The sequence below is a fragment of the Dermacentor variabilis genome, chromosome 9 (genome assembly GCF_050947875.1).
Source record: "Dermacentor variabilis isolate Ectoservices chromosome 9, ASM5094787v1, whole genome shotgun sequence".
Taxonomy (NCBI): Eukaryota; Metazoa; Arthropoda; class Arachnida; order Ixodida; family Ixodidae; genus Dermacentor; species Dermacentor variabilis.
The window spans coordinates 59,728,966-59,801,054 of record NC_134576.1 but is presented as its reverse complement, the minus strand read 5'-3'; positions in this window follow the sequence as shown (position 1 = coordinate 59,801,054).

Here is a 72,089-nt window from a genome sequence, read left to right as displayed (position 1 = left end):
GAATTTCGAACGTGCTATTTCTGAGATAAGCGCTGTAAATCTTGTGACAGCATTGCAGGCATGTTATAGTTATATTTTTAATCAAATACCACACACAACTTTATGCATTGAAGTTTTAAATTACTTGAACGCTAATGCATTTTGTCGCTCGCTTTCGAATTGCATATCGTGAAATTGGTGCTATCGTCAGAATTTCTTCAATATAACAAATGTATTATTCATTGATCTGCATTCTTTTTCTGTGTATATGAAACACTCGTTTCAGTAGCGCCTACGGGCCTTGAAGGTATTTAAAATAAATAAATAAATAATTAAATAATTCATATGGATGAGATTTTCGAAGTTTTCTACAAATTGTTAATTGCCATATGTGCAATGACGTATTCAGTTTACTTGTGAATCAATCTCACTTGACTATTACAAATGCAGTACACGAACCGAGTGATGTTTAAAAAGTGTCGGAACGATTACAAGCACATCGAAGATATGAACACTTACATGATGCACAACAATCATTTTATGCCGAACGAAGCATGATTCGCATTTCAGACAGATCTACTGAGGCCTAGTTTGCCTAATTTATTACGTTTCTTTTGTAGTACTGCTGAGAATTTGCTTTATACTTAATCGTCCGAAAAATATAGAAACAAAACTTGAATTGTAAGAAAATTACTTGTCTGGGCTGGTTGGAAAATCAATAGCAGTTTCTCTAGCTGTAAGCGTATTTTTTTGTAAGTCGTGCCTCACTCAGGAACTGATTTGCTATTACTTGCTGCATTCTGATACTGTTATGATGTTTGTCGTGCCAGGCAACTACTGCTTGCTCATGAACCGAATTTTAGCTTTGTGATAACTCTTATATTGATAAAGACGTTTCTACCATGCGAGGTATGTATCTCTTACACAATTCTGAACTTCAGTACGTAGGGGCAAGAATTTTTCCTTTCTATGCCTCACTGTTTGGACCTAACACGTTGTAGATGTTGTACGCACGTTTTTGAGCATATAATTGTTTTGTAGATGTTCGCACCGTCCGAGTGATGAGAATAAAGCTGTATCGCAACAAATGGTACCATTACGTAGACACTCCAGATATTGTTTGGTATCCTTGAAGAAGGCAGGGTACGTGGAGTGCAGTAATGTATTTTTTGCCAAAATTTGGCAAGCAATGCTAAGAAATTATAAAACGGTCAACTTGGGTTGGAACAAAGTGTGTGCTGACCTCTTGGCATTGAGGTATTGTGCTAGTGCGTTCTTATGATTCTGTGAATGCTGCGTATATAGGACCCACTGACGATCTATAATCGAAAATTTGTGAACGTATCGATGCATCTTAACATACAAATGCGAAGAATCATACCGGATACAGTAATTCAGGTAGTAGCTTGTATCTGTATCTCAAATACTTGCTGCCCGAGTAATTTCTATCACGATACAATTGAAGTTATCTTTGCCCAGCCCTGCTCGCCGCGCTCTCCGCATTCCGCGCCTGCACTAGAAAGTGTGGCAGTGTGAGAGAAGGATGGTAGTGGCTTTTCAAGCTGGCACTCACGCCACTGCAATTAACAAACGAAAGAGTAATTGACTTACATGTATATCCGCCTATACTACGGCTTCAGATTTTCTGGTTAATGGCTGTGTCGTGCACAAGAATTGCGCAGAGAATTAACAATCGCCTATCAGGGATCATCAATTAGTGACATAGACCATTCAACATGCATTTTAAATAGAAAAGAAATAGCCTTGTGGAAGCGTTCCACTAAAACTCTACATTGGCAATCATCAGTTTTGGTTTCTATGCAGGTCCTTAAACCAGGCAACAAAACAAAATGCACGCTTTTGTTTCGATTAGCAAAAAAAAAACATACGAAATAAATTCATGGGCATCACCTAAAGGGCGATATTCGTGTCAATGCTCGTGATCTCTATTGCTGAAAAGAGTTTCTTGGTTTTCAGATAAAGGATTTTTGTAACTCGGAGGACAAAAGCCATAGACACAACAAGTTTGCACCTAACATGCACAACAAGATGTGCAATGGCAAGCCCACCTGGGACGTCATCAAGCAGAACGAAGACTTCATGGGGTACGTATGCTTCCTTCACGATGAGGAAGTCATTGACGCAGTAACGTGGAAAGTTGGGCCAGTTGGAAAACATGCATTTTTGGGTCAATGCGAGAAACCATGGCAGCGCAAAAAGGAAAGAAACCGCGGTCGGCCTGTGTCCTTGGCTTTGTTTTGATTCAAAGAACAAATCAGTGACGCAAAGGCAAACCTACCTTTGACACAATGATCTTTGTGGCCTGGTGGTGTCGCAGCGTTTATAACCGTAAATTTGTACACATAAAAGTTTATTATAGTAAGCTGAATTTTTCATTAATTATGGAAACATACAGAAGGGTCTTAGCTATCATTCATGAAGCTTTACTAAAGGACTTATTCGCGTGCGCAATAACGAACAGATGTACGATGCTTGTAGTCAAGTTAAGTAGCCACAGTAGCTTCTACGTCCTGAACAGCTGTTTGAAGTAATTGCTGGACTTTTAGATGTTTATAATCGTTAAAATGATGACCAAAATCGGATCAAGGTAAAAGCGGGAGCCACCGTTCCACAAGTGGACTTGCCTTTTTCAAGGAAGACACTGCGTTCCTCGCCACAGTCTATACAGGTAGGGTTCTTCTGACGGAGAGAGGGGTAACGCGTGCGATTGCCGCTACGAGCGAAGGTGTGTTAAGTAACTCCGGAGGTGCAGAATTGAGCATAAAGCAATGCTGTGCGCAAGGTCGGTGACACGGTCGTGTGGCAGCCGGCGGGTCAACGGGGTGCACACCATCCCTCTATTACCGGCTTCGCTGGTGGTCGTGGGCTAGTCTCTGAAAGATATCACTTAAGCAGTGGCAGAAAGCGGTGCTCATGAAAAAGAAAGTATATAGCAAATAACTGAAATGAAATAAATAAATAAAAAGAAAGAAAAAGGCAAGAAAGAAAATGCCACAATGTGAGCAATCCAAGTATTCTTGCCTATTGCTTAAAATTTAGCATAGCGAGTAGATTCTAAAGCTCCCTTCGAAATGTTTATGCGTACTGGTTGCAATGTCCTAAACCTACGAATAAGGTATTGTGAATAAGATGAGTCTCTGTATTTTCTTTCTCGCTTACAACGGAAATTTGTCCGCAAGATTCAAAGTTTAAGTTCATCGTAGTTGGTTGAAATGTTTGGCGACGGCTCTAGGAAGCTCTTTAGCTGTGTCTGGACGATGCCCGTTTAATCTGACATTCATTGATTGTCCCGTTTCACCGATATATTGTTTCTTAGGGAACGAACATTCAATTATGTAAGCCACATGCGATCTTGCACAAGTAAAGGTAGATTGGACTTCGTGGGTTTAACTATTTGCGGTACTTTTAACTTCTATGTAACATTGAAGGTGCTTACAAGTTTTGCACCAGGGGTTATAATATGCTTTCAATACGGGGGAATGATGTTTGCTGACGTTTGCGTGCACTAACATGTGTTAAAATTTTTATTGCGGCGATAGGTAACCCGATAGGTAATCGGGGAATGCTTTTCTGCAACGCTCGTTACTTCATAATATTGGCAGCGTTTTCCTAGGATGGTTGCTCATCTTTGGGAGAGCATTAGAATATTTTGTTATCAACGCTGCCAGTTTGTGAGATTTTGGTGTAGGCTATTCGTAGCTAACTCCGACTACCTCTCCAATCTTGACGAAACATCAGATGCTCCATCAAGAGCAACTTGCCGGATAGTTTCTTTCTGCTAGCTTTCTATGAGTTCATTTAGGTTGCGGATATAATCGCTATCTTCGCTGCAGATTCTTCTTATTCGTTTCGCTTGCTCGACAAAAATTCCTTCCTTGGAGTACCGCAGGTGATGGCTGTTGTAGTCTAAATATTGCTGGCTATCTGTACGCTTCCATGAAAATGTCTTTCTCCGTTTTCCGTTTTCTATGTAGACCGTCGTGTGCAGGAAGTTGATTTGACTATGAGAGTGGACGCGCAGTAAATTCCATACTTGCGTGAAAGCGATTGAAATGGCTAATTAAGTCTGTTAACGCGCTTGCGCCTTGTTTCTATATTATAAATATATCGTCAGTGTAACAAAAATTGGTTCGGCGTTTTAAAAGGCAGGATTTCAGCAGGTCTGTTTCCAGGTGCCCCATGAAAATGTTCGCATACGGGGGAGCGAATGGTGTTCCCATGTCAGAGCCGAAAGTTTGCAGGTAGTGAATAGAATGTAATTTGAAATAGTAGAGTGTGAGAACTAACCTAAGGAGCGACAGGTAAACTTGAGGAGCGTGCGCTTGGGGATTGATTGCGATGGATTTCAATACGGCTTCAATACCTTCCCTCATGGGTATGTTAGTGTAAAGAGCAGAAACATCCAAAATGACTAGAATAGCGTGGTTTCGGTTCGTGTTGATGTCGTCGATAATTCGAAGGAAGGGCGGCGTGTCTTGAAAAAAAGACAGCAGGGTGGTGGGGATGTTTGACAGGGGTTTATTTAAGACTTTACATTGTCTCCCGGTAGGTGCCTTTTTGTTAGACACAATACGCCGACGTGGGATTCCTGCCGTAATTATTTCTTCGGAGGGAACATTATCTATTTGAGCAAGAAGATAAAAGCAGCCTGCCACTTTGTTCTTGGGTGTCGTGAAGAAACATTGAGGGGTCGAATGGTATAACGGTTCAGAAGGGAACCAGTCCACTTGGCTTCATCCGATTGGTTAAATAAATTATGGGGTTTTACGTGCCAAAACCACTTCCTGATTATGAGGCACGCCATAGTGGACTCCGGAAATTTTGACCACCTGGGGTTCTTTAACGTGCACCTAAATCTATGTACCCGGGGTTTTTTCCATTTTCCCCCCATCAGAATGCGGACGCCGCGGCCGGGATATGATCCCGCGACCTCGTGCTCAGCAGTCCAACACCATAGTCAGTGAGAAAACACGGCGGGTTCAGCTGACTGGGCAAAATTTTGCTCGCGTCTATGGCCGTCAGAGACAGCGAGGTGGCACCGCAAATTATGCTCACGTCACGCATCTGTCAATCGTTTCCAAGGCGAACCCAAATTTGGCTGAGAGCGGAAACGGCGAAGGGGTAGTCTGCTTTAGGTTCCGTTGGTGTGTCTTGGCTGTTGGCTTGCGACCCAGACCGCGCTGACCGGTCGCACCACCCGGAGACACGCGGGCGTCGCGCGCGCGTGTTGGTTGCTTCGGAGGCTATTACTTGATTTTTTTCATCTGCTTGGCGTTTCTCTTTCGCTGTCGAACACGGCTGGAATGTGATACTCGTTCGAAGAAGTCATGGATATTGAGTTGCACCACCCCTGCCGGCTTTTTAAGTAGAGCTTTTGCAAGCTACAATATCAATTGGAGGAGACTCGGGTGAAAGTGTACGAGGGGTCAATCCACGCAGACGAAGCAATTTTGCACTGTGGTTCATCGCCACCGGCCTGCAGCTCCCAGAGTTCGGTAGGAAACGAAGCAATAATCTGAATGGCCTAGATCTGTCCACGAAGTTGCTATCGAAATTACTCTGTTGGTCGGTAGAAGGGCTGGGCCGGCTTTTCCGTGACCTACATTTCAAAAGCAATGCCAAGGAGATATTTGCATGGTGAGATCAAATTCCCAGTGCGATCGCCAGCATGAATAGCTCGCACATCGCTGTCCGACAATCAGAAGGGTTCAACCTGGGCTGGTCCTGCGCTTCCTTCGTTAGGCTGATAAAAATATACAGTCGGGGCGGGAAGATACTGTGCAGATCTCTTTTTTTAGCTGCCCTTTTATCTCTACTTCGGGAGTGCCGCACTTTGTTCCTCAATTTGACGGCGTAGCGCGCGCCGTCAGCACCACGCTCTTCGATTTTACTTCGCGCAGGCAATGCAGGGCCCGTAGACCGTAATGTTCGATTTCAAGTTCCATTGCTTCTACACACGATGTGCCGTGGGGCAGATCGCAGGGATAGCGGCAGCGCCGACGGAGAGCGAGTCATGACCGAGCCGATGACGAAGGGCGAAAAAAGAAAGGAAATTGATATAGTCGGCTAGTAAAGTTGACCCTAAAATCCAGTTGGCGCTTTTGTCGCGCTCGCTACGTTACGAAGTGCTGGCAGCGCCTTCCTATTGCGTGCATCGTGCAAGCTCCTGGTAGCAGAAGACATAGCGCTGCGCTCTGCCAACTCATTTACGCTTGCGGTACCGCCTGTCGCCTGAAATAGAAAAAAGAATGACATAATAAGTTACTTCTCCACTGCGTAAACGCCCGGCACCGCACGTTTATACTTTACAATTTGCCGTATAATTTTTAACCTATATTTTATATTTATTAAGCAATCAGAAACTTTCTGCACTTCCTCGGTTAGCTTGTCATATGATGACATACACTTCTGAGGTAGCGCCCTGTCGTTTATTGGTCGCGTCCTCCCCTTCTTTCAGCTCCGGCTTGGGAGTGGAACCTTTACTGACGTAAGCGTCGAAGTGAACGTTTCATTTTCCGAACCGTTATAAGATTTAGCCCGAGATCGCGTGATTAGTTCACTGAGCAGGAGCTTGGCTATTGTGCTTTGCACAGTTATATTGTATTCTGAAGTTAGGTTAGAGTCGAGCTTTCTGTAATGGGTGGTGTTACTAAGTTGTTTGGAGGCCTCATTCTTGTGCTTCTTTATAGGCCAGATTACGATACTGCCGCCTTTGTTTGCTTGTTTTGTTACAATACCCTTCTTTTCCGCAAGTTCCTGAATGATTTGGTGCTGAGCGGGGGTAAAATCTTTCCTGTCCGGCAATGCCGCGGTGACTCTAAAAATTCCTTGGAGATTAGCTTTCGGTATAAATCCAGGTCTCGGCACTGTTCTGTTTCCCCTGTCCACGTCCTAGATGATCTAAGGGAGTTTCTATCCTGTTTTCCTACTTCTAGCCTATCGAAAAAGAACTCCTTAATGTGCATGCGTCTTGAAAACTCTGTTATATCTCTGTGGAGCTCGTGTTCGTTTACTGCGTTGTTTATGGGAGAAAACGTTAGACTACGTTTCAGGAGATCGAATTCATTGGGGCTTAGACTCTGGGACATGGCTACTACGCTGCTGCAGTTCTCTGAATTCTCCCTTGTAGCACTATCGGAGGAGCTATGTGCTTTAGGGGTTACAATAATTTTCTTGGGTGGATCTGCAGCTCTAACATCTTTGTGCTGGCATTGATCTAGCATATTTGCCTGCCTAGTTTGGACGAATTGTTTAAGTTCACTTTTTTTCCGGTTCAGATTAATTGATGGCATCCAGCTGATTAATAATTATCGTAAGTTGTTCCTTGCAGAGTTTTTCCCGAATAGAAGAGGATAGAAGATGATAGAAGAGAGCGATGCATTTTGTAGGACAGGATTGGACTTTAATAATAGCCTGGAGAATAAAGATCCGAGGGCACACCTAACCTTAATTCTGATACCTTTAGGGATTTTCCGCTGTTCCGTGCAGCTGGTGTCAGCTTTTAGGTGAAATCTGCAATGTGTTTGGCGGCGAGTTCGTGGGATTGCAGGAAAGGGCGAGATTCGCTTTGTCGTGTGGTACCCGCCATGTGCAGTAGTCATTTGTGTTTGGTTCGCGCAGACGTCCGGGGCGAAACATCTTGAGGTGGAGTATTTTGCGGTTCACTTTCTTGTCGAGGCCTGCATCGATTTCTGTGTGTCTGTTTGCTTTTTAGTCTATGTAGCTCCTTGCCTGAAGGCTTCACTGGTGGTTGTGGGCTTGCGTGTGAGTGGGTGTTGCCCAGGTGGTGCTGGTTCCACGTCCACCGTCTTTGTAGACGCGTCTTGGTTTCCACCTTCGGTGGAACGTACGTTCGAGCTGGGGTTGAAAATTTCACGTGTTTGTTTCTGTGATGTATCCAACAGGGACGGAGGCATTACTGCTGTTTTTGATTGCGTCGATTTAAAAGAGTTCCTGCGCATATACTTGATTTTCTTTGCAATTACCTTGGCACCATAGAAATTATGATGGATAGCGGTCCCAGGTGAGCAGAACATCTGGGTCCTGGTGTAATTCAGCCTGGTGCATGACATCCACGATTTCGTGTCGGAGAACCCTACCTATATATACTTTGCCAAGGGACTCATCTGTCGCCATTAGCTGCATCGTTGGCTACTGATTTTACATTGTTCTTCTGTTGCTCAACCTCATGGTCCGCGCGCGTGATTATATTAGGGGGGTAGAAAAAGCATATATATATATATATATATATATATATATATATATATATAGGTGTTGCATATTCAGATGATAGCGTTGGGCGCAGTGACTGGAGAAGAAAAAGACAGCGGGCGAGATGAGTGCCTGCCAAGCGTATATATTTTTCCATACAAGTCGTGTTAACCATAGGAATACTATGTGTCACCTCATTTTTGGTGGCAATGTGGCAATGGTGGTTACGGACACGCTCTCAACGCGCGAACATTGCGAAACAGTCCGTTGATGCCCTATCAACAGCTACTAGGCGTCCCCTTGTACGACGGCACTCTACGGTGCGAGGCCTATCTCATACAGCCGGCAACTCTCCTGACAGCTAACGGCTGAGACAATGCCAGAAAAGTGCAAGCAGTAGCGCTGACCAGTTATGGAGCTTTTATGCAGCCTGACATCTGGTCATCACGCATACTTCAGGTCACTGACTAGAATCCCTGCCGATTTGTATGGCAAACCGTCACCGACACAGCTTCGCTACACTTGTCTGGCAGACCGGCCCGTGAACCCGGGCAAGTCATTCCAGGAGTTGGCTGCCGACGCTCAAGGCCTCAACTCGAACGCGCCACCAAGCGCTCCATTTAGCACGCTGAACTTCTGCTTAACTGAGACTTTCATCGATGCTATGCAAGATCCAGCTTTTCACTATTAGGAGCGTACTGGTAAACTACAACACCTGCGGGCAGCAGTTACTTCGCCTTGAAGAGACAGTTCATTGGTGAAACACTCGCAACGTGTTCCTTCTGTTCCAGCGAGAACTGCGACTACCGGAAAAAGTTAAGTCAGCATTCCGAACATCCAGTTGTACTCAAGGAAACCTTTGAGGCGCGCTCCTACCAGAAACACCACCAACGTTTATTTGTAGATCCTGATGTCGCTCTTTTTCAGCAGTATCGATGGCACGACAAACCAACAAAAGGTTTCTCCGAGGTAGCAAAGATGTTCTAGTATCTTTTGTTTTTGCTGCCGAAGAAATGGATTTATTGGGTTGCCTGCAGTTACGCTCTCATTGCCAGCAGCCACCACTAGTTCTCTTTTCGGCTGCGGCTACTGGACACCATGTTTTCACTGATGTGCATGTTCGGGACAACAGCTCAGACTTTGGTTGACAGAGAGGCCGCCCTCAGTGTGTGGTACTCTACATTAGCATCACGCGTGCATACCTTACTTCAACCTTACTCCGTAGGACGGCATGTCTCGTCCTGAGGGTCTGGTGTTAAAGAAGCCGGAGGAATCGCCCTGAATGTGAGCGCCATCGAACAGACGCTTCCCGTAGAATTCACCTTTGCATAGAGTACCGTTGGGCCACTTGTCCTCGTCTGCGGGTAGGGTAGATAAACAGTGTGTAATGAAGAAAGGAGGAGAATGACATACCGATCATCATGAAGAGCGCAGCGCACGAGATCGGCGCTCGAACACCACCATCTGGTTCTCCCGACGTACTGTTCCGAGGTAACGCCTGTTTGTTGGACTCGTCCAAAAAACCTCCTTACATTTGGTGGATCGTGCTGGGTACGCACATCGCCGACGCCCTGGAACTCCGATCCCGCACGTTCCACTCGACTATGCAAGCTGACGCTGCCCAGTCACCACCATCTCTCCCGGCCGCCGTTTGCCCCGGCCCGGTTCGCCAGCGAGACCCCCCAGTATTTTCGTGTACGGAAGACCAGGACGTCGAGGACTGGCTGTGTCGGCCTACGAAAAAGTTAGTGGACCCAACAAGTGGGATGACGCTGCTAAGATGAGTACCGCGAACCTGGCTGGCGTGGCGAAGCTGTCGTATACGAGCCAGGAATCATAATTTGAGAACTGGTGCCCGTTTAAGGAGGCAATACCTGCCATTTTCGGTCGCCCTGCCGTGCGGAAGTTACGCACCGAGAAACGGTTGCACACACAGGCACTGGAACCAAATGAAACTTTTACTGCCTATATTGAAGACATAATCGATTTCTGCAGGCGCGCCGATGCATCAATGAGCGAAAGTGCCATAATACAGCATATTATGAAGGGTGTCGACGACTATGTCTTTCAAATGCTTCTTTCGTAGTCTCCTGGCGCTGTGTCTGAAGTGGTAGCTCGGTGGCGCAGCTATGACGAATTGAGAAGGCAGTGGGCTCTCACCCGACGTTCATCTCACACGTACAGTCAACCAGTCGCTGCACTGGACATCGTGCCTGACCCGTCATACCTTCTCGCACAAATGAAAGAAATGGGGCGTGAGGAGGTGGCCCGTCAGTTGTCGCTCCTGCCGTTCGCTCAGCGTCAGGAGCTCCCACGGCAGCAACAACTGCAGCGACCAATCCCGTTGGTTCCCTTGCTTGGACACGTCATACAAGAACAGATTTCCGAGGCCGTGTCGGTGCCCATTCAGCAGCAACCGGTCGCCGCGCCTCTTAGTTACGCTGAGGTAGTAAAGCGGCAGCAGCTTCAACAGCCCTCACCGTCCCATGGTGTGCCGTATGCTGCAGCCCCACTTCAGCTGTCCGTGACATGGGCTGCTCCCATCACTGCAAATCCCTGGCGAACGCAGGACAACCGGCCGATCTGTTTTGCATGCGGTGGCCCTATTCATATCGCCCAATTCTGCGGCCGTCGCGCACCAGGAGACTCAGACGCCCATTCACCGAACTACATAAGCCGTCCCCGCTCTCGTTATGAAAATCCGAGTCCCCAAACAAGCACGTCTTCACGTGACTACCCGCAACCCACGTCTCGTTGCCCACCTTCACCCCATCGCCGCTCCTTGTCGCCCATGCGTCCACGACCAGCCCCTTGAAAATGAGGGAAACTAGCCCCGCAGTTCGTGAGACAAGAACTGCGCTGTCGAAATGCTCAAGTCCTCGAACTTTGCCGTGGAATATCGTCGAAGTTTATGTAGAAGGCACCCGTACATATGCTCTTGTCGATACCCGTGCTGCCGTTTCTGTTATAGACGTCACACTTTGCGGCAAGCTTCGGAAGGTGACCACAACTCTTGACATGATGCTCCTAGGTACAGTGAATGGAGACCCTGTTTGGCCTTTAGCTGCTTGCACTGCTCGACTTATTATCGCTTAAGAGCACTACATTGTTGAGTTTATCGTCCTTTCAAACTGCTCGCACGTCATTATAGTTGGCTCGTACTTTCTATCGTACAATTACACCGTTATTGATTGTGCCAGATTTGAACTTGTGCGCTTCGCGTTGTGTGAGCAGTCTCACAAACCCACTCATCAAGCCGCACACAAACTAGTCGTAACAGAAGAGTCAGAAATTCCGCCGACAGCAGCTGTTTTGCTCCCCGTGTTCTGCAATGGCATATCTGATGAAGCTGCAATCTTTGAACCATCACGCCTCCTTCTAAGTCAAAAGCGACTTCTTCTGCCTTATTCGATCTTCTCTATTTCGAATGGAACAAGCGCTCTCTGCCTCACAAATCCTCTTTTTACTCCATCAAACTGCTTAAAGGTGAATCCCCTTTGGGTTGCGTGCAACAAATTGATATCGGTCACATTTTTCCCGTGAGGCAAGATTCAGCTCCAGGCGACCTCGACGTCGTCAGTGCTCTTAATCGATCTGATGTACCAGCTGCCGACCTATTCGATTTGTCGATCGCAGACGGACTGTCACAATTTGAACGCTCTGCTCCTCTCCAGCTGCTCTACCAGTTCCGCGACTCTTTCGATGTTGCCCAACGTGCCCTTGGCCGAACTTCTACCATTGTTCATAACATTGACACCGGATCCAACTCGCCAGTGCGACAACGCCCTTACCGTGTCTCCACCGCGAAACGTCGTTATTACCGACCATGCTGGGGATATGCCTAAACGCGACGTTATTCGCCCTTCACAAAGTCCGCGGGCATCGCCTGTGGTTCTCGTTAAAAAAAGGATGGATCGATTCGCTTCTGCGTTCATTACCGGTGCCTAAACAAGGTCACTCGAAAAGACGTGTACCCTTTACCCAGATATGACGATGCTCTAGATTGTCTACAAGGTGCCGAGTTTTTTTCGTCGTTAGATTTGCGTTCCGGGTATTGGCAGGTGTCTTTAGCAGATGCCGACCGTTCCAAGACAGCCTTCGTCAAGCCTGACCGTCTATATGAATTCAATGTCATGCCCTTCGGCCTCTGCAATGCGCCTGCCACCTTCGAGCGCATGATGGACTCGACTCGGTTCTGCGGGGTTTGAAGTGGCACATGTGTCTCTGCTACCTCGACGACATTGTTGTGTTTGCGCCATATTTTGCAACCCATATCGAACGCCTCAACCATGTCCTGATTTGTCTGAAGACCGTTCAGCTGCAACTAAATCTCAAGAAGTGCCGCTTTGCTGCGCGAAAACTTACAATTATCGGTCACGTCATATCAAAGGATGGTGTGCTTCCGAACCATGCTAAACTACGTGCCGTGACCAATGTCCCCGAACCGAAGACCATAAAGCAGTTACGAAGCTTCAGACAGTTATGCTTCTACTTTCGTCGGTTTGTGCGCAACTTCGACTCTATAACTGCGCCTTTGACCCAACTTTTAGGCAGCGCCTCCAATCTCTCGTCATGGTGTTCTGACTGTGACCAAGCCTTCTCCACCCTTCTCTGTCCCATGACGTCACCACCTATACCGCGTTGCTACGATCCTACGGCCGCAACTGAGCTGCACACAGACGCCAGCGGTGCCGGCCTTCGTGCTGTTCATACACAACGAAAGCCTCGGTTCGCAGACTATGTCGTCGCATACGCCAGCAGAGAGATTACCAAGGCTGAGTCAAACTATAGCGTCACGGAGGAAGAATGCTTGGCAATAGTATGGGCCCTTGCCAAGTTCCGCCCTTACTTATATGGCCACACGTTTGATGTAGGTACGGACCATCATGCATTATGTTGGTTGTCTTCCTTGAAGGATCCGTCAGGTCGCCTTGCCCGCTGGGCTCTTCGACTTCAAGAGTTTGACATCCGCATTATATATCGTTCCAGATACAAGCATGCCGATGCTTATGCACTGTCGCAGTCACCACTATCCACCGAAACTCCGTCCATATCCACTATACACCACCAATTGTCAGCTCTTGACGTCGCCACCGTCTCCTCTGCACAGCGCCACGATCCCTGGATCGCTTCGCTTCTCGACGTTTTACCCGAGGCACCCACCCTTTCGACCACTCGAACACTGCGACGCCAAGCTTTTGCACTTCGGCATCCGTGATGGCCTCTTGTACCGGCGCAACTACTCGCCAGATGGTTGGAAGTGACTCCTAGTTATCCCTAGAACGCTGCGCTCTACAATCTGCGCGTCCTTTCACTCCGACCCGGAGTGTGCTCACGGCGGTGTCATCAAGACCTATGAACGCTTACGAAAAAAGTACTACTGGCATGGAATGTTTCGCTTTGTCGGCAAGTTCATTCGCGGGTGCCACGAGTGTCAGCGACGAAAAAAAACCACCGCATCCTGCCGCAGGTTCATTACAGCCCCTTCCATGCCCAGGCCGCCCATTGGACCACGTTGGAATTGACATTTATGGACCTTTACCTTGACCATGGCGGCAAACCGATGGGCTATCATTGCTGTCGACCACCTGACACGATACGCCGAAACCGCTGCTCTTCCCACGACGACCGTACGTGACGTCGCATCTTTCATCCTCAAGCGTTTTGGGCCTCGAACCGGTCCTCCTCGCGAACTCCTCAGTGACCGTGGCGATGTATTTCTCTCCGATGTAATTCAAGCACTTCTCCACCAGTGCAATATTGTACATCGGACGTGTACTGCCTTCCACCCTCAGACGAATGGTCTCACTGAGCGGTATAATCGGACACTAGGGGACATGCTTGCGATACTTGTTGCGTCTGAACAATCAAACTGGGACATGGTACTTCCATTTGTGACGTACGCGTACAAAACTGATATGCAAGTCACAACCGGGTTTTCCCCCTTCTTCCTTCTGTACGTTCGCCAGCTGACGCACACTATCGACATGTTGCCGCCATACGCACCAGATGCCTCAGAATGCACGCCCGTGTCGGAAGCCACCCGTTCCGCTGAAGATTACCGACAACTAGCCAAGCGCTTTACTACAGCCGGCCAACAACGCGAGAAAAACGCCCGCGATGATGACCACTCTCCTGCCCCAACATTTGCTCCTGGAGCGCTTTTGTGGCTGCTTGTACCACCTTGAGCCCCTGGCTTTTCGTCCAAACTACTCCCAAATTATCATGGTCCCTACCGCGTCGTCGAGCGTACTTCTCCCGTAAACTACGTCATTGAACCTCTTACGCTACACGGCGACCGTCGTCGACGTGGACGTGATGTTGTTACATAGACTACCTCAAGCCGTACTTCGACCCTCTTGTCCCCACCTATTAGACCGCCAGGATGGCTCCACCTTTCTCGACAGGGGCAATTGTAATGAAGAAAGGAAGAGAATGACATACCTATCATCGTCAAGAGCGGAGGGCACGAGATCGGCGCTCGAACACCATCTTGTTCTCCCGACGTACTGTTCCAAGCTACCGCCTGTTTGTTGGACTCGTCCAATAAACCTGCTTACAGGTGAATAAAGCGCTCTCTTACGTCTGCGTCACGTATTCGCCACCATTGCCTGCCTGAAGTAGCAGATGCCATTCTTTGTTTTTAAGCGCCTATCTGTCTTTGTTCCTCAACATCACCCCAGCCAATCAGCAGCGGTTGAGATCGAGAGTTCTCTAGGTGGACTCTTACAGAATAATCCGCCTGGATACCCGTTTTGTTCGCGCGCGACATTACCGGTGAGATCTTGTTCGAATCATTTGCGCGTTTTGTGCCGTTCAGCGACACTTGTCGCCACGGAGATTCCTCGCTTGCATGCATGGTCAAACACATGTTTTTGTTCTAAACGCTACCACCAATCTAGTCAACCGCATCGCGGCGAACGAATCGGTGACGCATCTGAAGTTTTTTTCGTGTATTCTCCTGAATGGCGCCAACTACTAACGCGAAGCTGTCGCTTTGCGTACTAATGTCCTCCCATGGGAGCTACACGACTTGGGCGCGAAGCTTTCGAACACTGTATTGGAATCAGTAAGAGAATTGGTCATCAATACCGTTGCTGCATTGCACCCTAAGCAGAAGAACTTGGCTGTCCGCGGTTGTGGAGCACCATGTTGTCACGGAACGACATGAGCCTGTCCGCCATCAGCCGAGCTTCGTATCACATTCCGAGCACCATATTATAAAATAACACTTGAACGACATGTTCAAACTCTCGTTAATATATAACGAGGTTCTCGAATCCGGCAACATTGATGCCTTCAGGTAGCAAGTGTGGGTTTATTGACCAGTTGCCTCCACCCAATAAGATAACGTCCTCGTGACGCATGCGGCAAAAAGGACGTACCACATCCGAAGCCAAGGTCTGTGAGTGGTGGCGCTGGTTAACACTCCCAGGGTGCTATTTGGACACATAAATACCCCAGAAAGTGGGTGGGTAAACGGCGTCGCGGTAGCTCAATTGGTACAGCATCACACGCGAGATGCGAAGGTTGTGGGTTCGGTATCCACAAGCGGCAAGTTGTTTTTTCATCCACTTTAATTTCCACTTATTATCGTTTCCTTATTTCATTTATTAAGCGCAAGTAATTTCCCCTTTGTTGTCCTTGGTGTCAGTGTTTGTTGGCTTCATATGATATGTTCAAGCAGGGTACTCTATCCGTGAGCTGGGATCATCTTGTTTGTTTAGATTATAGAATGCTGAACACCGTTGCGTGAGTGAACATCTACCCTTGATGCGTCTCGATGATCCCCGTGTCCAAAGGAGGCGTGCTATTTTACAACCTTAGGCCTGCTTTCAGACTACTGACATGTGCCAACGTGGCATGTACCATATGCGCGGAACGCAGGACGTGCTGTTTTTGCGCTGGATTGAATGTTAAATTCAATTGACTTTTACGACTGGTGCGAGAGCGCTTGGCATGTTGGTCAAATAACAAAGCTCAGGTGATAACAGTATAAAAACAGTCGGTGCAGTAGTATGGCTTCCACATTCATCCATTCATTCAAATAACTTTACTCAGTGCCCTGCGATTTGGTGGGGTGGGCCTGGACCCCACCTAGGTTTCAGCCAAGGGTTGTTGGCCCTTGGCAGCTTCCTCGGCTCGCTGGACGGCACAGAGTTGGTGCTGCAGGTCCGAGCTGAGCAACGCAGCCCCCTAGCGCGCGCGGAGGCTTTCGCTGTTTGAGGCTGCATCCCCGTTACCCCGTATTACAGCCGTACATTCCCATAGGATATGCTCCAGGGTGGCTCTAGAGTTGCAATGTGTGCACTTGTCGGTTGGGTATAAATCTGGGTGTATTAGGTGCATGATAGCTGGACTCGGATAGGATCTGTTCTTTTACTGCCGCCATTCTACAGACTGGTCTTTGCTTAATTTTGGGTGCGGTGGCGGGAATGTACGCCTTTGCAATCTATGGTGTTGTGTAATCTCGTGAAATTCGGTCATTCGATCGTCCCACTCCCACTCATTGGTAGTCGGTGAGGCGGGGTTACCCGAGGCTCGGTCCGTAAGTTCTCGAGCCATGCGGTGCGCCACCTCATTGCTACCGTCTGGTAGTGTGTGAGCGGGTGTCCAGATGAGATCGATATTTTTGTGGCGGTTATTAGCTAATTTCAGGAGTCGTAGTGCCTCTGGGGAGATTCGACCGTTGGCGAAGTTTCGTATGGCCGTCTGGGAATCACTGATAATCACGCCTGCTGGTGTTTGTGCTATGGCTAGCGCAATAGCTATTTCCTCTGCGGTTTCTGCATGTAGCGTGTTAACTGTAGCGCTCGTCGTGCATTTTCCCTCGTAATTTATCACCACTGCTGTGTAGGCGCGCTTGTGTCTGTATCTAGCTGTGTCTACAAATGTGGTGTCCTTGCTGTTACCGAATTTCTTTTGTATATTGCGTGCTCTGCTTTCGCGTCTACCCTGATTGTGGGTAGGATGCATATTCTTGGGTATCGGAGGGATGGTTATCATGTCTCTGATGTGCCTGGGCATATCTACTTTGACGCCATGTTGGTTATGATACTTTATACCTAGGCGATCCAATGTTTGCCTGCCAGTTTTAGTTTTGGACAGGCGTTCGTACTGTGCTATTCGTCGTGCCTCGATTAGCTCATCCAGTGTATTGTGGAGACCTAGCTGCAGTAGTCTATCGTTGCTGGTGGTGATGGAGAGTCCGATTGCTTGCTTGTAGATTTTTCTGATTAAGCAGTCTAATTTGTATTTTTCTGACGAGTACCATCGTAGGTACGGTGCGACGTATACTATTCTGCTTATTACGAACGCTTGGACTAGTTTAATCATATTGCCTTCTTTCATCCCACTATGTTTGTTGGCTATTCGTTTAGGTAGCCACATGATTTGAGATGTTATGTTGGCGAATTTGCGTATGGTCTCTCCATTGTAGCCGTTACTTTCAATGATGAGGCCCAATGCTCTGATCTTGTCAACCTTGGGTATGGGCATACCTTCTGCCGTAGTTAGCTGAATTTCCGGATTGTTTCGTTCCTCGTAGTTGCGTGGTTTTCGGCCACGTCGCGACGGTACATAAATGAGGAGCTCAGATTTCTCTGCCGAGCACGCCAGTCCGGTTCCTGCTAGGTATTGTTTACCTGCTTCTATGGCACGTTGTAATGTGTTTTCATCCTGTCCATCCTTGCCATCGCTCACCCAGAGGGTGATATCGTCGGCGTAGATGGTATGATTGAGGCCATCGATTTCCTGTAGCTTTGCTGGTAATCCAATAAGAGCCAGGTTAAACAGCATTGGTGATATTACTGAACCTTGGGGCGTACCTGTGCTTCCGATCTGTAGTTCTTCGGAGTTAAGGTCCCCTATCTTAATGTGTGCCTTCCTGTTGGTAAGGAAGCCTCGTATATAACTGTATACTCGCTGGCCGAGGCCTACCTCATTTATTCTTTTTCGTATTGTTTCGTGGGTAACACTGTCAAAAGCTTTCTTTAAGTCTAATCCTAGGATAGCTTTGGTGTTCCGACTGGTGTTATCTATAATTTGATGCTTAAGTTGGAGCATTGCATCCTGTGTGGCCAAATTTCTCCGGAAGCCCAACATTGTAGCGGGGACAACGGCGTTATTCTCGAGATAGTTGGTCAGTCTCGTTAGGACAACATGCTCCATGAGCTTGCCCACACAGGACGTGAGCGAAATGGGTCTCAGGTTCTCCAACTGTAGCCGCTTGCCTGGTTTAGGTATTAGAATAATCTGGGCCGTTTTCCATTGTTGTGGTATTGTACCAAATTGCCAACATTCGTTCATATACTTGGTAAGTTCGTCTAGAGAGGCATCATCGAGATTTCGGATCGTCTTTTTTGTTATTCCGTCCAGTCCCGGCGCGGATTTAGTGTTAAGCTTTTGTAGAGCTGCTGTCAATTCCGCCTCGCTAATCTCTTCGTCTAATTGTCTGTTTTTGGTGCCTGTGTAATCTGGGTGAATTGTTGGCTTAGCCCGAGATAAATACCTTGCCGCTAGCTCATTGACAAAAGCTGCTTCAGTTTTGTCATATGCATGTAAGATTTTGTTTATGTTTTGTCTGTACGTGGCTTTACTTTCCTTAGGATCCAAAAGGTGCTTGAGGAAGTTCCACGTTCTGGAGAATCCTAATTGATTATCCATATTGGTGCATGTTGCTTCTTATTGCTGTTTACAGAGTTGTGCGTATGCTTCTATATCTCTGTTAAGCCGGGCCAGCCTGCGTCGGAGTGTCCTGTTGTGTCTCAGAGTTTTCCATCTCCTCAAGAGACCTTCTTTAGCTTCCCACATATGTAGGAGTTTACTGTTTACCTGTTCCATTTGCGCGTCCTGGGGGATTACTTGTGTAGCTGCGTTAACATCCTGCTTAAGCTGCGTGCTCCAGTCCACGATGTCTGTGATAGTATCATTTTTCTTGCGAATTTATCTGAGTTTGTTCCAGTCTAAAATTTTCAGCGGTCTGCCCTTAGATTTGCTTGGCCCTGCTTTAACAGTGATTTCGAGGATGTTATGATCGCTGCCTAGATCCTGTTGGGTGTTAATCCATTTCGCATCCTTAATGTTCTTTGTAAAGGTGAGATCTGGCGTAGTGTCCACACTAACACTAGACCCCCGCCTCGTAGGTGTTGACGGGTCTGTGATGAGGGTAAGGCCCTCTTGTTGTGCGTCTAGCCGTAGGTGCCTACCTTTGGGCTTTTCAAATTTGTATCCCCATGCTGCACGCTGAGCATTGAAACTCCCCCAATCACTAAGGCTCTGCCTTCTGTGATAGTGAGAGTCTTGCGGAGAAGTAATCGGAAATTAGGACGTTTGTTTCTTGGGTTACTCTAAACATTAAGGAGAAATAAACTTTGTTTTTTCTGGTAGGTATTAACTCGATTAATAGATTGTCTACATCCGCAATGCCTGTATCATGCTGAACGACCATGTAGGTACGTTTGACTAGAGTGCTGACAGCTCTCGTGTCCCCGTCGGCACTACAGAATGATCTATAACCAGATAATTTGACCTTACAGTGTGGCTCCTGTAGCATTATGACATCAGGATGTTCCTTATTGATTAGGTGTTGATGTAAGTGGGATCTTTTTCTATTGTATCCGCGACAATTCCATTGCCAGATAGTATAACGGCCGTGTCGATCCATGGCGGCAGTTAGTTTTCCAGCTCCCTCCACCGTAGGTGTCGAGGGTTTATTATACGGTTTACTGGTTGTTTTGATGGGGCCGCCTCCACAGGTTTGTGGTCTCCAGGATTTCATACGAGATTCAATGGCGGTAAATTTTGCAGCGATTGTGTTAAATTGTTGTTGTATTTGCGTCATAATAGCCTGTTTAACTTGCTGGGTAATTGGCGCACCCAGGTCTTTAAAGCGTGCATCTGTGATGTCTAGTTTGTTTTCTAGAACGTCAATTTTGCTTTCATGTTCATTCTGTCTTTTTTCAAGGGGTTTAACGGACTTGGTCTTTTTAACTGTGGTCGTCTCATTATCGTCCGTGGCCTTGCGCTTGGCTGGCGTGTTAGCCTCTTCTTCCATATCTGCCTCTTTTTCCTAGTGTAATACCCCGCCCGTTTTTAAGAGTAATGTTTTCTTTCCGCAGTCTACTGTTTTCTTCTTCTAGAGCGACAATCCGCTGATGATGTTCTAGCATCATTTGTTTCATCTTTGCTAGTTCTTTTTCTAACTCTCTATTTCTAGTGTTAGGCGCAGCCTCTGCCTCCGCGCGCGCCCGGGAATCTACGTCAGCCCAGCTCACCTGTGACGGGGGTCCGGTGGTGTAGTCGCAGGCAGTGCCCTTGCTGTTGCCAACGGTCTGTGGTGGCTTGATTGGGCTGCCATTGCGGGGTCGGGACCTTGACCTTGATAGGTTGCCGGAGCGTGATCTGCTTCTGCCTCTTCTGTTCCTGCTGGCTGTACTTGGCCTTCTTTGTTTATTGCCGTAGTTTTCGCATTCCACTTGTTCCTCTCTCCGGGCACGTTCCCATCTTCGTCTTTTGACGAGGTATGGGATGCGGTACCTTGCTTGGCATCGTTTATCCCCAGTCGGGTGGTCTTTTTCACATAGTTGGCATTCTGCTTTGCATTCGTGGTCTTGCTTTGGATTCTTGGTGCCGCAACTCCGGCAAATTTTATCAGTAGGATTGGGGCATACGTCCGCTCGGTGACCAAGTCTTCCGCATTCGTAACAGCATCGAACGAGCGCAGCTCGTTCGATGCGCACTTTACGAAAAACAATTTGGCTTCCACAGCTTGTTTTATATAGAAGATAAATTTGCTACATTTGTGCACACCCCAATAAATGCTGCAATACTGTCGCAGCCAGAAAACAAGCGCAAACACGTAAAAAACGCGAGGGAAAAATTAATCAGCCACAGGCACATGCCGAGTTAAAAATTGAGCGCCACTCTCCAGGCACTGTTTACCAAGCCTAAATGGTTAACAGCCTGCACAGACGAAGACAGAGTGAGGAACAAAGCTGCTCGGCGCTAATTAGCGCTGTGTCCTGTTCTTCCTCGCTCTGTCCCCGTCTATGTGCGTTTTTAACCTTTTAAGGTGCTTTACCAAATAGTGCACCGAAGTATTCTTGCTTATGAAAAGTTTAATCAAAACTGTAATTTTGGATGCAAGGGCAGTATGTTTAATTATTTGCTGGCTCTAGGTTAATGCATGCTCGGTCGCTTAACGCGATGAAAAAAGAAAGTATGTATCCAATCGGTGTTCATATGACACAAACTGAAGCTAATTAATACGAGCGCTTACAACATGCGTTATCCTGAGAGGTGAAATATACGCTTGGCCGCACAAACTATCTTAATGAATTCTTTGATTCTGACTTCACCTATTGTAAACCAAACTCTTGTATAATAATGATATCAAGAGAAATGCCACTTATTTTAAATACTTAAAGCGATCTAATGTTGTGATTGACCGTTGCTACCCCAGATCCAAATTTAGAGTTCGTTCTTGCATTGCTTTATTAGAATGTGTCTTCCATGTTATGCTAGTTTATTGTCAAGGTTCATCTTTCTTTATCGAGTGCTTCCTTTCTAGTTTGTGCCTCCATCTGACTGAACATTGATACGATGGTGCGTTCTCTAATTTTAGGGGATGTGTACACGCGATCGCACTGTGTTAATATATTTACAGTGTCATTTTTCGCGCTAACTTGAAACCTAATTGTCTGTAGGCAATATTAAATGCTCTAATTAGTACATCACTGCTTGTTAGATACGTGTCCCAATCATGTTTTCAATATCAAGCTGTTCGTTGCTGTTAATAAAAGGGGTGATTGCCTGCGTCCAGCTGCTCAGTGAAAAATGGCTGTCGCGCCGCCTCTCCCTCCTTGAATAAAGGAAAAAAATAGAGCCAAATGAAACTCAGTGTTCAAGTATCAGAAACACAAATCCTTTGTGTAGCAGTGTAATAAAGGCAACATAACTTATTACAATCTGCACAGCGTTCCTAAACATCACGATTACCTGCCTGCCAGTGAAGATGACCAGACGTGTTCATCCCCACCCACTGAACCACGCGACTGTCAATTATACTTTCTCCTTGATCGGTTCCCTTTACTATGACACTGTTTGCTAGGGAGCCTAAATCCAAGCACATGACTACCATATAGACTGTGCTATATCCAGAGCCGCCGCGCAGCCTAGAAGCTGGCTGATCCTGGAAATAATGTGTTGTACGCTACACCAGTTTACTGGGCGATACACTTACAATGGAGATACACGAAATTCGCAAACTTAGGAAAGTCGGCTAGAAAGGTTTCCCTTGTTGAAGGAATCGCGCTCTTGGTGACGTATATTTGTTCCAAGAGCATATATATGGATAATTTTTTACATCACCGCATCATTCCATAGAAAACAAGGCCTGCAGCCGTGACACCAGGAAAAATTGTGAGAAAAGGTGCTGTGTTCATATGTGTGACCTTTCCGGCGAGAGAGTAACAGCATATATCAGTATCAGCCACTAAATCATAGTCATGGTCATAGTCAGTCAAACTCAGGGTTCGCAAAAAAAAAAACCGCTTTCCATGGTGGCCACAATGCCCGTGGCGCTACTCATATACTCACCTGCCTTAACCTTTGTTGCCTGTTATCACAATTTTACAATGTCGATATCTATTATTGTCAAATGACAGGTGCACTGTGTTTTCATCGTTGCCTTCAGTCTTCCTCCAGCCAACATGTCCAAGCCCGTCATGGTGGAATTTGATGAAATTCAGATGAAACCTGGAACGAGCCTGCGAGCTGTCCTGGTCCTTGACCTTTCCAAGAGTATGAAGGTGAAAGCTTTTGCTTCCTGCGCTATTTTATAATAGCAACTTTTCAGAATATTGCGCGAATTGAAAGAAACGAGTTCGAATTCTTCAAGTGATATTCTAGGTAGGTTAAGCGATTACTGGTCAGTAATTTCACATCATGAAATATTCTGCGGAAATATAAGCTCGAATAGCCTTGTTTATTTGGCAATTTTGTTTTTCGAGTATACGTAAAGCGGTGTCCTTGGTACCATGCCTGTACCTCATACAAGGGGCAGTAAACTACCGTGCTAGAGCCGCGATACGGTAATCTTGTATTTTTAAGGCTATCACAGCAACGTCTACGCAGGCACATCGGCCGAACTGAACGACCCTAGGAATAAATAAAAGAGCGAGCACGCAGTTTTCTGGCACTCAGTTACCCACCCGTTCCTCTGCACAAAAAAGTGTGAGCTTTGATCTTGCCTAAGACTTTACGCAGTGCCGCGGAAGCTTACATAGTGGTGCAGCTGTACGCTAATAATTCAATGCGATAGAAAAAAGGAAATTCTCTCTCGCCTTCGATGTGGGATGACGCTCTAAACGTTTGGACAAGATTTACGAATCGCGCACCTCACGGAAAGGTTTTCCAGAACAATATCTCATGGCGCAAAAGAAAGCGTTTGCACGAAGAACTTTAGAAGCGACCATCAAAAGATGATTACAAGACAGAATTCTGTACCGTCACCGAGTCGAGTCTCATGGCTTTACAAAGGCTGAATGAAAGGTGTTTCCATAATTGCTGTTGGTGCAGAAGGAACTAGGGTTTCTTGACACCAGTGGAAGATAGCGCGCATGATTGATTACATATATCATTACACGCGCGGAGTATTGATTGTACTTCCTGAATGTGTCAGGAAAATATACTTTATTGTCTTGGCAGTCGCGTGAGCAAGTATAAATGAAATTGTAAAGGTTAGCATGCCGAAACCATCATGTCACTTCTATAGACATCATAGTAAGGTCGCTTCAAATACATTTGCTTACGGTGGCCCTTTCACGTGCGCCGACGTGATTGATGGTGAGCCCCTGTGATGGGTGCAGGAGTCTCCTGGCACAGGGCGCTCTTCAGCAGGCAAGAACTCTCGAATATTCCTAAGGGGCACGTTAAATAACCACCGCTGCCGGAAATTGTGCCCATGACGTCGTCTGCTGCTGCTATCGAGGTAGTGGGTACGAGGCCCAGAGGCCGCTGAACAGTGCATCGCCAGGGCGCTGCATTGACAGGTGTTTGCTCTCATTTTCGGCCTAAGTTGTGAATTATGCGCTATTCACTGTTTGGTGGGAATGGATGAAGGTCACGTTATTGAGCAATGTGTTCTTTCTCTGGATAAACAGTCATGTAAAATTCTTCTCAGTTTTAGCAGACAAGGTTTAGATCACAAAAAAAATTTTAATTTACCCTACATTTGGTCTGCCCTAATTTTTCATATTGAGGTACTGACATCGAAGTTGATTGCGCTGTTCTGGACGTGTGATTTCTCCTTGCGTTACAGAGAAGCCCTTTATTTGGTCCCTGTGCCGTCGTTGTCGAAGTTCGCTAAAACTATCATCATCAGCAGCAAAGAATCGAGCGTCGTCGTCACTGCAGCATAGAGTTTTGCTGTTGTTGTCATGGGGAGGCCGCGTATACCGGGGGTATGAGTCATTCATTGTCTTACGTGACGGACAGATTTAATTTTGCAGCCGTTTAATTTTGAACATTCCCACATGACAATACCGCGCGGATGCTGCTAACTACGCCACAGAGCAAACTGAGACGTCGAACGCAAACGACAGCAGCAGACTGTGGTGACACCGTCACTGACGTCGTTCTCTCCGTCGCAGCCGAATGTTTATGTAACCTCATTAAGAAACACAAAGATGTCAATCACCAAAACAATTGCCGTGCCCGCATCTGCAGTGGTGAACCTTGCGCCCATTACAAGGAGCTTTGGATTAGTGGTTCCACACATTCCATCCCAGGTAAAACTATGGAAAGGCGACGAATTGTGCGTACTGCCCAGGAAAACGTTGCCTACCGCGCGCGTCAGCGAGAATTGACTCGTTAACGAGTTCTTCGTCGTATGGTCGATACAGAGATGTGCGCTGCAGAAACCTCACGCGCAAAAAAAAAGCACTGGGAGAACCTTAAATAAAAGAACTCCTAATACATGCTCACCACGCGATGCGCGCAAAAGCAAAAATTAGCTTAAAGAATGGTGAAACAAAATATTTAGAGCACACCCTGCTTGCGAAGTTTTCCTTGCGTGGTGTTCCACTCGGTGTAACACAGCTTTGCCTTTGACCGTCTTCACGGACTGCAAAGGGCGGTGATTTTTTCGTCTAGAACTGCCTTTAGAGCTACATGTAGAGGTGCCATTAGTCCTTCTCGTTAAGCCGCATGACCTATCCCCGTTTTTTTTTATTCTATAGGAAACTTTCTGTTGCAATAGTGATGCCCAATCGAATTAAATCAATTATGTCCCGCCCTCCTAGACGACCGCGTATGCGGGACAATTTCTGCATTTCATGTCGTCTACGTTGCAGGAACAAAAACGACTGGAAACCCTAAAAGATGTTCTAGACGACTTCCTCCCGAGTTTGCTCGACGACTTGGTACAGCTCGCCATCGTCACGTTCAGCACAGTCGCGAAGGTCCTGCACCCCTTGATGGCTGTCAATCACCAAACGGTAGAAGGCTTTCGAGATGCTGTGAAGAACATGTCGGCGGCGGCCCGTACCTGCATAGGGTGTGGACTTCAGCGCGCTCTGGAGGTACGCATTTATGCTCTCTTGCATTACCCGTCTTTTCAAAATTCAAGCAGGAGATGTCCAATATAAACACCGATATTGTTAATCATTCCTATAGAAATTAACAGCATTTGCCTCAAACGATAACTACCAATATCATTTTCTTAGGCCTGGTAGTTCTAATTACTAATAAAGAAATTGAGCGCTTCCTCTATGTACGGAAAGCAGTAGCTAGCCTGACGCAATAGACCAGACACACGAGTTCTCATTGGGTTTCTTGGGCATACCTCACGGGGATTAGAAATGTACTTTCCCAAAACCAACAGCTACCCGGCTGAAATCCGTCATATTTGCTTGGTTAACTACGGTCTCTGCACTATTGTTTGTGCAGTGTTATTCCATCTCGATGCGCAGCAGTTGTATTGCTTGCCGAGTTTCAAGATCATCTGCCACGTCGTACAGCCCGCGGTTGAATTCGTACACTGTCTTTCGCCTGTGTTACAATTTTGAAACCCTGTATTACAAGATACTCATCAGGAATAGCTTTTTACAGCATTTGGGTGGATCTTTATATATATTAATTGTAATCCTATGTTCGGTAGGTAGCGGTAAGTTCAGTGCGTAACTACTCCTTCCTTCACAACGAGCACGCTACAAGCACCCAACACCGCGGCCAGCTGACTTAAAGCGAAGGTCTCTGCCAGAAGGTTAGATCCCCAGGGTAGCGCGCGTTTTATTATGAGAGCAATTATGTGGACAGCGCAGGCTCATTTTTGTGCGTCGGCGTCGCGGTCGCCGTGAGGTTCTGCATAAAGTCCAAGTGCGATAAAAGCATTGCCGAGCGCGCTATGGTGTATAAGCGATTTAAAGCGTGCGATTGGGCGCCGCGATTGCAGCTCAATCACGCGCACTGAACGGCGGAAAGCAGGAAGGAAGCGTGCCAGCTTTGATCGCGCCCAAAGCTTCAGGGGAGGGTAGAGAAAAGGGAAGGCGTGTTCTACTCCGGGCAGCGCGGGTGACCGAGCGCACCCGGCCCCGTATACTGAAGATACATTCCGTAGGCGCCGGTGGGATGAGGGGGGGGGGCAGTCAGAGCTGGGTGCCTATTGGCTCTCGCCGCAGGCCACTTCCGCTACCATGGCGGCCTCAAGGGACGCGGTCTCCACCGTTGCCTGCAAAATTTAGGTTTGCTTACGCTCCTCCGCTGGGCTCCCGCCACGGTGAACGTGATGCAGTTATCTGATGCAGCAGTCGGCACTTACACCGGTTTGGTGATAGGAGCGCGCATCACTTGCATCGTGCTGTATGCAAGGCACGTGAAGCAACTTGAAATGCTTCATGAAGCGTCTGTGGAACGTTGCGCTAAGGTTGTGTGCAGGCATTTGACAACACTACACCTCGATGCCGAAAGCCGCGTCGCTCCGTTTACAACGACGCTGAAAAAGCATTCATGCGTAATGCAGACACGCGCCAGCGAAGTGGGAGAAGACGGCAGCGTGATCAAGGGGCCATGTGTTGATGAGAGAACAATAACGACGACACGGTAAGGTTGTGTTGCAGTTCAAGATGCATATTTCCGAGAACACTAGCACGATCGGGTAAGACTTAACGCTGCATACGTTACGCGCACTTGTCCAAAACAATTCCGCGCCGCACAGACTTACTGAGTTCATGCCACACAGAATGAGAATTGTGCATATATTTGCAGGTGTGCGTCCATAAGCCTTCAAAGCGTGCTTCAAACCATAAGCACTTTCTTGCTGCCTGACCATACCTCTTACCTGACTTTCCTGACCATACTAGCGTTCTAGAAAATATGCACTTTAAATTGCAACAAAGGCTTGCTGTGTCATCTTTATTGTGGTGGCCTCAACACATAGCTCCATAATCCAGCCGCCGTCTTCTTCCTTCTCGCTGGGGCGCGTGTCCACTTTCCACACGAGTGCTTTTTTACCGTCATTGAAACTGGATCGCCAGGCTTTCGACAGGCTGGCGTAGCGTTGTCAAAGGCCTGCACACAACCCTTGCGCAGTGTTAGATAGCCGTTTCTTGAAGCATTTCAAGTTGCTTCACGTTCCTCGGATACACCACAAAGGAAATGTCTGGCGCTCCACTAATCAAATGAGTGTCAGTGCCCTCTGCGGCATCGCATTAAGCGTGGTGCCAGGCCATCGTTGGAGCGTAAACAAAACCTAAATCTCAGAGGCAAAGTCGGAGGCTGTGGCCCTGGTAGCCGCCATCATAGCGGAAGTGGCCTGTGGCGAGAGCCAATAGGCGCGCAGCTCTGACCCCCCTGCGCCAAGAGGATACGTTCTCCATACACGCGGCCGGGTCGGTGTATCGTTGAACCTATGGTCGACGAGTACAGAATCCGTGCCGCACTGTCCTGTCGCGGCGTACTTCGCGTTGATAAGAGCGGCTGCACGAAGGTCTATTCGCTCGCTGCTGCTGCCGCGTTTCCGCGCTTAACAGCGTTTGGACAGTGAGTTTCCGCGGTCATCGAGTGAGATATCTTCACGTTGGCTTCTGCAAACGTGACAGCATGCTTCTAAATGTGTAAGTATGCCTATGTTCTCGAGCTTCTATGGCCGGTAACATGTTATACGGCGGGTAACAAGTTCACATTGCTGTCGACTAATTGGCTGTCGCAACTGATGCTTCACCTTTCGGGCGAAACTGCGGCTTTTTTTTACAAGGTAACGATTATTTATTTGTTTAAATTTTTACAGTCTCAATATTTCCACGATATTTCCACTCTCACTTCTGAGACATAGTAGACAGACATATGATTGATGAAGTTGTGTTTATACAATGAACTATGAATTATGTACATATGTGCAACTATTTCAATACAAACTAATCTCGCATGAACGTTAAATGTATATCTCTATAACGATATTTGTTTCCACATAGTAGACATCGAAAATGCAAAGTATCTTCAGTACACTGGCTACATGTTCGTAGTGAAATGAACAATGGTGAAAAACAATAAACGTACAGAATAAAAGCACCAATTTTCGCGATAATTTATGTAAGTGAACATGTGGATGATTGTGAAGCATTACCCGCCGTGGTTGCTCAGTGGCTATGGTGTTGGGCTGCTGAGCACGAGGTCGCGGGATCGACTCCCGGCCACGGCGGCCGCATTTCGATGGGGGCAAAATGCGAAAACACCCGTGTGCTTAGATTTAGGTGCACGTTAAAGAACCCCAGGTGGTCAAAATTTCCGGAGTCCTCCACTACGGCGTGCCTCATAATCAGAAAGTGGTTTTGGCACGTAAAACCCCAAATATTATTATTATTATTGTGAAGCAAAATAAATATTTTAGTCATTCTATTATATCTATAAGGTGAAGAAATCAGCTTCTGATAGCGGGCTAGCTACTGATATAGCTAGTTAAACTGGCGCACAACACAGGGAAACAACGGAAAATATAAAAGTGTTGTTAGAGCAAAAGTAGTGCATTATATGCATGATCATAGGGAGTTTTGTGGGATGTAGAAAAGGAAACCTATGCTCGGGCGCCTACATTTAGTTTGTGGTGTTCGTGTAGGAATTTTGCGCAAGCTCATTTTGCTCGAAGCGTTGATGTTGCGTGTTACGATTAGGAATGCGCTTAGTCGAGCACGCTCATTAAGACTAGGAGTGTCCTAAAGCACCCGAGGTGTAAGTTGATCATTTGAAACTGTCGACACCTACATTTGACCCAGGCGATAACCTGACGTGCTGAAAATTGGAGAGGTTTGGGGAGACTTTTGTGTTTCTAGGTTGACCGAAGATTGCGTGGTTTATGCCTTTATGGATAACAGTAAGTTTTCTTGTGAAGGTTTCTTAAATTCGAAAGAATTGGAAATGTTCTCACATACAAAAAAGTTCGACGCATGAAGTCTTCTAGTGTTTGATGAAAAGGACATTTATCTGGCGTAATAAATTAGGAGGGCGGCCCAGTTAAAAGCAGTCTGCTCAGAGTTGCTGAAGAAGCGCGTTAGGAAGTTGCGTACCGTACCACAGCGGCTGTGTCATGTTAACTGCATTGGCACAAGGACCGTGTGGTGGCGGTGCATTGCTGGTGCGAGAGGACGGCTAGAGACAGAATAAAGGTATACGCCAACGCGAAATCTCGGACGCGGCACTTCCTCTGGATCAGTGAACCAACAAGGGACATCGGAACGCTATAAGGCCTCGCTTGGTGGATCGTAGATTTTCATTTAGGTGGATCAGTTGTCTCCAGGCGTTTTTCTGCCGAACAGCAGTCGCTTATTTCACGTCACCGACCCTCACTAAGTTGCGTTATCTCATGGACACTGGGGCAGAGGGGTGTGTAATCCCTCCTGCGCTGGAGGACCGCCACTGACGCCTCACAACCTCACCTGTTACCGCCGTGAGCAGTACGAACATATGGGCCTACGGATAAAAGCCTGTCACCCTTGACATTGGCTTGCGAAGAACACCCAGATGGATCGTTTTGATAGCGTGAAGCGTGTGGCAATTATTCTTTTGGATTTACTCAGGCATTTTAGGCTTGTGGTTGATTTCCACCGTAGCCGTCTCCTGGATTCCGAGACTAACCTATCGGTTGAAGGCGTCACATCCCGTTTGCCACTCTTGCGGCGCGTACAAGCACATGCCAAAGCCTCACCACCATGTTCTTCATTTCTCGAAGAGTTTACAGATCTCTTCCGTGTGCCTTGTTTTGAAGACGTGGTGCGACATGACGTAACCCATCACATTGGGGTTTAGGTTGTACCACTTCTTGCAAGTCCTCATCGTCTGGCTCCGGCCCGTTACTAGATGGCTCGGCGGCAAGAATTCGAACATGCGCTCAAGCTCGGATACGTACGCCCATCATCTGGCTCATGACCATCACCGCTACACATGGTCCCCAAGCCCACCGTTGACTGCAGACCGTGCGGTGACTACTGCGCCCTCAACAAATTGACAGCACGGGATCGATACCCCATCCCACGCATTCTGGGCTTCCCACGTTGCTGCATGGGTGCACAATATTCAGCAAGATAGACATAGTCAAGGCATACCACCAAATACCTCTGGAACCTTGCAACGTAGCTACGATAGCTATAAGAAGACCTTTGGCAAGCTAGAGTACCTCGTGTTGCCATTCTGTCGGCGCAACACCGCACAGACATTTCAACGATTTCTTGATTAGGATCGCCGTGGTTGCGCTGCTGTTTCGCATACATCGACGACATCCTCGTCTTCCGCACTTTATCAGACGATCACGCACTTCACTTGCGCCAAGTGTTTGACCAAATACGGAAGTACGGGCTAGTCGTGAACGGTGCGAACAGCGAGTTTGTTGTCAGTGCACTGAACTTTCTTGGCCATCGCGCCGATGCCCGCGTGATATCTCCTCCTGCCGTTCGTGTAGAAGCTATAGTGCAGTTTCCACTACCTGCGACCGCAAAGTGACTAAGACAATTCCTTGGGCTTACCTATTATGATCGGCGGTTCATTCCTCGCTGCGCTGTCACCTTGCGACCACTTAACGCACTCCTGTCCGGCCACATAAAAGCAAACGGTCCCATCTCCTGGACAGATGACGCCGAGAAGCCTTCGAGTTCCATCAAGGGAGCTTTCGCCAGTGCGACTCTGTTTGTACATCGCTTTTGCAACGCCCTGGTGTCACTAACAGTGAACACCTCAGACGTCGCCGTCGGTAGAATGCTGCAGCAATCGGTCCATAGAGTGTGGCAGCTGGTGGCATGCTTCTTACGAAAGTTCTGTCAAGGCGAGCGCAGATACAGCACTTTCTCTCGTGAATTGCTGATGGCCAACTGGGCCATGAGGCATTGCCAGCGCCTCCTCGAAGGTCGGCAAATTTACATCCTCACTGACCACAACCAACTCGGCCCACACTGCCCGTAAGATTTGCTAACTTGCCTACATATTTGAATTCACGAGCCACATTCGGCATGTCAGCGGCACAGACAACCCAGTCAATATTGTAGCTATGGCTAAAGCACAGCGAGAGGACAGCGAACTTCAGGCTTTGCGACTGAAGGATAGTTCGCTCGAACTTCAAAAGACGTCCAGTTTCAAGACTGTGATATTACCTTGGTTTGCGATGTCTCTGCAGGTTGTCCTCACCCCTACGTTCTGTCACAGTTTCGACGCACTGTTTTCGATGCCACACATTCCTTGTCACATCTCGGTGATCGTATAACTAAACACCTTGTTATTGCACGATACCTGTAGCCACGCATGATTATCGACGTCCGACGCTGGACATGGGCTTGTGTCCGGTACCAGCAAACGAAAGTTCTGCGCCACACCGTCACTCCGCTGGGAACATTCTGGCCTTCTGACGTGCGTTTTAGCCACGTGCACATCGACCTGGTGAGTCCATAACAAGGCTCCCAGAACAGAGCCCTGTGGAACACCTTATGTTACATTCACAGTTGAGGACAAAGTGGAATTAAATGAAACGAATTGCGAGCGAGAGTTAAGAAAGCTAGATATCCAGTCGATCAGTAGAAGTTTATTTAAAATTGCGTTTAGTTGACTCAGCAGCCTGTGTATAACTATGTCGAAAGCTTTGGAAAAGTATAGAAACAGTGCATCAGTTCGATTGCCAATATGAAGATTTATAGCACTGTCATGTGAAAATTTTACCGGTTGTGTTGCTGTGCTGAAACAACGACGAAATCCGTGTTGTATGTTCAAGATAATTTTATTCGATTTGAGGTATTCTATTATGTGCTTCTGTATGATATGTTCTAGTAGTTTTCCGGAATTGGAGGTAAGCGATGTAGGTTTACAGTTAGAAAAATATTGCTTATCACCAGTCTTATACAGACGCAGGACCTTGGCTAGCTTCCAAGAATGGAGGAAGATGCCTGAAGTCAACGATTTGGGAAATATGGCCGCCAAATGACTTGAAGACAAGAGAGAGTATGTTACTAGAAAACTGTTCAGAGTATTGTCAGGACCAGTGCAATCCTTTGTGTCTAAATTGAGAATCAAGTTTAGGATGCCGTTTTCACTGATACCAGATCGCCGGTAGAAAGGTTAGGATTAGTATTTGAATTAGTATTGATTAGTATTCGAAATTAGGATGGCCCACTAAGCTTCAACAAGGACACTCCCTCACCAGAACAGGAATTGGCCTCCCTGGTGCAGTATTCGGCACAACATCCCTAATTAAATGATCTCCTCAATGAAATGGCCCTCAGTCCCCAGTGGCTGCGGAGCATCTGACCAAGGCGGTGGTCAGACTTGCAACGCAGCAGGTGGTGCTCAGAATATATTGGTCAGGACAGGCCGCCAATGGAAACTGACCCTTGCAACGTTTAATACCCGCACCCTCTCGAGCGAGGCAAGCTTATCAGGTCTCTTTGAAGAACTAATCAGACATTTGTTGGAATATTATCGGCCTTAGTGATATTAAAAGACCAAGTGAAGCTTACACATTGCTGAATGATGGCCAGGTCCTCTGCTGTAGAGGTCTCCCTGATAAGAAGCAATACGGGGTAGGATTCCTAACCCATAAAGACATAGCGGGCGACATTGACGAATTCCACAGCATCAACAAGAGAGTAGCAGTAGTCGTAAACTCAATAAAAGGTATAAATAAAGATAATACAAACCTACGCTCCAACGTCCAGTCACGACGGTGAGGAAGTAGATCAGTTTGATAAAGATGTTCAATTAGCGATGAGAAAAATGTAAACGTGGTATACACTAGTAATGGGGGACTTCAATGCAAAAGTGGGGAAAAAGCAGGCGGGTGAACAGGCAATTGGCAACTACGGTGTAGATTCTAGAAACGCTAGAGGTGACATGCTGGTAGAATTCGCGGAAAGCAATGAGCTGAGAATAATGAACACTTTTTTCAGGAAACGTAGCAACAGAAAATGGACGTGGAAAAGACGTACTGGTGAAACAAGAAATGAAATTGATTTCATACCTTCTGCCGGTCCCAGCATGGCGCAGGATGTTCAAGTAACAGGTAGGGTAAACTGTAGGGATCATAGGTTAGTGAGGGCCAGGGTACTCCTCAATTTAAACAGAGAAAGAGTAAAATTGGTCAAGAAAGAACAGGTCAACTTAGTGGCAGTAAGGGCAAAAGCAGACATATTTTGGCTGGTACTTGCAAACAAATATGCAGTCTTAGAACAGAGAGATGATGATGATGATGACATAGAGGTAATGAATGAAACCGTAACGAGGCTTGCTTCAGAGGCAGCAGTTGAAGTGGGAGGCAAGTCGCCAAGGCAACCAGTAGGCAAGCTCTCCCAAGTAACAAAGGAACTAATAAAGTAACGACAAAGAATGAAAGTGTCCAACTTAAGAGATAAGATAGAATACGCGGAACTGTAAAAACTAATGAACAAGGCAAAAATAAATGATATTCGAAACTATAACGTGAGAAAGACTGAAGAAGCCGTAAAAAATGGACGCAGCCTGAAATCAGTGAGAAGGAAACTTGACATAGGGCAAAGCAAGATGTATGCACTGAAAGATAAGCAGGGTAATATTATCAGCAATCTTGAAGATATAGTAAATGCAGCGGAAGAATTCTATACTGACCTTTACAGTACCCAGACGACTCAGTAGCGCTCCATTCAAAACAATAATGAACAGTTTACAGAAACTCCTCCTATAACTAGAGATGAGGTCAGTAAGGCCTTGCGAGGCATGAAACGGGGAAAACTGGCAGGAGAGGATGGAATAACAGTCGATTTAATCAAAGATTGAGGAGGCATAATGCTAGGAAAACTGGTGGTTCTCTATACGAACTGTATATCGACTGCAAGGGTCCCAGAAAACTGGAAGAATGCAAAAATTATACTAATCCACGAAAAGGGCGACGATAAAGAACTGAAAAATTATAGGCCCATTAGCTTACTTCCAGTATTATATAAGATATTTAATAAAATATTCTCCAATAGAATAAGGACAACACTGGAATTTAGTCAACCAAGGGAGCAAGCTGGCTTAAGGAAAGGTTACTCTACAATGGATCAGATCCATATCATTAACCAGGTTATCGAGAAATCCGCAGAGTACAATACACCTCTCTTAATGGCTTTCATAGATTACCAAAAAGCATTTGGTTCAGTAGAGATACCAGCAGTCATGGAGGCATTAATCAAAGAGTAAAAACCGCTTACGTAACTACCCTAGAAAGTATCTACAGAGATTTCGCAGCCACCTTAATTCTACACAAGAAAAGTAGAAACATACCTATAAAGAATGGGGTCGGACAAGGAGACACAATCTCTCCGATGCTATTCACTGCATGCTTAGAAGAAGTATTCAAGCTATTAAACTGGGAAGGCTTAGGAGTAAAGTTCAACGGCGAATACCTCAACAACCTTCGGTTTGCCGATGACATTGTTCTATTCAGCAACAATGCCGACGAGGTACAACAAATGACTCAGGGCCTTAACAGGGAGAGTGTAAGAGTGGGACTGACGATTAATATGCAGAAGACAAAGATAATGATAAATAACCTGGCAAGGGAGCAAGAGCTCAACATCGTAAGTCAGCCTCTAGAGTCTGTGGAGGAGCACGTTTACCTAGGTCAGCTAATCACAGGGAACCCGGACCATGAGAAGATAATTCAAGGAAGAATAAAAATGGGTTGGATCGCGTACGGCAGACATCGTGAGCTCCTGAATGGAAGCTTACCGTTATCATTGAAAAGGAAAGTATACAATCAGTGCATTTTACCGGTAAAGACATACGGTGCAGAGATTTGGCGGCTGACCAAGAAGCTTGAGAACAAGTTAAGGACCGCGCAAAGAGCGATGGATCGAAGAATGCTAGGCATAACTTTAAGAGGCAGAAAGACAGCAGTTTGGATCAGAGAGCAAACGGGCATAGACAATGTTCTAATACACGTTAAGAGGAAAAAATGGCGCTGGGCAGGTCATGTAATGGGCAGACTAGATAACCGTTGTACCATTAGGGTAAGAGAATGGGTACCAAAAGAACAGCAGCGCAGTAGAGGACGGCAGAAGACTAGATGGAGTGACGAAATTAGGAAATTTGCGGGTGCTATTTAGTCGGTTGGCGCAGGACAGGGGTAATTGGAGATCGCAGGGAGAGGCCTTAGTCCTGCAGTGGACATGATTAAGCTGATGATGATGGTGGTGATTATGATTATAGTATTTGTGAGAACCGGGAGAGAGTTCTTGTCATGCGTGAACACTGATTGGAAGTAGACATCAAAAGCGTTAGCTATATCGGAGGGATCAGAAATATAGCTATGTCATCTAGAAAACTGCAGCAGTTTTAGTTGGCGTGATAGAAGTCCAGAATTTGCGCGGCTTCGAGCGTAATAATTGTGCTAGTTCAACTTGAAAATGAATGTTTTTAGCTGTTTTCATTTTGATACGTAGTTCTTTCTTAGCAGTGTTAAAAGGAATGATAATGTCTGGATTACATGCCTTTTTCAATAGGCGAAGATGACGAACACAATGTCTTATGTGCGGTATGCTGCGATTCATCCATGGAATCTTAGGATTGCTCTTTTTAGTCTTGAGGGGAACAAAATTACCAATGCGTAGTTTTACGATGCGCTCAAATGCATAGACTAATGTGTCAATGTTATCATGTAGATCAAATGCTTGGAAGGAATCAAAGTTAGAAGCTATAATGTCTGTTAGCGTATCCGTCCTCATTAACCTCTGCCAGAGCTCTGACGAGCTGCGCTGCCAACACCTATCGCCTGCCAGAACATTCAGAACTCCGATTCCGTCTCGAGCATCGCGCTTTCGGCCGACATGACCAACTCGACCCTCTCGCAGCATATTAAAGATTTTGTTCGTGAAGAGGTGGCAGCTCTCGCCGCTGCCTCACAGTGACGCACCTACGGCAGCTTTGCCTCCAATGCTGCAGCACACCATCCGGACTCAGATATCCGAAGCGCTTCCTGCAGCTCCTACGACCCCACCACCCGATCCGATCAGTGTGCCGCTGTCCCATACCGAATTTGCCACTCATCCTACGTTGCTCCCGCTCAGTTATGCAGGCGTGGTTCCATGGCCACCTGCGCCGACAGCTTCCTTTTCATCGCCCGTGCATCCGGCTTCATTTCCAGTTGCCCGAGAGGCACCACAGTTTTTTCGTCCTACCGAGACGTGGTGCACTATAGAAAACCGCCTATCTGCTTCGCCTGCGGCATTGCTGGCCATGTGGCGCGCTTTTGTCCCCGACGCGCCCCTACTACGCGTACCACCTTTGACACGACCAGCTACGCGTCACAATACGCCGCCACGGCTCCATTTCACCGCGACGTCTTGATACTGATCGCCGATCAGAAACTGGGCGTTCCCCTTTTCGTCGTCGCCATTCGATTTCACCCCTGCGTCGTCGAGCTCCCACTGAAGAGGGAAACTGGCTGGTGCAGTTCCCGAGGCAAGAACTGCAATACATCAACGTTTTCAAGATCTCATTATTCGCTGCAAAATGTTATTACCGTTTTCGTAGAGGGAGTACCGGCAGTGACCCTAGTCGATACCGGAGCTGCCGTTTCCATTGTTCACGAGAACCTTTGTCGTAAATTACGAAATGTGACTACAGCTCCCTCCGGCCTGGCGCTCGCCACTGCCAGCGCACAGGCGAATTCACCCTTCAGCTGTATGCACGGCACGTGTCGTCATCAACGACGTTCTCTACATAACCGAGTGTTTCGTGCAACCATCGTGCTCTCACGACATCATCCTTGGCTGGGATTTCCTCTCACGTCATCATGCTGTCATTGAGTGTTCGTGGGCAGAAGTGTCGCTTTTACCACTATGTGAATCACTGCTGACGAGCTCTCGTCACATTGCCGACAAACTCATTGTTGTTGACGACACAACCATACCCCCTGAGTCGTCGATGGCTGTTGTCCTGTCGTCTGATGCCGCGTCTGACGCCACTGTAGTGTTCACGCCGTCCGATTTGTTTGCTCAGCGCAAAGGCATTGTTATTCCGTTTGCCGTGCTTACTATAACATCTGGGTCAACTGTGATTCTAGTCACCAACTACTACCAGTACCCGATCGGCCTACTGCGTGGAGAGACCATAGGATACTTCCAAGCTGTCGACTATGTTGGCGATCTCGATGTTCCTACCGACTCCTTCCGTCACATTGGCGCCATCGCTTCGGTCTCAGATGTATCACCTTCAGTGGGTTTTGACAACGCCATCGACCCTGCTCTTTCCCCATCTCATCGCCACCACTCTCCTTCACAAGTTTCTCTCTTCTTTCGACTGTCATCACACGTCATTGGGGCGTGCCACCGGTGCTTCTCACATCATCGACATCGGTTTCCACTCCCCTTGCGACAGCGCCCGCATCGTGTCTCCGCTGAAGAGCGCCGAATCATCACAGAGCAAGTGGACGATACGCTTAAACGTAGAGTCATCCGTCCCTCTCAAAGTCCCTGTCTTCACCTGTTGTATTGGTAACAAAAAAAGATGGCTCCATTCGCTTTTGTGTCGACTACAGACGCCTAAACAAGATAACGAGAAAAGACGTTTATCCACTGCCTCGGATCGATGACGCTCTCGACTATTTATAGGGCGCAGAATATTTCAGTTCCTTAGATCTGCGCTCTGGGTACGGCAAGTTCCTATGGCCGAACCTGACCGTCCGAAAACAGCATTCGTTACACCCGATGGCCTCTACGAGTTTAACGTCATGCCCTTCGGGCTGTGTAACACGCCTGCTACTTTTGAGCGTATGATCGACACCATCCTTCGCGGCCACAAATGGAAGACCTGTTTATGTTACCTCGACGTCATCGTCGTCTTCTCAACCGATTTTCCGCCACACCTCGCTCACCTGCATGAGATTCTGAGCTGTCTCGCATCTGCCGGCCTACAGCTTAACCTCAAAAAGTGCCGTTCTGCTGCGAGCAAGCTAACCATCTTGGGTCACGTTATCTCAAAAGACGGCGTCCTCCCGGACCCAGACAAGCTCCGCTCAGTTGCAGACTTCCCAAAGCCCACGTCTATCAAAACCCTCAGAAGTTTTATTAGTTTATGTTCCTGTTTTTGTCGCTTCGTACGCAATTTCGCATACATCATGGCACCCTTGACAAGTTTACTTTCCGCCAGGAACGGCATAGCAGCGTGGTCACCTGAATGTGATCCAGCATTTCAGCAGTTGCGCCACTTGTTGACCTCACAACCGTTTCTTCGCCACTACGATCCTGATGCTTTCACGGAAGTTCATACTGACGCCAGCGGAGTTGGCCTTGGCGCGGTCTTAGCGCAACGGAAAGCTGGCTATGATGAACACGTCGCCGCCTATGCGTGCTGTACTCTAAAGAAAGCAGAATTTAATTACTCCGTCACAGAAAAGGAGTGCCTAGAGATCATCTGGGCACTAAGCAAGTTTCGCCCATACCTTTACTCTCGTTCTTTCGCCCGTCGGACGCTTGGGACGTTGGGCGCTTCCCTTGCAAGAGAACGACATGCGCGTCATGTACTGCTCCGGTCGCAAGCACTCCGACGCTGATGCGCTCTCTCGCTCCCCACTGACGCCTGATATAGCGTCTTTGTCACCTTCCTCGTTCCCACTGTCACCGTTGGCCATCACTGACATGGTCACAGAGCAGCGCAAGGACTCAACACTTCTAATACTACTTGACTACCTTGCCGCTCCGTCTGACGTCCCTTCGACACGAGCACTGCGTCGCCAAGCAACCCACTTTTCCGTGTGGGACAACATTCTAGGTCATGGCAACTATATGCCCGACGGTCGCAAATGGCTCCTTGTTATACCTCGTCATATGCGCTCTGACATCTGCGCGTAATTTCACGCTGATCCCCTCAGCGCTCATACCGGCGTCCTGAAAGCTTACACACGGTTGTGCCAACGCTATTATTGAGGAGGCATGTACAACTTCGTGCAAAAGTACATTCAGTCTTGTACTACATGCCAACAAGGCAAGACACCTACCCAGCGTTTAACAGGACCGTTGTAGTCGCTACCATGCCTATCTCGTCCGTTCGACCGCGTCGGCATCGACCTCTACGGCCCGCTTCTATGTATCGGGTGTGGAAATCGGTGGATTATTGTCGGCGTAGACCACCTTCCTCGCTACGCTGAGACTGCAGCTCTGCCAGCAGCGACCGCCCGTGACGTTGGTTTCTTGATTTTTTGCAGTTTTATTCTTCGCCATGGTGCTCCCCGAGAACAACTGAGTGATAGAGGGCGATAGAGATAGGATAGAGGGCGATAGAGAGAACAACGAGGAGGGCGTTCAAGCCCTCCTCGTTGAGTGCAGGATAATTCACCGCAAATCGACCGCGTACCATCCTCAAACCAACGGTTTGACCGAGCGGTTCGATCGCACTCTTGGCGACATGTTGCGGATGTACATCTCATCCGATCACTCCGACTGCGGCACCGTACTCCATTTTCTTACGTTCGCATACAACACCGCGACGCAAGCGACCACCATCTTCTTCCCCTTTTTCCTTATGTATGGCCGTGAGCCTTCATGCCCATTAGACACCATACTGCCATACCAACCTGACGCTACAGAGTATACTCCACTTTCCGAAGTCGCCAAATATGCTGAAGCTTGCCGTCAGCTGGCACGCGCCCTGACTAGTGAGAAACAAGCACGTCAAAAGACAAGGCATGACCATGCTCATCAACCACCGCACAACTTTGCTCCTGGTTCTCTTGTGTGGCTTTGGATATCAGCCCACGTTCCTGGACTTTCTTCTAAACTCTTGGCGCGTTATCAAGGGCCGTACCGTATCATCAAGGCCACTTCACCGGTCAGCTACATTGTCGAGCCGCTCACGGTGTCACCAGACCTGCGTCGTCGTGGCCGAGAGAAGGTACACGTCTACCACCTGAAGCCCTATTACGACCCACTCATCTTCTCCGCACCCCGAGGCACCAGGATGGCTACGCTTGAATCCCGGGGCATTGTAATGAAGCAGACGCGCCCATGTGTACGTGCCGACTGACGAGGAAGAGGAAGGACCGTGCCTTGATCGCGAGAGAGCCCCGTGTGACGGACAGCCCTTGCAGTGTCTATACCTAGCGTTCCACAACGTTGTGAACGACAATACACATCGTCGCAATATATATATATATATATATATATATATATATATATATATATATATATATATATATATATATATATATATATACATATATATATAATGTCACGTGGTGGTAACGTTGAAGAACACCGTAGCAATACTGTGAAAGACAAAACTAACTTTTATTGGGCAAACCTGTGCCCGCAAAAAGAGGCTACACTTACAGCACCACGATAGCGGCGAACACGGTCGGCGATCGTCCAAATCTGATCAGCGGGTCAAGCGCGTCGGCTTTTGTACAGCAGTCGTCGAACGTTCCAGACTAATCGTTGGGACCCGCGTGCCTTCCACAAATTTCTACACCACTCGCGTCAGGCGATGAAATCAGATAACATAATGTTCGGCGACAACAGACAGCAAATAGAAGCATCGATAACTTTCCAGAAACTTCGGATACAGGCAGGCGCGTCCTGCGCTGTGCGATAACACTTGTTAGGTGGCGAAACGTGGTGGCCCGACAAAGATAAGTACACGTGTCATTACCCCCCTTTTAAATAGCATCGACCCGATGCTGCAAACAAATGAAAGTAATAAAGAAAAGCACTCGTAGCAAAGAAAACAACAAGATAAGGAAGTTCGTCAGCGTCCGTAAAAGGGTCCAAGGCGCACCACGTGGACCACTTCAGATCGTGCGCCTAGCAGCGCTAGTTCTAGGTTGCAGCAGTAGGCTTAAACAGGTCGGCGCTATATTGAAACGGGGAAGCAAGCACCGCTCGTCGTGTTCTTCTCATTCATTACCACCGTGCCCATTGCCAAGTGCCTTCAGTACAATCACTCCCCACCGAAAGAGTAGCCATCCTGGCGACCTAAAGACAGGGAAGCACAGGGGGGTCATGGCACTGCTTGAGCCGGGAGACGTAGACAATTTCCTGGCCGCGACGACGCTGGTCGGAAGGCGCTTCCGTTGGGTCGATGAGGTAGTTGAACGCGGATGTTTGTTTCAATACCCGATAAGGACCGTGGTGCTTGGAGAACAGCTTAGAGCAAAGGCCTGGAGGAGTAGAGGGCACCCACAACCAGACCAGCGAGCCAGGAGCGAAGCACGTAGCCGCAGTTGATCAATAGTGGCGATGCTTTTGGCGCCACTCGTCCTGGGATGTCAACGAACGAGCGAGCTGGCGACATTCTTCGGCGTAAGCAGCCGCTCTAGAAACAGTCGTGCACTTCTAAGCATCTGGTCGCTAAGGCAGAATCGTGTCCAAAGTGGATAAAGGTTCGTGTCCATAAAAGAGAAAGAAAGGGGAGAACCTTGTGGTACTTTGCGTGGCGGTATTGTAAGCGTAGGTGAAGAAAGGCAGAATGCGATCCCAATTCAAGTGGTCAGAAGAAACATACATGGCCAACATGTCACCAAGGGTTCGGTTGAAACGCTCTGTCATTCCATTAGTTTGAGGATGATATGCCGTGGTAGTGCGGTGAATGATGCGACACTCCTTTAGCAATCCTGCAGTGACGTCTGAGAGAAAAACGCCACCGCGGTCGCTCAGTCATTCTCGAAGAGCTCCATGGCGTAAAATTAGGTTTTGAAGGATAAAACTGGCGACGTCTTTTGCTGTGGCAGATGCTAGGACTGAAGGTTCGGCGTACCGCGTGAGGTGGGTGATAGCAACAATAACCCAGCGGTTGCCTCTTGGTGTGTTGGGAAGCGGACCGTATAGGTCAATGCCGACGCGGTCGAGCGCGTGCGTGGGGCATGGTAAAGGTTGCAAGGAGCCGTTGGCATGTTGAGGCGGCGTCTTGCGTCGTTGGCATATGAGGCAGGGCAGGGCGTACTGGCGAACTAAGCGATACATACCGCGCCAGTAGCACCACATACAGAAAATGTGAGAGTATAGACAGCTCTCTAAGTATAGAAGTATTACTTGAAAATGTTAAGTGTAAAAGGTGGGACATATAGGTTTCCCTGTGTATATGAAGCAGCTGTGATCCTCATCTCAGAATTTAGGAGCTTCCACTTCCTTATGTATTTCCTATGTGATTTTGTATTCACGTCATCTATTCTTCTTTCATGTTAAAATTCGTTTCCAGTTTTGATTCACAGAGTAGCAAGAGACGTTGAGCTTAGGTCGCTATTTTCCGCAAAGATCCATTCAGCACGCCACATATACATAAATTGTAGAGGCAGAAAAATTTATTGAGAAAGTATATTTATAATCATGCAAACATTTAGAAATAGTTAGGCGGTACCTCCCTGATGGGAAACTCCTACATATGCGTAGCATTACATGGCGGTCAGGGTGGTGCGGAATGTGTTATGCACTGTAATGATGTGTGTATGGTTATGCTGGTGTAGTCGGCGTTCTTTATTTATATTGATCTTTATGGGACCTTAAATGCCAAAACCGTGATGTGATTATCAGGCGCGGCGCAATGAGGTACTGCGGATTAATGTTTATCACCCGGGTTTCTTTACTGTGCCCCAAATGCACGGTTTACGGAAGGTTTTGGCACTTCGCCCCCATCGAAATGCGGCTGACGGGGCCGGGATTCTACCCCGCGTCTTCGAGCCTAGCAGCGCAACGCCTTGGTTAGTACGCCATCACAGCGGGTACATTTATTTACGCATGCGTGAAAATTATGAGGAGAGAGATGCATACATTTACAGACCCCTACTATGGCTTACCGCATGCTTTCGTTTGGTTCCAGGTTAGTTATTTTTCAGCCTGAACAGTCGGCTGTAAACCTGCCCCATACTGCTTGCTATTGACCTTTTACTGGAGGCTTAAGCATTTCTTGTCATGGTGTAACACCTTACTACTCCCTATGGCTTATGAAAAACGGGGAAAGTGGGCGGGCTTGTCGAGTATCTTTTTAGTGATGCGCCTATTGGTATCCCCAACAATGGGTCCTTTGCTACCTTAGACAAGATGGCAGCTATCAGCTGCGCAAAAAAATTGAGATTAAACAGCACATTCTCGCCATAAACTTGGAAAGAGAATTTCTTCCTTGACGTCAAATTTTTGACTAACTCACCATATAATGAATGCTACGAATCGACATGCTTCAAGGAAGCTCCACAAGCCCCTCGTCCCTAGAAGCTGAGAGAGATGATACAGTTGTTACCCATCGTTATAATGTAAAACAATAAAAAGATCGAATGTTCCGTTCGCGCTTACAAAGTCATGCATAGGTGGAGAGAAGCAAGCATGTGTAGTATAAGAACATAGCGCCTTAGGAAGGTATGGTAGGGCAAATTGTACATGTTAGTTCTAACATATTGCTTTAGAAACGACTGCAGATATTCGTACCAAATTTCACGTGCTTACGAAAGATGCTCATGGGTACAAGACGGACACCTTATGTCAGATTGTTTACCTTTAGTGTGGCCCACTCCCAAAATTGCAGCGTATTGAATGATTTGATGTACCTTTTCTCTGCAACCACGCAGAGGATTGTGATGATATTACACACTGTTATTCTAAATAGCCCTAGGTTATAACTGAACTAAAAAAAATATCATATCCCCTTTGGGGTTCCTACCCAAAAATATATATCTCTGCTTGCACAAAGCCACAAGGGGGGTTCCGTGCAGTGTAAATTGTTCCAGTGTTATCAATTATACCACGAGATATTTCTTTAGTTCTGAATATTTGTGACTGGATGTAGTACATATGCACAAAGTGTCACTAGAATGGGATGAATACTTTCTGAGAAAAGGTAGATTGAATTTATTGCTGTCTTCCATGTGTAGGCGCTGACAAAGTTTTCTTAGTGCAGCAGTCGCTCAACTCACCACCAGGTGGTGAGTTGAGCGACTCATTGGTGTTGTGTGTTCGTCCATGAATATGTTTGCTCAGAAGACCGATTACCTTTAAAGTTCTCATTCTGCTCTATTTGCTGGACGACCGTGCCATCATATGGGCAAGTAATATGTTTAAAATTTGAAACAGAGGCGACCACGACCACGTCAGCAAAAGCAACAGTTTTACGTAATAGTCCTTTTCCGCAAAGGACAATTACGTCAAACTCTTGATTTCGAGTTGTTCACAAATTCGACTCCGCCCTGACATCGGCTACCCACCTAGTTAGCTGAGATTGTAAAGCGGCTGCGCCTGAAAGACGATGGTTTCGGTTTCAAGCACCGGACCACGACAAATTTTTCATCAAGTACGATGCTTTCTTTCGAGGAACCCGTATGGGATTCCTTTGTGGAAATTGCTACGATTGGGTGAATGTCTCATTTTCTTTTTATTAATGAATGATCTTTTATTACAAATCGTTTACTTACCACATACACAAGCCAAAAAATAAAAACCACGCCATAACGAAGAAAACTGCGAGCAACAACGATGAGCACACCTGCCTCCGCTCGCCATTTTTAAACGCCAGGGTGCGCTGTGAACTTCGGTGCGACATTTCAACTGCTTTGAGCAGGCGCACCAGATCGCGCTTCCGCATGTTTGTTCCTCTTAGTGCAGTCGATTTTTCTGTGCCAAAATTGTAAATTCGATTTTTGGGGGGTTTACCCTACCATCATCATCAGCAGCATGGTTGCACCCACTGCAGGGCAAAGGCCTTTCCCATACTTCGCCAACTACCCCCGTCATGTAATAATTGTGGCCATGTTGTCCCTGCAAACTTCTTAATGTAATCCGCCTACCTAACTTTCTGCCATTCCCTGCTGCGCTTCCTTTCCCTTAGAATCCAGTGTCCCCCTTAATGACCATCAGTTATCTTCCCTCCTCATTACTTGTCCTGCCCATGCCCATTTCTTTTTCTTGATTTCAACTAAGATGTCATTAACCCGCGTTCGTTCCCTCACCCAATCTGCTCTTTTCTTATCCCACACAAGATCCAACACAAGATCGTTGCATCGTCCTCAATTTAAGTAGAACCCTTTTCGTAAGCCTCCAGGTTTCTGCCCCATACGTGAGTACTGGTAAGACACAGCTGTTATACACGTTCCTGTGACGAATAATGGCAACCTGCTGTTCAAGATATGAGAATGCCTGCCAAACGCAACCCAGCCCATTCTTATTCTTCTTGTTATTTCAGTCTTATTATCCGGATCTGTGGTCACTACCCGGCCTAAGTAGATGTATTCCTTTACCACTTCCAGTGCCTCGCTACCTATCGTAAACTGCTGTTCTTATCCGAGACTGTTAAACATTGCTTTAGTTTTCTGCAGATTCATTTTCAGACCCACACTTCTACTTTGCCTGTCCAGGTCAGTGAGCACGCATTGCAGTTGCTCTCCTGAGTTACTAAGCAAGGCAGTATCATCAACGAATCGCAAGTTGCTAAGGTATTCTCCATCAACTTTTATCCCCAATCCTTCCCACTCCAGGTCTCTGAATATCTCCTGTAAACACGCTGTGAATCGCATTGGACAGGTCGTATCTCCCTGTCTGACGCCTTTCTTTATTGGGATTTTGTTGCTTTCTTTATGGAGGACTATGGTGCCTGTGGAGCCGCTATAGATAGCTTTCATTATTTTTACATATGGGTCATCTTCACCTTCATTCCATAATTCTTCCATGACTGCTGAGGTTTCGACTGAATCAAACGCTTTTTCGTAATCAATGAAAGCTACTTAAAATGTTGGTTATATTCCGCACATTTCGCTATCATCTGGTTCATAGTGTGAATATGGTCTATTGTTGAGTAGCCTTTACGGAATCCTGCCTGGTCATTTGGTTGACAGAAGCCCAAGGTGTTCCTGATTCTATTTGCGATTACCTTAGTAAATACTTTGTAGGCAACGGACAGTAAGCTGATCGGTATAAAATTTTTCAGGTCTCTGGCGTCCCCTTTCTTATGGATTAGGTTTATGTTAGCGTTCTTCCAAGATTCCAGTACGCTCGAGGTCATCAGGCATTGTGTATATAGGGTGGCCAGTCTTTGTAGGACAATGTTCCCACCATCCTTCAACAAATCTGCTGTTACCTGATCCTCCCCAGCTGCCTTCCCCCTTTGCATAGCTCCCAAGGCGTTCTTTACTTCTTGCGGCGTTACTTGTGGGATTTCAAATTATTCAAGACTATTCTTTCTCACGTTATCGTCGTGGGTGCTACTGGTACTGTATAAATCTCTATAGAACTCCTCAGCCACTTGAACTATCTCATCCATCTTAGTAACGATATTGCCGGCTTTGTCTCTTAACGCATACATCTGATTCTTGCCCATTCCTAGTTTCTTCTTCACTGCTTTTAGGCTTCCTCCGTTCCTGAGAGCATGTTCAGTTCTATCCACATTATAGTTCCTTATGTCACCTGTCTTACGCTTGCTGATACGCTTCAAAGTTCTGCCAGTTCTATTCTAGCTGTAGGGTTAGACGCTTTTATACACTGGCGTTTCTTGATCAGATCTTTCGTCTCCTGCGATAGCTTACTGGCATCCTGCCGAACGGAGTTACCACCAACTTCTATTGCACACTCTTTAATGATGCCCATAAGGTTGTCGTTGATTTCTTCAACACTAAGGCCCTCTTCCTGAGTTAAAGCCAAATACCTGTTCTGTAGCTTTATCCGGAATTCCTCTAGTTTCCCTCTTGACGCTAACTCATTGATTGGCTTCTTATGTACAAGTTTTTTTTTGTTCCCTCGTCAACTCTAGGCTAATACTAGTTCTTACCATCATATGGTCACTGCAGCGCACCTTGCCGAGCACGTCCACATCTTGTATGATGCCAGGCTTGGCGCACAGTATGAAGCCTATATCATTTCTAGTCTCGCCATTTGGGCTCCTCCACGTCCACATTCGGCTAACCCGCTTGCGGAACGTATTCATTACCCGCATATTATTCTGTTCTGAAAATTCTACTAATAACTCTCCCCTGCTATTCCTAGAGCCTATGCCATATTCCCCCTCTGGCTTGTCTTCAGCCTGCTTTTTGCCTACCTTGGCATTGAAGTCGCCCATCAGTATAGTGTATTTTGTTTTGACTTTACGCATGGGCTATACAACGTCTTCATAAAAGCTTTAGACTTCCTCGTCGTCATGACTGGATGTAGGGGCGTAGACCTGTACTACCTTCAATGTGTGCCTCTTATTAAGTTTGACAACAAGACCTGCCACCCTCTCGTTAATGCTATAGAATTCCTGTATGTTACCAGCTAAATCCTTATTAATCAGGAATCCGACTCCTAGTTCTCGTCTCTCCGCTAAGCCCCGGTAGCACAGCACGTGCCTGCTTTTTAGCACTGTAAATGCTTCTTTTGTCCTAACCTCGCTGAGCACTATTATATCCCATTTACTACCATCTAATTCCTCCAATAACACTGCTAGACTCGCCCCACTAGACAACGTTCTAAGGTTAAACGTTGCGAGGTTCAGATTCCAATGGCGGCCTGTCCGGAGCCAGGGATTCTTAGCACCCTCTCCTGTGTCACAGATCTGACCGCCGCCATGGTCAGTTGCTTCGCAGCTGCTGGGAACTGAGGGCCTGGGTTTGATTGTTGTATTTATATGGGAGATTGTGGCCAAGTACTGCACCAGGGTGGCCAATCCTGCTCTAGTGAGCGAGTGCGTTACCGGTTCTGGTCACCGGGATCAGGCCGCACTCCAGGCCTGTTGTGCAATTTTCTCAACACAGTTTTTTTTTTCGCGGTGGAAAATTGCGAGGCCCCGGGAGTCGAACCACGGTCCCCTTGCACGCGAGGCGGATACTCTAACATCACCGCAGTAGTTGCGCGCCTCATTTAACCTACAGTGGTGCCTTCTTTGATCAGTCAAGGTGGATCAATCTGAGCTCGGTTAAACTGCAATGATGGCACTCAGCTAGAGAAACCTGGTATTTCTGTCCTGCACATGTGGGGCCATATATATTACAGAATATGTTTAAAGGGTCTCCCCGTATAGCGATAAACTAAAAGAAAACAATACTAAAAAGGGGGGAAAAGAAGGAAAACAAAAAAGGAAGAGAACATGGGATTAGGATGTGACCCTTGGATGTTGCCCGGAGAGATAGGTCGGTCGGTTCGTCCGTCAGGCCCCTGGTTACACTGAAGCGCCATAGCTACTGTCCAGAGCCTCATACTTACGTGGAAAGAGACTGATGTTGCCCGCGATGATCGACGGTTGTCCGCGAAGGCATACTTTCTTGGAAAAATGGCCGCCCGTCGATAAGAGCGAACTCGAGCGGCTCTAGAGTCTAGGAAAAGCTTAAACAGGTGCGAGCGCGGCACGCTTAGCGTGGGAAGGTAGCCCGAGTAACTATCTCAAGGACTGCTGCTCACGAGAGCGAAATACCTTTGTGTAAGTATAACAACCCTAATGAGACTACTTTCGAAAAGTGAACGGCCCAGAGGGCTGTACTACGAGTGCTATGACTGATAATTTCCTTGCTATATATATATATATATATATATATATATATATATATATATATATATATATATATATATATATATATATATTGTAAGAGTTGAGGAGGACGTCGGGATAAAAAACTTGGGAGATTTATTTACATTATTTACGGTGAGCGTATATTAACAGTCATAGCCTCATTACGGGCCGGCAGCAAATCGTACGCTGCGGCCCGTGGCAAGACGCTCGAAAGAGATGAATCAAGGAATGCTCTCGGTCGGTGTCTTTTAAGCCCTTCGGTGTCTCGAAGACACGTCACGTTCCACCCATGGGACAGCCCGCTCAGGTGACGCCATTTTCGGCCAATCGGCGAGCCTGCACAAGTGTCGTCATTTTCGGCCAATGGTAAGCGCCCGTGCGCTGGCGTCACACCCGGCGGAGAGGGTCACTGCTCCTGTGTTTGTCCGGGGGCTTACTTCTCCCTGCGGTCTTACCTTGCTGACTTGCAATGCGCCGTCACAATAGGCGGATGGGGGTGACGCTGCCAGGTTTTCACGATGCAATACAGCCGTCTTGCTTCGGGACCCACTTTACCCGCAACAGTGCCAGGCTCTCGCTTCACATCGGGAAGAGTCCAAGCAGTGAATAGCTCCACCTGCGGCACACGAAGCGGGGGCCGCCAACTTATTTGCACGTGCCGCTCCTCAGGAATGTGGTATCTGTGCTTCTGCGCTCCTTAATTAGCTGTGGTGCGATTCGATGTGGTCTGGCGAACTCCAAGTAGGCTCAGGAAACGGCCCCGTATCTAAATAATTATATATATATATATATATATATATATATATATATATATATATATATATATATATATATATATTCATTTTTTTCTTCTCTCTTCAACTCGCTCTGTTTACTACACGCAGAAACAAAGCAACAGCGCTCATATTCAATCCCATAGATGGGATGAATATATATATATATATATATATATTCATCTCATCTATGGAATTGAATATGAGCGCTGTTGCTTTGTTTCTGCGTGTAGTAGTTAACAGAGCGAGTTTAAGAGAGGAGAAGACAAAAAAGAAAGGGAGATTTCTGAAGCATAATTGCAGCGCCGTGGTTTTAAAGCGCACCTGCTGTAGAGAAACGGAAGGAGATATAAACGTGCGTGGCCATGATACGCACGAAAAAAAGTGCCTTAATGAATTTAGAGACTTGAGACAAAGTTTCGTTAACAACCGAAAACATGACAATCAGCACTCGAATACGACGAGAGAGACTATTGAGACCTTGAACTAAGTATGGTTTGCGAGAGAAATGCTTGTAAGTATTGAACTTTTTAAAAGATGAGCAGATATGCGCTCACCGAGAGGACGGCGTCCGCACGAGACTACACCAGGCACCTTACTGAGACATGTAGCGCTCTGTGGCCGGAACAAAGCCCCCCTTCTTTGCCGGCCAAGCGCAGATAACGTGCGTTAGGACCGCTCAAAGTTGCGCAGCCATGGTTTAGTTTGAATCGAGCAAACTCGAGCGGCTCTAGTGACAAGGAAATGCTTAAACAGCTGCGAGCGTGGCACGATTACCCTACCGTACCTCCTTAAAAGGATACTTCATACTTACGGCACTCAGGTAATGCACCTTTCACGCAGTGAGTGCAGGGTAAACTAAGCAATGACTCGCTGAAGAACTCAGCCCATTACGTTCATTCCTGTCATAACTGCACACTTAGATAGAGGGCTGCTGCTGCTGCTGCCCCCACGAACGCCGCTGCCGCTGCTGCTGCTGCTGCTGCCGCCGTCGCCGCCGCCGGCGCCGCGTAGAATGTGCCCAATGCCTTGAGGCCTGAAGCTCCCTGAGCTTGACAGCTGTAATTATCCGTGACTCCCCTCGGAAGCATTGCAGAAACTGCAGTGCTTCCCATTCTACTTAAGTGTGAGGCCAGAGGGGCGCAGATGGAACTGTAGAGAGTAGAAGAAGAGGATGAGAAGGAGAGGGAGGAGAAGAGGCAGTTCCCATACCAGAGAGGGGAACTGTTGTTTGTTCAGCCACTTCAGCTCCAATAATTATCGTTTTTTCACTTACATTATTATGTACAAGTAATTTCCCTATGTTGTGCTTGTTGTCAGTGTTTGTTGGGTCCTTATGGTATGACTAATAAAAACCGGGCCCCTCAGTTAACCCTCGTTCTTGCCGTTTATTACATAACGAATAACTCAAAGCCTGCAATACTGACGCCTTCAGGTAGCATTTGTGGGTTTATTGAGAGATTGCCTTAATTCAAAAAGATCACGTTCTCGTAGCACCTGCGGCAGAAAGGATGTTCCACATCCGCCGCCAAGATCTGTGAGTGGCGGTGCTGGCTAACACTGCCAGGGTTCTACTAGGAAACATAAATACCCAAAAAATCCGATACGGAAATGGCACGGTGATAGCTCAATTGGTAGAGCATCGCACACGAAATGCGAAGGTTGTGGGATCGTTCCCGACTTGCGGCAAGTTGTTTTTTCATCCCCTTTCATTTCCATTAATTGATCGCTTCTTTATTTCATCTATTAGGCACAAGTAATTTCCGCTATATTATCCTTGGTATCAGTGTTTGATAGCATCTTATGATACGACTAATAAAAATCGGGCCCCTCGGATAACCCCCTTTTTTCTCTTTTAAGAGAGGGGGAGGTGACGTGAGAAGGCAAGGAACCCCATTACAATACGACAGCGGTCGCGAGGAAAACGATAAGCTTAAGTTCAAGGTACGGTACAGTACCTTGCACCTTATTTATAGCTTATAACTTATGTATAGGTTTCATGGATTACGAGAAAGCGTTTGCTTCACTTGAAACCTCAGCAGTCATGCAGGCATTACGGAATCAGGGCGTAGACAAGCCATATGTAAAAATACTGAAAGATATCTATTGTGGCTCCACAGCCACCGTTGTCCTCCATAAAGCAAGCAACAAAATCCCAAGAAAGAAGGGCGTCAGACAGGAAGATACGATCTCTCCAGTGCTATTCGCAGCGTGTTTACAGGAGGTATTCAGATGCCTGGATTTGGAAGAATTGGCGATAAGGGTTGATGGAGAATACTTTAGTAACTTGCGATTCGCTGATGATATTACCTTGCTTAGTAACTCAGGGAACCAATTGCAATGCATTCTCACTGACCATGAGAGAGAAAGCTCGGAAGAGAACAGCAGTTTCTGGTATGTAGCGAGTCAGTGGAAGTGGTAAGGAAATACGTCTACTTAGGGCAGGTAGTGGCCGCGGATCCAGAGCATGAGACTGAAATAATCAGAAGAATATTAATGGGCTGGGGTGCGTTTGGCAGGCATTCTGAGATCATGAACAGCAGTACTCCCCTACGGGGCAGAAACCTGGAGGTTTACGAAAACGGTTCTAGTTAGATTGAGGACGACGCAACGAGCCTTGAAAAGAAGAATCATGGGTGAGACGTTAAGGGATAAGAAATCTGCAGATTGGTTAAGGGAGCAAACGCGAGTTATTGACATCTTAGTTGAAATCAAGAATAAGAAATGGACGTTGGCAGGACATGTAATGAGGAGGGAAGATAACCAATGGTCATTAAGGGTTACGGTTTCGATTCCAAGAGAAGGGAAGCGTAGCAGGCGGCGGCCGAAAGTTAGGTGGGTGGATGAGATGAAGAAGTTTGCCAGACAACATGGCCACAATTGGCACATGAGCGCGGTAGTTGGAGAAGTATGGGAGAGGCTTTAGCCATGCAGTGGGCGTAGCCATGTTGATCATGATGTGACGGTACAGTACGTTGCTGCTATTTATAAAAAATAGGCTTCATGCAAAAATATCAAGCGAGAAAAATACGCAGGACATGCAGAAGCCGAGCCGCAATTATTAAAGCGCTCGGCCGGGTCCAGGAGACACTACGGAAGTGGTCGATCATCAAATCAACTCTTCTGTGCCAGCCGCGTTAGCCTGGCGGCTTTGACATTGCTAGAGTCATGAATTTATCTGAATCGAGGCAGCCGCATTTCGACTAGGGCGAAATAGGAAACGCACGTGCGCTGAGATTTGAGACACGTTAAAGAACGTCACGGCGTCAAATATAATCCGAGTCCGCCACTACTGCGTGCCACATAATCCGAGTGTGGTTTTGGCAAGTACAGCCCTATAACCCAATAAAATTGTAATACTTCTGCCACCATGCGATATGCCATGTGAGGCAATGACAACGCTCAACCCTTTCAGAGGTTACAAAATATGGCGCACAACAGCGCCTCAAACAAACACCTCCCCCTGTGTTTCTGTGTGCTAGGCAGACAAACAGCAGTGGTGCACGCGAGGTTACGTTTAACATTAACTCAGCATTCTAGTGTCAGCCTAAACGTTGAAGAAATTAAGCTTTAGCCTTCACGGCCACTGCTAATTATTGTCAATCACAGCATCCAGCACGGAAAGCTTCGCTTACATCGATTCCCACTGTGAGTGGGTTCTGCATAATTTTTGTTATGCGCAGGTGCTGAATACTTCCAGCGAGACTCCAGTAGGCGCAATAATTGTGCTTTTGACCGATGGCATGGAGAACGAGTACCCCTCCATAGACGACGTCTGGCCGCAGCTGTTGGCGTCAAAGGTCCAAGTTGTGACTATGGCGATGGGTGATAATGCCGAAGATAGGCTTGAGGAACTGGCTGCAGAAACGAAAGGCCAAAGCTACTTCTTTCCTGATCCCCTTGAAAACGCAGTGACGACCTACATCGAAGGCGCCAACAGTCAGGCGCACGAGCGCACATATCATCAGTCGGTCAGTATGCTGTTACCTACGATTACACCATGCATCATGAACGGTATTGGATCTCCAGTTGCTTCAAAGCCTTTGTGCAATGTTTTCGCCAGAGGGAGAAATCTCTATTCAGACAAGCTCTCAGTGCCACTAGAGAAGTTCGATAAATCTAGGTGCTTTTTCTTTTCGTGTGCAGATAGATCTAAATGAAGCACACAGTGTCCACTTGTAGCGCATGCAGAAGGTGAGTTGGGCATGTCGAAGGTAAAGTGAGGAGCATTGATGCTAGACTTCGGTTTTTAGAAATGGTTTTATTCGCAAAAAGTAAGACATGGACAAAAGAATAAAATTTACGGAGAGGCACTAGCAACTAATTTTTATTTTCCCGAAGCTTCACTTATATACCCTCAGGCATGCGAACAGGATGAGTCACATTAGGTCATATTTCCGCCTAAAACCATTCTTATAAACCATGTACCAACTAGCCTGGTAGCACGAATTACTAGTGATCGGTGTATTTGGTGCGAATTAAACAATAGTATATCCGCGTTTTCTCTCTGACTAGAGGCCTTATATCAAAAGCGCTCTCTTGGCAGAAACAATTGTGTCAACGATTACACACGCATGAAGTTCAAGAACCATTGTTCCTGTGTCCTGAAGTGTACATGTTATTTACTGTTTAGCAAATAATCCGAAACGTTTATGTTCATTTCTGCCCGTGCAGGACTGCAGGAAGCACCTACTAATCACGGTATTGCAAGATGATTATATCGTGTAGTCCCGCGGTGCTTCATGCATGCGTTGTGCAGTTTTGTCTCACGTATTATCAACGAATCAAAATTGCAGTTCAATTAGAACCTTTCGAAAAAGCACTCATACAAGTGATCCAAAGCTTCAGACTGTGTGCTTTTACAAGCCTACAATTTGCGCCACTGTCCCATGAAAACTATTGCTGCCACGTAATTAAATTTGGTGAACACCATTGAGGGTTTGGGTGGGATTTAAGATATATGCATGCTGGAACACAGAAGATGGGTTCTGATCTGTTGCTGTGCGCGGAAGGAAAGCCCGTTTTTAACTGGACATGGTTGCGCTTGCTTTATGCTACGCCACTTGACCACTTGGCGAAGATTTAGTGATCCTATGCATCACCCTGGAATGCAGCCTATTTAGTCGGTTACCTCTTTAACAGCCACCATAACCAAAAATACCAAGAGTTGATATAGACCTTCTGTCGCGCCCCCAGCAGGACCGTTCTGTCTTCAGCGGAACATGCGCACAGGCTACTGATACAGCCGTCACAACGCATGCACACGTGCTCTAGCAGGACGTCGACACTGCTCTCAAACCAGACTCTTCGCCGCCGGCTCGAAGCGGTCCCTCGTCGGTCCGCGTCGTCGTTTGGTTGTGCTCTTACGCCGTCGGCAGTGCCCTAATCAAGGGAACTAGTTGTTGCCGTTCGGCAGGCGGGCACTGCTAGTCTCGCGTATTCTCAGCGCAGGCTACTCAAGGAATAAGGTAATGTGCTCCTGCCGGAAGCGATCCCAGCCCTTCTCGCTGCAAGGAACGCAGTTCACCGCAAGCTTAGCCACCCTTAAACGAATGGTTTCACACACTTAAGCCTTTACTCGCACACTACGTGGCATGTTTATTGTTCATGTCGCCTTTGTCCACACGCACTAAGGCATACTTTCGCTATTTGTTAAGATTGCCTATAACACGTCTAGACAATCTGCCACTCAGTTTCCGCCATTCTTCATTTTGTACGCACAAGGGCAGTAGTGCACACTGGACCCCTTGCTACCCATCTACCACACCTTTCCTAATGCCTACAATGGTGTCTGATGCGACGAGATGCGTGGAATATTATCGCCAGCTGTCTCGCTTGCTTATTGCCGCAGCTCATTGTCGCCAGAATCGGTGACATGACAATAACCTGTAGACGCAACCTTTTCCAGCTATCTTCCTTGTGTGGTTGAGTACCACGCGTCACAGCCTTGGCCATACTTCCCAATGTCTTCTGTGATAAGAATGTCAATACCGCATGGTAGACCACACCTCCTCTGTCACCTACGTAGCTGGCGAAACAGTCACACCACCTAAGCATCGCGGTCGCGACACTCTCCATTTCACCTGATGTGACAGTCATTCTACCTACCCCATGAGACGACAGAACGGCTCAGCGTATCTCCCGAGGACCATGCAACGAAGAAAATGCGCTTCTGGCCTGTTGGTGGGCGCCTGATGAGAGTTGGTGTTTAGCTCCGTGAGTTCAGGGCTATGTGACATCAATAAATCGTGTGAAAAGCAGGAGTAATATTCGAGCGGGGGAATTGAATTGAGATAAGTCATTCAGCAATGGGGTGCGAAAGCGATATATACGGACATTAATTATGCCGATAGGTTCCCGCTGTCCTGAAGCAACTACACATGACTGAAAATATGAATTTGTGGGAAATGTGAAGCACAATACGAGTTATCTGTAGCAAAAATTTTGAGTTCCCGACTGAAATATGACTCCTACAAATATCGACTTCGTACTTGTTCTCCATAAGGTATAGATACACCACGTAGATGGTTTTACCGCAGCACCGGGAGTAGCGATAGTTGCCCAAATTCGTATCTTACGTAATGTTAGCCAGGGTATCTGTTAGGTTCGTGAAATGTCCACTGTGTATACACAAGCAATTACGACGTTAGTTCCTAGCTGCTGTAGTTGTCAGTCTAAAAATTGCAGAGGAAAACATGAAGGAGCGGTAAGCTGTGTGGGGGAACAGTGTGATGGGTGAGGCCCTCGTGTACATATAATCGAGCTTCCCGCCCACCGCGCCCAAATCCAGAAGTGATTTTTCTTCGCTCTGGGCGTCACTGTTTCACATATTTCAGAAAGTCTTCCACGAAACAGGCAAACATTCAGGCACACACAGCCAGAAAATAACAAACGAAAATTGGCGACAAGCAAACACGTGCTATATGGTAAGCTCATTATGGTAAACAAAAAAAAACGTGCGTCCTATAAGGATGACAAGTAAACTGTTTTATCTGCCTGTGCATGTATATGTTATTTTGCGTGAAGTACACTGTGTTAAAAGAATGTTATCTTTTTGGTGACTGTCGCATAGCCTTCGCGGCGGCAGAATGTTTTCCTCATGAACAGTGATTTGGTAACAATTTTAGAAGTTGCGATCTGGAGAAAGCTCTAGTAGCTAGTTTGGAACTGAAATACTGGCGCGAGATAGTCAGGCACGTGTGGCCGCCAGCCCTTCAACGAAAATTACAAAGTGCATAGTGGTACACGCGGTTCCAGAGTGTCAACCAGTACTAAAAGGACACCGTTTTGCAAAGGCGTCGATTGTTCACTTCGTGACTTTTTTCTGATGGAGATGCTGGGTACGTAGATCGTCGGAGCGTATCCTCTACACAAGTCTGGCGAGTAGTTGGCAGAAACTACGCCTCTACACTTCACGGACTCCTGCCACGGCACGGTCTGCTAGGTGAGCGTGCGACGACACTGTATCCACCACTTTCCATGGTTACCACTGAAGAACAGTGCATCGTCAATCCCGGAGGCCAGATTCATTTCATGGTGGCGCTTTGAAGACGCGAACGATTGCCTTGAACACTTCGGGCGTCTCGCCAGCTTTAACGACTGGAACCAAGGGCGCAAGCTTCGCAGTGTGCATTTTGCTCTCGAAGATTCAATGAGGACGTGCTTCGAGAATCATTAGGCGACGTTGATATCGTGAGATGTATCTCGTCGGCAGTTTCTCAATGTTTATTCCAGTGCTCACTGAAAAGAGTAATCCGAATAGGCGCTTCTGGCGAGGGTTCAAAGCCCGAATAAAAGTTTTGCCCCTTATGTGTAAGACATGGCTCAGCTCTTCAGACGGACTTGTGGGCACATCTGCGACTGAAGAGAAGAAAGTGTGTCACCTAATGCGAGGTGTCAACAATACGTTCTTGCTGGCCTCATTTGTAACCCGCCGACAACATTCACGGACTTTCTCGCCGAAGCGACAACCATGGAAAAATAGTTTCAACAGCATGCCAGATATTACATCGACGTCATGCTTCCAAGTAACCTCGCTCCCGTTGCTCTCGGCAACATCATCAGTACATGGCGGGAAGGGATCACGGCTGTTATCAAAAATTAAATACCGAAGTTGTGGGCAGCAAACCCGTATTGCAACTTTCCATGGCTGAAATGGTTCGCGCTGAAATCAGGCAGTCCGTTCTAGTTCCTGAATGGTACGAGACGCCACAGCAGCGTCCTCCATTGTACAATACCTCTGCCTTCGCACAACCCGCTGAACAAATTGAAGTAGGCTTCATGCCTTGCAGCCCGCCGTCCTCTGCTAAAACACGACTGAGGAGTCGTGACGTTCGGCGAACAGCGGACCACAGATATTTTTGTTATCACTGTGGTGATGCTGGACATAACTACAGAACGGTTTCCTAGCGCCAAGTAGGTATCCTTGAGTTCTCTCCAAAAGCACCTCTTCCGTGAATCGTAGAGATCGACAACTTCTCCGCGAACAGTCGTAATTTGTTCGAGTAACGGCGGCAAGAACACCCTTCTTCGTCACCTGGTCGATGCCTATGCTAAACGCAGCCTTACCTAGTGGCGCTCCAAGGCACCACTTGTTCAGCCCTGCGGATAGGGAAAACAGAGGCCAGCGAACTCAGCAGGCGAGGTCACTGATATTAAGTGCACTGAAGAGCCTTTATTACGACAACGACGCCAGCAAGGTGATCTGGAGACACAGTGAAGTACCGCAAGAGAAGTGGTAATGTTTGATATCCCAGTAACCGTAGACGAAGAAATAGCACCATTAACCGACACTGGATCACCTTGGCCAGGAGCACCGACGTTGCTTGTAAGCTAAAGAAAAAAATCTACCAATGGATTGGGGTCACCGATTCATACCGAATTAAAACCCCTGGGTACGAATGAATATTCACGGCTTTACGTACGTCGGAGATTTTTTGTCCTGCCTAGTTTTAGACTAGGTTCTTGGTATGGTCTTGTTGCAGACTCATGGAGCCACCACATATTTTTGCGAGTTGCTGGTAACATTTTCCACGGTGGACGCCATGGAAAGGAGTTATTACGACAGGCATGACAATGCCTTGCGCTTCGTCGGCAACAACACGTTATCGCCCAGAAGTAGCGCGTTAGTCCTTGTAACCAGCGGTGTATTCAACGAATATGGGGACATTGCCGAGGAAAATACTCGGCTGCTGATCCATCTTGAAATCTCGAGGCATTCTTTAGCTGCCAAGGAAGCGATCGATAGTTCTGTTGGCGAACTTCAACAACGAGTTTAAGCACGTCCTTCAGTCACAGCTGGAGCGTTCCTCAATAAATTTGCTGATCTCTTTGACGTCGCTGTATTAGAAGTGATACCACCGGGCATGACAACTGCTGCCAGCCTGAGCAGCCGCCTTCTCATTAATGCATGCTTGTCGGTGCTACCGAACCAGCGGCTGTTAGGACACGTGAGCGAAGTCTTTGAGTGCTTCTTCACAGAATCCGGTTCAGCGGGACTCCGGTTCGAAACTCCGTATTTTAACGAAGGAGACAGCAGGCCGAGTTCGTCAGTATCCATACCACTTGTGGCCAATGGAACGAAAGGTGATTAAACTCAAAAGTAAAGAAATAGAGAATAAAGATATTATTCACCCTTCGGCTATTCCGTGGGCGTGTTCCGTCATTCTGATAACAAAGGACATCTGCGTCGACTGCGGACGGCTTGACAATGTCCCCAAATGCAATGTTCCCCTCCTGTCACGGATTGACGATGGCTTGGAGTATCTACTTCATGGCCAATTCTTAACCTCGTTATAACTTAAGTCAGGGGACTGGTACCTCAATGTCTACGAGCGTGAGCGCGAGAACACTGCATTTTTACTCCTGACGGGCCATGCGAATTTAAAGTCTTCCCATTCGGCATCTGTGCCGCCACGACTCACGGAACTGAAATGGCAGACGTGCCTGGTCTACCTGAACGATATCACTGTGTTTTCAAGCACGTTTGAGCAGCAGATGGTGTGGCTGAAGAGTGTTCGCAATGCTCTCAGGAAGAAAAATCTCAGAATCAAGCTAGAAAAATTTCAATTATGTTTTCAGGGACTCAAGTCTATTGGTCACGGGATCAGGCCCCGGGGCATTCGGTGAGACCGTAAGGAGTTTGCTGCCATCGCGGAGTTACAGCTTCCTCAAGACAATAAGGCTGTTCAGCGGTTTTTCGGCCTCTACCCCTGCTGCCGTCTTGTTCTTTTCTTTAATTCTCAAAAATAATTAAACTTCTACCAGGAATAACACGCAATAATGTTTCTTCGTGTTGAAGAAGGAGAAATAACAGGCATTTACAGAGTTGCGTAAAGGACTTGAAGCAACTGCGTTGCTCGCGAAGTTTGGCAATGCTCCTCAAATTGAAATTCACAAAGACGCCAGCGTTGTCAGGCTCGAAGCCATTCTTGTTCAATAGCGTGATGGTACGGACCGCGAAACTGCGTTCCGCGAGCTGTTGTCGCACAAAGGCAGAGGCTAACTACTCGACCACAAAAAGGAGTACTTAGTAATCGTTTGGGTAATCGGTAAGTTTCAATCCTCCTGTATGGCCGGCCTTTTGAAGCAGCTAGCGACCGCCATTTGCTTTGTTGGTTTGCAAATTTCAGGAATCCATCAGACCGCCTCGCTCGTTAGAGCCTCCGCCTTTAGTACGAAATTAACGTCGTCGATCGATCTCGACAAAAACACAGCGAAGCTCTCTGCCTGGCACGTGCTTTGACTCTGTTGACTTCCTTAGACTTTTAAAAAAATTGCTATTTTTTGATGCGGTTGATTCGATCCGGATGTCTGGCCTATAGCGTGTGGACACAGAACTTATTCCTCTTATCTGGAAACTTCTAGCGGCTAACGAAGTTTTCCACGCTCGCTGCTATGAGGACCGACATCCTATTGCCTGCGGAGCAACCTACTCTGCAAGTGAAACTGAAATGAGTGAAGAAACGTTCCTTACTATCCTCCTTACGGCAACGCGTGAGCAAGTTTTGCAGGCATGTCACACCTGTGCCGGAAATTAACTTTTCTCCACAACAATAGGGCACATACGACAGAAATATTACTCCCGAGGAACAATTTTTTTCTGTTGTGCACTACGTGAAAGCTTGTCATGACTGTCAGCGGCGTAAAGTACCAAACATCAAATCCGCTGGTCTGCTCCAACCTCTGGACCCACCGACGTGTGCGATGGTCTGCCAATTGAGCCACCGCGGCGCCGTTTCCCCATCCACTTTCTTGAGTATCCCAAGAAAGTGGATCTCACAACCTTTGAGTAATGCAAAGGTTGTGGGATCGTTCCCTACCAGCGGCAAGTTGTTTCTTCATCCAGTTCAGTTAGTCCACTTCTCATGCCTTGAGGTAGCATGTGTGGGTTTATTGACCGGTTGCCTTCGCCCAAAAAGATCACAGTCTCGTGACGCCTGCGTCAGAAAGGATGTTCCACATCCACAGCTAAGGTTGGTAAGTTGAACCCTGGCGGACACCCCCAGGGTCCCACTAGGAAACATATATACCCAAGAAAGTGGATGGGGAAATGGCGCCACTGTATCTGAATTGGTAGAGCATCGCACACGTAATACGAAGGTTGCGGGATCGTTCCCCACCTGCGGCGAAGTTGTTTTTTCATCCGCTTTCATTTCCATCAATTTATCATTTTGATTTGATTTACTAGGCACAAGTAATTTCTCCTATGTTGTCCTTGGTGTCAGTGTTTGTTGGCTTGTTATGATATGATTTATCATTCATGTCTCTTTCAGGTACTCAGGCTCTTGAAGGCATTTATTTGCTGCAGTGATAGTTTTATGTAGCATTTGTTGTTCGACTGCCTAATTTTTTCAAGGTTGAACCCATTAACCAAGAAATGCGTAACGGTATAACAAAGGTGACTATGCATATACGCTGGTCTTTCGTGTGTGCATCCACTCCAGCGGCATGAACGCCAGCGCAGATCGGTTGCAGAAGAATATGGACGCCTCCACGAGGTACATTATTTTGCCGCCGCCGACGAACGCGCCCTGCAATTTCGTTGCGCGATAACACCTCGCGCTTCCATCGCAATCTTTGCATAGGCTTTGACTACTATACGCCGCTGACTACCACGAAAATTCGAGATAGCGCCAAATAAATATAATTGCTTAAAAATGTGCAGTTTCTTTTCTAAAGCGACGCATTGAAATACATAACGTTGTGCTCGAGCTACTTGGACGGCGTTTCCACGATACGTGGGGTCGACGCGTTGGCGCATGTCTCTTGGAACCCGGAGAAACTGCTCCGTTGCAGCAAGAATATGCATCAACCTAGCATGACTACATGAATCGTATATCGGCATTTCAGGGTAAAGGCTAAAGACCAACTACCTGGCGAAGCCCACAATCCTATGGACATGGACATCCCTCTGTCCCCCCCGGGCCCTCCCTTTTCTTGAATAGGCAAACAAAATTAGTTCCTTCATTCATAGACGTTTGAAATTGCACAACAGCAACACGAAAATCAGCGCTATTTGTAAGGCTGGTACCTATAGATTAGGCTATTCGCGACGCTCTCCTAGGGAGGACCGCCGCCAGTGGCCCTCAGGCGTCACACATGGAAGCTGCAAGAAGTGAGACCGTATCGTGTCGATGTTGCATGCACACAGCTGTTCAGCAGGAACGCTAATGTGCGCAATGCTCACAATGCGTACCAGGACAGGAAAGCTTAGCCCTGCGCTCACTCCGCTGCATTGCCAATGGACTGCAGTGGGACGGCGTGTGCATTTGGGCTGTGTCCTTTTTGCAGCCAAACGCACTTCGCCTTCGCCGTAACTTTTTAAGGCGCTACGCGCAAAAGACGAGTGCGCCGCCGTTGATAACGCGACAGCACGATAATGGGATGACAGCGTCAAATGAGTGAACGAGTTTTTAGTGTCACCATAATTTTTGTATCGAATATGAGTGCCAATTGCGAAGTGAATATTACTCAGGTATTTGTTTTTATCTATTCGTGCAAGTTACTCATCGTTTTCTCAAGACTATAAACTGGGAAAACGGGTTTTTTAACATTACAAAAACGTTGCAGCGACGCTGCTCTTCGTGAACGCTGGTTACGCTCAAGCGCTTGGAAGCCGCGAACATTCACAAAGAACACTGCGTCGTCGCAGCACAAACGGAAAGGGCACGGATGCGGCGATTGCCTTCACCTGCACGCGCTTTCCTCCTTCATCAATCGCTTCTTTCGCGGCTTCAAACGTGATCTCGCAGATTTCATAGAGGGTTCATTTGCGCTTACCCCTAAAGGTAAGCTTGGGTCCAGAAAGTCTGCAAGGTTAGCAAAGATTATATGTTGGAGTAATTTTCAGCTGGTGGTTAAAGGCACGGGACGGCAATTCGTAGGTGAGCGTTTGTTGCCGTTGCTGCTGCACAATGTTTCTTATTTGATGTGCAAACGTAGGAGCCAATGTGTTAACTGACGGCTCACCAGAAACGTCCGCTCATGTGATAGGCAGCAGAGGTAACCGTTCAGTAATGAAGGACCTTCTGGTGGTATCTATCATTTTCAGGTGCTTATTACTCCCAATGAAACTGCGAAATGTAACACCAGTGAATCGGTGGTCGACGGCGAGGGTACCACGGGCACCTACCACCGTGAATTTGCGTCACAAATAGCAGCAGCCAAAGCAGGTTCGGAAATATTACAGTCTGCTAATGACGAGTGCTTTCAAAGTGAAGGATACAACCCGGCATTGAGCCTGAAGATCAGCTTAGGCAATACGTTCGACCACGACAGGAAGTATTCCAGCGAGCCCCAGCTTGTAAGTACAGGTTTTCGACCACATAACGAAGAATATCCATAGAGGCAGTTGAGATTTCTGCACGTATTTTCTAGCCTATTTAGTTGCACGACAACGAAGTGCGTTATCACGCATTGGAGAATTAGGAGAAAGATTTAGCTGAGAGCCATCTTTGACTTACGTATTCACATGTACGTAATATTAAGAAATCCCCTTTTGAAACAATCGCTCCAGCGATTTGAACAATATCTGTGGCATTTGAGAGAGGGAGCGAAATTGTAGTGACTAAAAAAAATCTATATATGGCTTCATGTGTTCTTAATGTTTCCAATAACTGGTGTCTTTAAAAACAATCGAAGTGTCTTGAAATATACATTTCTGTCAGTCTAGACAGAAAACAGATCGCTGTTCTGTAAACAGTGCCTGTGCGTCGCAAGTGAATACATTTCATATAAGTTTACAGATTCCGTGAAACAACTACTAGCCTTATGAATGTTTTGCGAAATTCCAACCCACATATTAACGTTATAAGTTCGGTGACTAACATAGTAAACTTGTGTGGTTTAGATTTGTGATCCGGACGGTCAACAAATGGCGCAGGACTTATGTTATTTCGCGGGCTTTATTTCAGGTTTGGAAATAACTTTTAATGTAGCATGTATAGAAAACAGAATGCTGGATCGAAAATTTTTCAGGTAGCTCAACAACTTTCTCATAAACACGTTTGCTCCGTGTAGTAGTTTCGAACCCCTTCTAGGCAAGGTTGCAGCAATTCCGTTTTAATATTTATAGCACTTACTCGAGCCTAGTAAGGGAAATTTCTGAACAACAAAATGAAAAAAGAAAGATAATATAATACGTAACAGAGAAATCAAGCAACGTTCAACCAGTGCAACAAACTTAATCATGAACACGTGGTCACTATCGCTAAGTGTAGACATAAACAACATCAGGCAGGCAGCGAGCACCTTCGCCTAACTCTTTCGCTACCGCACCCACAGAAAGCGATCTACTTGATCGACAGTTCTTTCAAAGCGTTGTTAAACATTTCCATTGGAATTATTCTATACCAACACCGCTATACACCATCTGAAATGAGGACTGAACTTGAACTATTTCTCAGATCTGACAATTTTGCGGCCGATCGGGTAAAACATAAAGCTTCCGTTGAAGGTATCGTCGAACCTAGCGTGTAGTGCTCACATACTCAATGAAACGACGCAAAATTTGCGGTTTGGTCGATTCCCCAGCGCCATTTTTATACGAGAGCAGCAGCGAATATACACAAGCGTCTCTCGGGTTGTCAATTTTCAGATCAGATGTATCGCCTGTTTAAACGATGTTTCAAACGAAGGTATACGCTCATAAGTGCGTGTCATCTTGAAGATTGTGTTCGACTAATATCAAGTGCAACATTATTTTTTCGTCTGTGGGTTGCTGTCATTCATCCGTGCTTCATCAGCATGTGTACAAGTATTACGCGCAATCCTTTCCTTCCTTTCGGCTTTCCACTCACACAGAAACACGCAGTTGATCCCAGACCGACCTTCGGCCGTAGCTTGGCTATTACTCTGATATCTTACATTGCGAATAGCTCCTTTGTGTACCCTTGTGCATTACTGTGGGTTTTGGTGCAAAACTTCAAATTACAGTATAGCACTGTACGGGAACTAAACAAAGCATGTGGAGGCTCCAGGGCTAGTTGAATGCACACAAGAGCACCTTGCTTGCACAGAAAAGCTGATCGAACACAATATCCAATTATGACGAGGCCATTGCATGCTTCCCAAAACTGACAACCATTGCTTCGCGAGCGTAAAAAGTGCCGCATATAACGAACTAGGTGTCTGTTGCAAGGAGTAAAAACAAATGCTCCCTGAAAAATAGAGAGAGAGAGAAAAGAATATAGAGAACGGCAGGGAGGATAACCAGAGGTAATTCCAGTTAGCTACCCTTCAGGGGGGAAGGGTTTAGGGGGTAAAAAGAGAGAGTGGAAGGGGAAAACAGAGTGGAAGAGAAACGAGCATGCACAAACCGCCGCCTACCGCTATAGACCGGTAGGGAGCTGCGTGTCTAGTATTGACACCAACAAATCTTAATGATAATTTTTGGTGTATGTGATCTGATTTACAGAAGTCGGGAACTGGGAAGCAGGCGCTTATTTTGTATATCTTATTTTTTACTCGGTAATCTGTGTTCCTTGATGTGCTTCCTTGAATTTTCACGTAGAAAATGCGAATAACTATCTGAGCAGCTATTACTCTTTTACATGCATTGTAAATGCTAATGATCAAGCTATAATTTTAAGTATCGCGGTATACGTTGCGACTATTGTGTCTTGAAATCAAACGTTAAAACAAATGCACCGAAAATGAGCACATTACTAGCGGTAACGAAAGAGCTAAATAGTTCCAGAGCCCAATTGTTCGGGGAAGGAAACTTAACTTGAAGATGTCAATTCTTGTCGTTTATCAAACACCTTATTAAAGTTTCGGAAGAAATCAAGCAAGTCACCATAAACTAAACATTGCTCTCATAATTATTTGCCAGTATGGGCGTAATGCTTGTTTATGTGGAATTTTAGTTGACGATTTCTTAGCAAACATTAGAATGTTTCTCTAAAGATAGAAACGATTCAACCCGTCATGGTTGCTCAGAGGCTATGGTGTCGCGGGATGGAATCCCGGCCACGGCGGCCGCATTTCGATGGGGGCGAAATGCGAAAACAACCGTGTATTTTAGATTTAGGGGCACGAAAGAACCCCAGGTCATCGAAATTTCCGGAGTCCTCCACTACGGCATGCCTCATAATCAGAAAGTAGTTGTGGCACGTAAAATCCCATAATTTATTTTATTTAAGAAACAATTTACGATACAGTGTAATGTTTATAGAGGCTCAATATCCAATGTTTTCCTCGGCGTCACAATGTGTCCACCACTGTGTTCGGGAGTCGCCGCGAAAACTAGGTATTGTACGTCACCCAGAATGCCTAACTCGCCTCATCCACGACAAAAAAATAAAACAAACCTTCGCTTTTTCTTAAACAAATTACTTTGTGCAAATATATCATGTATAGTGCACACCTGTGTGTGAAGACAACATACATTTATTATGTAAGTATTGAACTAAATCTCACATGATTTCTCTTTTGGAAGAAATATTTGCTGCTTTTATCATAATGAACTGTGGCTCCCTTTGCATCCTGTATTACATGCAAATATTTGTTTTATTTTAGAAAGCTCTTCTCTCATATAGTTGTTCTTATTTTGTTAGACGGCCCTTCGTTTACTGGTACCGACGATTCTGTTGTACAGAGGTGGCTATATTGTGCACTTCTCTGAGACCGATCTGATAGGCAGCTTTTACCCACGAATTTCATCTGTTTCAGGGATATAAATGATTGTATCATATTGTAGTTTAAATCAACCAGGATTGCCTTCGTCTTACAGGTGATGTACGAAACAAGGGGCTTCATCGGAAGTATTCAAGTAACATTCCTTCTTGATGACGCCTTGGGAAACAACACAATTGTTACCATTAGCCGCCAGTCCACTGCAAGTCCCTCACTCTCGGCGTGGCTTCTTGACCCTACAGGAAAGAGGTGTCAGAATTGTCAGGAAGTTGAAAGCGACCGCGAAAAATCACTTACCATCCCGAGCCCAGCAACGGTACGCCTGTCCTCGTACGAACCATGATTGACATAATATGCGGGTTAATTCCGTTCAATTATATTTATTTCTCAGCAGCCGCCTCTCATGACTTACCCGTCATGGCAATATCGTAGACGTAGTGCCCTTTAGACAAATGAATGAACAAAGCCATTTTGTAAGGAAAGGGAAAGCTCTGGGCCGCTGCGAAGAATTAGGTGGAAAGGAATCTATGTTCCTCGATTGTTTACTGAGGCGCATAATTATCTTAACACTTCGTCATTTGCTTTATGCCGACTGGTAATACAAGGTGTATACTCAGTTCCGTCACTCTCTCATAGCCTGGTTGACCCTTCATACACTACTCGAACAAGCCACTTTGTCTGCCATATGTCGCGACGGCTTATTGTCTTTCAGGGTTAGTTTACGTTCACTTGCCTAGAGTTATAACGTCTCCATGCAGTAAGCGTTTAATGTTGGAGCTTCAATTTGAAAAAGCTGCGTGAATCGAAATAAAGTACTCGAATTCTGTTCTGCATGACTCCTGACAGTGCGTGCAGTAGGGACAGGTGTAGCTTTTCTGGTTTGGTGCCTTTTCACAAGTATGTACAGTGTGCCTGCAGCGGTGGCCATAACTTTCATAAAAAAGAAACATTGTCCATGCGACTAAGACTGCCCTTGCCCTCAGACAAGTGGACCAAGGTACTTTCTGCTTTAAATTTGGTGCGATGCAATGCATCAGTGCTCTGTTAGGAGAGCTTCCGGCCCATACCTTTAGGTGGATATCTTGGTAAGCAGGGCATGGCGGGGATCGGATCGGATCGGAAAACATTTATTGGGCTCTAGAAAAGAGATCTTCGAGGCTTCAGACGGTCTCTTCCATCTTCTGATGGACTCTTCTGTCTGCAATCACAGTGTTGGTGCCCAAGTCGAAGGCTCCAATGAGTATGGCCAACCCGCGAGCGAGCTCTACTAGGCGCTTTTGGCCGTTCAAGCTTACGCTGGAAAGCATACTCTCCCACTGTTCCGCACACGGGTTTTTATTTTATAGATAGTTGGGGACTCAATATTTTGACACGCCCATGATATGTGTTATAGATCTGGTTTCTCTCCACACCATGGGCACTTAGCCTCATACTGTCTAGGGAAAATTTTATTGAGAAGGTTTAGATTCGGGAAAGTACCCGTCTGCAGTTGTCGCCATGCAACAGCATCCTTTCTGCTTAGATCCTTATCTGGGGGTGGGTGCTTCAGTCTGACCCCCTTATAATAATTTAGGATATCTGAGTAGCCCATGGGTACTGACTCGAGTTCCTCAAGGCTGGATGTGTTGTACGCCCGGTTGATACGCCCTCGAGCTATCCTATCCGCCTCTTGGTTCCCTGTTATGCCAGGGTGCCCTGGTACCCAGATGGCGGAGAAATGGTGTGTGCCGTGATGTACGTATTATCAAGTCCGCCCGCTTGCGCGCTAAGTGCGAAAGTGGCTGCCTGTTCCCCATCCTTGCCGGTGTGCGGCGGTGTGCACGAAATTTGAACATTTGAATGTCCTGTATTAGTTTTAGCAATTTTCTAGTGTCCTTGGCGACAGCATCATCTGTCGTAGGCCACCGCGTTGTACGAGTGAGTAACTATCTGATAATTCTTTCGCGCACTCTGCTCTGCCATGTGTCACGTGTGAATTGAAATGGTGCTGCCCGCTTCTAAATACGGCGACAGTTCTGCGTGTAAATTTGCACCCCTCGAAAGGCGGCATGTGTGATAGCCACTGTGTTGGGTGCAGATGTGCTAAACCAGGCCATGCTGACTATTTCGTTTCTGATTGCAGCGTCCGCTCAGATGTCAATGGTGTGGTACGGCATTCCTAGTTCCAATCACTTTTCAAATATATTTCCAGATTCTTTGTTTTGCATGGACATACAGTGTTCTTGCTTCCGTATGCCCAGTGGTGCTTTCCATGGCGGCGATGTGGGGAATTCTGAGGGCCCCGTCTTTGCGTGGACTTTATTACCCCATGCCAAAATCTGTTTTCCCAAAGTCATCTTGTCTAAGCAGTATCACTTTTGTATTTGTGCTTCATCGATTATGTTCCGAATGTGTGGTATGATTAGCAGCTTGAGCAGGTCCTCGTTCCTTGCATGATTCGCTAGCCCAGTTATCGCACGAAGGGTTGCGTTTTGCAACTTTTGGATATCGCCAAGGTCTTCCTTACAGAAGCCGCGAAATGATTTCCCGTAAAGAATCGTTCCTACTGTTGCTGTTTTGGAAGCGTTTAGCATGCTTTCTAACGTCCTCCTCCATACTTGCTTGATATTTGTGCAACCATATGTAACAATGGTCTCCATTTGTGCTTCAATGTGCGAATCCATTGCTAGGAGCTTTTTGCAGCTAGGAATTGATGCCCCGAATAACCAAATTGGTCCATTAGTCAACGCGAGATCGCTTTGGCCTATGTGTAGCGTGATGCTTGCTTACATTAGTAATTTTCTTTCTGTTTACGTTCGTAATTTTCGTCTTCTGTGGTGACAATTGAAGTCCGAGGTTATTTAAGGTATCAGTAGGGCTGAGCATGGTTACTTGCAGTTCGATTTGCATGACGTGCACTTCCCAATAATATGTCGCTTCCATCCGTACCATGATTTTGTTGGCGTAACTATAAAACGGGCTACTGCGTCTCGCTCAAAACTCTGTTCCACCCGTGTCATGGCCAACTCGAATAGCATATACCCGAGGATATAGCCATAGGGTACTCCACTATACGCTTAGTAGGACTTCGTACTCCATCCCAGTGCTCTTCCATAGACCTAGATTTGTCTGCTTTAGAGAAAGCTTCGGATCCAATTCTATGTTCTTTGGCTTGGTACGTGGCTGCTAATGCTGTGGGATGACCTATTGTTTCGCGTTGCCGAATGCTTTACGCATATCTACTGCTAGAATACATTCAGGTACCTGCTTGCGGGACTTGCGCTTAATCACTTTGCGTAGCAATCATAGGCAGCCATGTGTGCGCTTGTTCGGCCGGAAGCCAGCCTGCGTATGCTGCAAACCAAGCTATACTTGTTTGATATAGTGTTGTTGTCTCGTGCTTAGCATTCCCTCGATCAATTTGAAGATAGGAGGCGTTAGAGCTATGTCGCGTTGATTAGTTGACTGCGTGTGGTCTTTCCAAAGCGTCGGTATAGGGTATATGAGAAATCTGGCACTAGTTCGGATTCCCAGGTTTCATTGGCAGTTAAGAGCTGTTCTTGAGCGTCACTGCGGAGGTGGAAGCACTGTCTCACGAAACTAATTGAGGAATTATTAAAAAAATAGCAATTGATCGGTTTTTAAATCAATCCTCTGCAGTCCTTCACGCGATGCTCATCTTCAATACGAATGCTCTTCGAAATTTTTTTCTCCTCCCTTCTTTTTCTTTGTGACGACATATGTTGCGACACTGACAATTCCCTCATTTTGCGTATTAGAGGAAAAGGCAGTGTTATATTCTACAAGCACAAGGCTGACAAGATTGTAGTTGGTAAATGTCGCGATCCTCGCGCCTGAGTCCTCTATGAAGCGCATGATCTTATTGTAGCCGGGACTACGAAAATGCACTTGGGATAGCGCAAGTAAAAAAAAAACTGGTAAATCATCCACAGCTGATGGCTTCGCTTGACCATCCTAATTACCCGTCACTGTCAAGCGTCACAACTGTCGTTTCGATTCGTCGGCTAATATCTGCTAGAGAGTTTGCCATTTAGACATAGTCGTCTAATTGCAACGGACAGTAGCCGACTCTCTTTACTTGAAAAGGTGCCGGATCTGTAACAAAATCAGGGTGAAGGTTGATTTTGCTTCTATTACAGTTAAACCGACGCAAGTGTTAAATTGAACTGATCTGTTTTTTATGTTTGTAATAAGTATACAAACCTGAGTCTGCCATTGTCAATGATCTCGAGTTTGTGTTCAAGGCCACCTCTGGCTCTCGGCAGCCTGAACGTGTTGGTGAGCTGCCTTGAACTACATTTCGGTTTTCCGGTTGCACACCTGCGGTGGTTTTACTTGTACATTAAATCTCCCGCGTCACATCTGGCTGGTACAATGAGTGCAAATATAAAAGCTAAGCCACAACAACACAAAACTCCCAGAGAACGTAGGTGGCCATTTATAAGAGTTCCAGAATTTTCAAAAATCGCCTGAGGCCGATAGCATCCTTCCTGTCCTGTAGCTGGACTATTCGAAGACGCGGACAACAGCAGCGTACGAAATCAAAACACCCATTGAAAAATAAGCATAAATTCACTACTTAACATTACAATTAATCACATTACGGCGCATGCTGCGATTTGCGAATTGCAGCCAGTGTGACTGCAAGATGTATCCACTTGAAATGGATGTCTAGGACGACACGTGATTATACGTATTTCCCAAAGCGTGGGGCGAAATACATAGCTCTTCCAGATACATTTGCGCTTCAATGAATACCATAACATTTTGATAAAAATTAGGTGCGACAACAGGGAATTTTCATGGTGGGTTTCCCAGCGCACATCTACAATCTGGTGTGAATCTGCAAACTCACTTGAAGTCGAATTGCCTTACAACGTCACCAGCTACAATTCATAAAACGCCATGTGTGCCATAAAGTAATTAACTGTGGAGTTTATTGGTGAATTACTTTGTTCACTTGAATATTTGTTTTCACTTCTCGTGCAAGTAATGTCCGCCTATCCTGTAATACATTTATATGGCTATAATTATGTT